Below are 72,089 nucleotides of genomic sequence, written 5' to 3'. Positions count from 1 at the left end.
CATAGGTCTTTGATTCCGACAGGGGTCAGAGTAAACTTATTGTGTGATGTACATGCATAAACAGCGGAATATGCAATGATAAAGCCTTGTTTGGGAAGTCGGATATTTAAAATCTTGATAAAAGTTATACTGTTCGGCTGTTGGTATGAATCGATAGTTTAACATATTATGTGCCTCCGTTGGTCTAGTATTCTGTTTGAAATCATAATTACTTTGCACACAGAAAAATAAAGCGTGGACGAAACACTAATAACATAATTCGGTTATCATGCTTTTTATTTTTACGCATGCATGGAAGACTTTGCTTGGTAGAATCGAAAACTACGATGCTCACTCAAAAGTTTGGTGAAAGTAGAAACAGGTGTTTGCTATTCGGTTTTAGTTCCCCATGACATCCCCACGCACCTTTCTCTCGGTTTGGCAAATGAGAGAGCAGATAACATAGGCTACTTTAGTACATATATGGTTTTCAAGAAATGGTTATAAAAGCATTATGTATCATTCCATTGACCCTGATATATTGTCATTGGACTTTTTTTTTCCACGGGGAGACATTTTTGAAAACAGGGGAACAGTAGCCTACAAAGTGTTGTTTCGCAAACAACATATATTTTAGTGACACCTTGAGGTGATGGTGGCTGTGTGGTTTTTACATTTCTTCAGAAAGAAAAACGCGTGTGTTTTCCTCATAGTATTTCGCAACAATACTCTGAGATCTGGTTGTATTGTGTAATCTTCACTCGTTTGTTCTCATGGCATGACGCCTGAGGCCCTTTGTACTGAGTAATGTTAAAGTAACTGGTTCGGTCACAAAAAGCTGCATATTTAGGGTGGGGCAATGCTACATCCTTGAGCAGGGAAACACATGAATTTCTTCTGCATATATGCTTATATATATAGTTATATAATTTGGTACAATGCTGTATTTATGTTACACAAAATAAGGGCATAATCTCAGGATTTTGATCATTGACATAATGCATTCATTAATATCGCATAGAGAAGTCAGAATCTCGACGCAAACAATACATCTTGGTGTCACAGAACCACACGACGATTTAAAGTAGCAAAAGCATCTACATAATTAAAAAAAAAATCATAGATGTTAGAGTTGTAAAAGGTTTCCATATTATTAATAATTTTTTTCAATTTTCACTTGTGATTCTTTCAAACCAGTGGTTTCAAAAAAGATTAAATTTGTATGAGCCATGTGCTTTTTCGTACTGCACTTTTACCCTCCAGCCGCAAGGTGATGACCAAGTGAACTTTTCCGTCGACCTTTTCTTAAGTTGTTCCCCATTTTCCCCACTCCCTTTCAGTCAATATTTTCAGTTTGTTCACTTATAATCTGTTGTTTGCATTTTGTCCTCTGATAATAAGTAAGCAAGCTTAGTTACAGATATACATCTTTACGGTTGCATTTATTGTGCTTTTTTTCAGTTTCTACAAGTGTTTTAATGCATTTAATGCAATGTTAGTGATTTTTAAACTGCCAATTTGTTACACTGTGATACTTTTACTTTTTTGTGTCTCATGGCTTCTTGTAACATTGAGTAATTTAGTGCCAGTTGATAAATATCTTGCACAACAAACAATACAGAAAATGTGTGTGATCTAATGGGATCCAATGATCATTGGTAAGTTCTATCACTCCAGTTAACTTGCATCACAAAAATTGACAAAATTGTTGAGTTACAGTATTTTTGTTAGCACCACTAAGCAGAATGACATGCCTGCTGATATGCCCTCTGGAATGTCATTAGAATTCATGTTGAATAGAGCACGGCAACACCCTGCTTTTTGTAACATTGATATTTAGCCCATCCCAAGTCAAGACCCAAAGATAACTTTGTGTCACAAAGAAAGTAAAAACACTATGGATTGATACATAAAGATTTAATCTTTATTACCACATTGATTGATCTGCATAAAAATTCAGAGGAATGGCAAAATTCAAGAAATTTTAGCCTATTCCATTCCTTCATGTGAATGTTCCTGTTGCCTTTCAGGTTTTTGGTGGACTTGTGTGGACCCTTGTTGCATCAACACTCGTCATCCCCAGCAACCCTCTGGGATGGGTGATGTTTGTGTCCATCTTCTGCTTTGTCATGACATTCCTGTGGATGATGATCTTTGCGTGTGGAGGACACCGGAACAGCAGTGGCTGGGCTGCAGCTGTAAGCTTTCAGCTATTTCAGAGTCTTAGTGGAGGCAGACACATCTGCTATATTTAGGCCTCTATTCAGACTAACCATACTGTAGCTTGTCCAACTTGGAGCAATGAATTTGAGCACAAGTTTATTTATCAGTCTGTCTCTCTGCCATTAATGAAATATCGTGTAAACATGTAAAAACAGGGTCAAACATGAATGTGACATTTCCTTGAAACACTACTCAGAGGACAGAGCACGTTACATTAAGAATGGATTAAGACCGTGGAAAAGACTACAAGAAATAATCTTGTTCCATTCACTTTTCATTTGAGTAACCTGTGTGTGAGGGATGTATTTGTGTTAGTCCTATCACAAATAATAAACTGTTTTCCAATAACACAAGCTGACTCATCACATATTTTCTATTTTGGTTAGATACAAATTTAAATGTATATGTTTTAAAAGCCAGGTAGCTTGTATAGCTAAGTAAATTCTGTTCTTTATTACACTTAACAATTTAGGTTCCCATTCAAGTAAAGAATGATGAGGCTCAGAATTGCTTATCATGGCCTTCAGGTTACTGAGATTATAATGGCACAGTGGAGCACATTTGAATAAGCAAATGCTTCAGCCTGGAAAGCATCAATAACAGTTTTGAAACTTTTTTTCTTTTCTAGGATTTTGCGTATCATGGACTGGCAGCATTTTTTTACCTCAGCTCTTCGGTCGCTCTGGCATCTGTGACCCTTGACAAAAGAGGCGGTGACCTGAGGATTTACCGGATCGACATTTCTGCTGTTGTACGTATTTCAGTGTGCCAATTTCAGTGCCCCCAAATAAATAATTTGACTGCCTACTACTGGTTCAGTGACCTTATGGATTGGATATACGCATCTGTACTGAAAAGTTATAGGTTTCTCTTTCAGCTGAGTCATGCCAAAGGTAGTACAAAAAGGGATTGTGGCTGGGGATACCTGTAACATGTGCTACCATGTCATTCTCTCTAGGGCACAGTAAATGTTTAGCCCACAGAAACTAGCATTAGCTCTTACCCTCTGAGCTGAACTATACATTCTAAACATTCCCCAGGTTGTTTCTGCCACACACAAGTATAATTTAGGTGATGCAGCTCTTTTGGGTCTTTTGTTGTCCACTACAATGACTGATAAACTAGCATAGCCCACAAATCTATATATTTTAATATGTGAGTGTATGTATTTGTAATGCAAATCATCATTTACCAAATGACGCATTGCGCAGAACAAGTTTGCACACTATGCATGTGACTGATTGCCTGATTTGATTTGATCCCTTTCAGGTTTTCTCATATGTGGCCACCCTGCTCTACTTTATCCACACCATTTTGTCTGCCATCAGATGGAAGTCCTTCTAAACATCTTTCCACAGGAGCAGATTAATCGAATGGTAGAGATCTGAGAGTCTGATTGGAAAATGAGAAACCCGTTACTCCTGTTCTGAGAAATCTTTGTTCAAATGGCAAAACCAACTAAATAGATTTTTTTTTTTACCAGAATGAAAACTGGAAATAATTTTATTAATCATAATATTAATATGAAAGATGCAGTACAGTTATGGCTATTTCAAGGCCTGTGTTTTTTAATGAACTAACTTTGCAGAGTTGAAAGAATAGGATGTCATTTCATTTTTTCTTTTTGTAAAATTCTGTTATGAATAATTTAAACAACATTGGACAAAACAAATCTGGAGATTATCCCATGTTATTGTTAAAATTTGTGGTTTTGTACAAGCTTGTTCTTTGATATTGATGGGATATATTTTGTATATTTTTGAACTATTGCACATATTGTTCATGATTTGTTTATTGTAATGTTTTAATAAAGGGTATACAATTTAAAAGTTACCTTCAGGAGTGTTTTTAATCAGCCAATCAGCCAGTATTTTTAGCCTTCATGTTTGATGAATGCATTTAGCATGCCTTGGCACATCTTGCAATAATATTAGTGGTTTATCTTCATTTAAGGAATAAAGCATATGTTCAGCCAGTAGGATTGTTATTTCTGTGTGTGTGTGTGTGTGTGTGTGTGTGTGTGTGTTGGGGGAGGGGGGGGGGGGTCATGCAAGGTGTCTCTACGGGTGATTAGTGAGGGAAAAGGGAAACAAAAATTGTTCACCCATTATAGATGAGGTTATGAAGCTATATTTGCAGACTTGTGTACAGTACAAAGGAAGTAGGAGAGAAACAACACTATCTATTTCCGTATTCTATGTCACCTGTGACATTTCACCAAGGCAGGTGAGACTGCATGTTACATACCAGCTGGATTTGATTTCAAACTACTACGGTGCTGTACTGTTTTACCGTTTAATTTTTCATGGTCCAGGGTTGTTCAGTACCTTGACAAAGGCAGAATAAATCCTATTTGTGTATTACAATATTTTGTCTAGACCACTCTTCAATGACCTGTGGACTGTCATTTGGTACAGTAACAGGTGGTGGTCTGGACAAGAACACATTGACAGTCACACAGTGGTCACCCATTAATATTTTTCATACGGTAGATCCTTCTTCATGAAAATGAAATTACTTGGGTTTTGGAGTCCTGTCAAGAATGAATGCTCCTTTGTGCCAGCTGACTGTGGGTTAACTACCACATTCTCAGTAAAAGCAACATTGTGCTCTGGGTAAAATGTCACCTGCTCAGCCAAGGACCGGAATGTCTGCTTTTGGGCAGCTGGCATAAATACAGGCAGGTGTACATACTAGACATGTCTGTTGCTTTTGTGAATGCTGCTTTGTGAAGTGCAGGTGGTAAACAAAAGCCCTTTGCACCGACTCCTGAGGCCAATGAACTGTAGCCTTGCTCAATTATTCATACGGGCAGGCTGCTGGTGACAGCGCGGAACAGCCGCGTCTCGCTGGAGCGGTAATAACACTCAGTTCGTTAAGCGCACAAGAAGCGGTGCCTCCCGCGCTCATACACTTATTCTTGCTTACCCATTTAATGATGAAGGCGACATTGTAACAACACGCAGGATTCAAAGGAACACTTAAAACGTCGAGAATTCTAAGAATATTCTGCCGTGTCTGCTCTCTTTGTCGATGACAGATGTGGCCGATGGCGGTGTGTTACGCCTGTTAGATATGTTTGCACGTAATACAGCAAAAAAAGCGAAGATTCCAAAAAACGCTTAGTGCCTGATTTATGATGATTAGTATGAGCTAGATTTAAGGTGCACTATGAGCATCAGTGTGTGTGTGTGCGTGTGTATGTGTATATATATATATATATATATATATATTAAACAATCCAATGACTAACCAGTGTTGGTTGTGTTGTAGTTTATTTAGGGTTTCATTGATGGCTGTCTTCTCTGGCAACCCACCCCATTGTAAAATGATATGGGCGTGACTGTTATGAATAATGTAGATGCATTTACAACACAGATGTACTGGTAAAATATGCCACTGCATGTAATTCAAAATTAAATATCACAGTGGAAGTATACATGTAATAATATAAATATAATGAACATTTAACTTTTAGGTTGTTGACCCCCCCAAAAAAGCAGATGGATGTTAGGCCTAAAAGAAAATCATCTGTCTTTATGCTACAAATCTGCCAAAACCATTTTTGGTAATGGGGGTGACTCAGTTGTCCCATACACATTTTTACCATTTTGCACATGCATACCTTTACTTTTAGTTTCAACAGCGTGCTGAATGACAGCTTTGACATACATATTGTAACACACCTTGGAAAAGAGACTGAGTTGGGTGGGAGATTTGATGTAAGACGTTAGATATTGTAGAGCCAGCATGCATTAGGGCTTAAAGAAATGGCATGCCAAACAAGGACTCAAGTATGAGAGATGGGGAGAAGAGTGAGTGCTTTCACATTTATTCATTTATTAGGTGCTCTTCTCCACATCGACATACAAACACAGCCTTCGACACACAGACTGATACACAGGGAAAAAAGAGGGATAGAGGACCATGCACAAATATTCCCCCAGGGAAAAAAAACAAAAAAAAAACAAAAAACAGCTAAAAAACAAAAAAAACAAAAAAAAACACTAGAAGTGGAAAGGCTCATGGGAGCCACACCACAAGTCTCTGAATGGGGAAAGCAGGTACACATGCTAAAAGAGGTTGCAATATTTTAGCCACTCTGTGTTAGCCTTGTGAGTCTTGCTTGGATTGCTTCCAAACTTCTTTGAAAGCACTGTTCGAGAACTGCCGTTGATGCCCACATCTCTTCCTTCTGTTCTTTGCTTTGAATTTCTGTCACCGTCTAGTAAATAAAGGATATCACTGGGGCAGATTGTGATGTGACAACTGATCTAAATATAAAAGTGACAATCTAACCTACACTGCTAACTGGTTTTACTCATTGAAACCAAAACATGACTGTTATCTACCTCTGTTGAAAAGAGCAGTTTAAACAAACCCCAATGCTTTAAAGAGTCATTATAAGGCATTCATTCAAGTTTTCAAAGGATATTTTAGTTTCACCATAGGTGGAACTGGGTCCACCCATGCTCCAGTGTAAAAAATCAGCAATTATTGATTCAAATCTAATCACTGTCTGACAATTGTGAACAAACATGCAAACATTGAGGTGTACAATCACACAACTGTTGCATGATTCAGCAACTTTCAATTTCTGAACTCATTTTAAAGTTAGACCTAATTCAAAGTAGTCTGGATCCAATCTCCATTTGTCTTTACAACATCTATGCACTAAATGTTGCATTTTTTTCAGTACAAACATTGTAACTTTTGTTTATTTTATTTACGTTCACTTTGTATTGATTTTTTAGTTGTGATCCATAAAAAAGGACAAATGTTGATTGAATACAGGTACTCTTAAGCTAATTTTTTTTTCTTATGACTTCACAAAGTCCGCAACTAAGTGCAAATTTTAGTTCAGAATTTTGCCATTGATGAGTCCATTCTTAAGTATACATTCAGAATAATAATTACGGACTAAGTATTGTTTTTGTATTTTGTAGCTCAAGGTTTCAGGCTCTTTCCGCTTCCAGATAAAACAAAATGCACAGTAATGAATAACTAGAAGGACATTTTTAAAATGTTATTCTTTCAATGCATTATCCACTTTACATAGCATTTCAACAGTGACATACTGTATGGATATAGACAGACACATCTTTTTCCATTGATTTGATTTTGACTTTTTTTCTCTCTCTTGTCTCCACCTCACAGACATTACATTTACATCACATTTCATTTGTTACTTCACAGGCGCTCTTAACCAGAGCAACATACAAGAGCATGTACCAGTAAGGATGAGAATCTTAGTGACTTTTGCTCCCAATAACATGCATTCATTACATTTGTTTAAGACAAGTGCAAATCTTGAATTACTAACCACTTACAAATCAGTGTCATTGATTTGACTGGGCAGTGATTTGCGAGACAACATGAAAAAAGCTTGCTGTAAGGCTGAGACAGCAGTCAGAGTGTCTTTAAAGTTGGTAGTGTTTTAGCAGGTCTCAGTATTTTGCGTTTTGTATATAGAATATCTTGCTGACATCCAAGATAAGATTCACATGGGCAGTGGACTCGACTAGGAAAATGAAAGCATGTGAGATCTCTTGACTCTGAGGTGTCAGCCTTAGGGTATGATGTTTTCAAATAAGAAGCAGTTCTCGAAAATGAAGTTTGTCAATGCCAGTGTTAAACAACCTGTTTCATAGAATTCAAGATAATGTTGTTGCACAATTCCAGCTTTTACAAATCAGCTCAAATGTTTCTGTGAAAATGTATCAATCATTGTATGTAGTTCACCCTGCTATTGGAATTTTATTTTTGTGTAGAAAAAGGTAGTTTCCTTAACAATCCTTGTGAAAATGTAGATGTCCTTATATGCCACTATTGGTGGTAGGGTTAAAGGGTCTCCATTTTGAGATAACCATTAATTCATATTCATTTCAGTTTGATAATGAGTTGCTGTGTGCTACTCTGTCAAACAGTGTTTTGAAAATACAGATATATTAATCTCAGTTTGAATTATTTTACTTGTTTAAATTTTACTTGTTTCCTTCCTATACAAAAACATACTATATTGAGAATGTTTTTAGAAGATATATTTTTGGCTCAATCAATATATTTTAAGATGTATTCTTACAAATGAGAATCAGAGAAGATAAGGTACTGATTAGTTATTCATTAATTAGGTAACAGCCTGGGAGGTGCTATTTTTATTAAATGTTGCAAAATATCCTGAACCTTAGAACAACGTTGCAACAACCTTTAAGGTACGATTTTCAAGTACATTCATATGACAGCAACAGCAGAAGCAATTTTAAACACTTCAGAGTATTAGCAGGTATAGGTCAAGATGAATAAGAACAAGAAAAATATTCATTTGAATGAGAATAAATTTACACAGTTATGACTTGACCATGGTTAATAAATTGTTACTTATTTGAGAATATTTTTCATTGTTTAAAACTTGGGGTGATTAGAAAATGTTGATTTTTTTTGGTTTCCCTATCTCTGACCTTAATAAGCACAATAATTCCATTTTTTAAAAAAAATTAATCAATTAACAGAAAGAGCAGGGTGATTTAGCAGATGTGTACAGACACAGTCTAGGTTTTCACCTTGCTCCTCAGTATTCGATTACACATCCCACCTCCCGAAACCTCCAGGCCGTAGAGTTCCGGCAAGCAAAGCTCCTTTAGTTCTGTGCCACCAGCTGCTGAGTTTATACTGTCCCATTAACTGCACAGGGACACACTGAGCTACGAATATCTGTATGGCACAGACAACAGAGGGCAAAATGTTTCCCGAACAGCGCCTTGTACAGTGAGGTGTAGCAGACTTGGGCTTATTTGGGCCACCACTAAGGGCAGCAGCAACTGCAATGATAGTACCATGAGATCCCAATCTCACATAAAAAGGTGTGACACACTTGGCTGGGGCTTATGGTAGGCTGTGTCAATTATTATCTTAAAAAAAGAAATAAACATATGCACTGCACCAGCCTGCTACACACAGTCATATAAAACCCAAAGTGCACTGGATAACTATTTCCTTTTTTAAATGGAGATGAATATCTTCTTCTCTCAAGATCTTTGATATCAACCATTCACAAAACTAGACATTGTATTCCAACAGTACGGACTGCCTGGCTGGATAATCTGTCATAGAGGACTGTTCTCTGAAAGGACATGGAAAAAAGCAGTGTAATAGTGTTACAAGGTTTCATTGATCTGACAGAATCAAAAAGGTGTTGAAAGCAATGCAAATGATCATCATCAATTCATCCACCTGCCATTTCTATTAATTATAAACTGTGTCAAGATACGTATCTGTTTTATGTGGATTCTCTGGTTGACATTTTCTGAAACAATTGGAGTGCTGTTTGTAAGTTTAGGATTTGAGTTGTGTAATAGAAACCCTTCAGTCTTTACACTGCAAACCTCTCAGCGTGTAGTGATGTGCATTTGCTCTGTCATGCTCAGGGTTCAAATTATGGGGGGATTAGGGGGGTCTGACCCCCCCTTATAAAGACTTGGACTCCCCCAAAAGAGGTAAAAACAAAATTACTATATATTTCCCATATTCATGCCTGGAAGCATCTTGTAAAGTAAAATCTTACAAGATTTTTCCAGGCATTAATATGGGAAATATATTGTAATATTTACAATTACAGGTAAGAAGGATATACAAATGTTTCGACACCCCCCTAACCCCCCACCCCCCGGGCTGTTGTTTTTACCTCTTTTGGGGGGGTCCAAGTCTTGATAAGGGGGTCAGACCCCCCCAGTCCCCCCCGTAATTCAAACCCTGGTCATGCTAGTGCTCTCTTTTCATCTCTGTTTCTGTTGGCATTGATTCATGCACTGAAAAGAAACATAAACCTCATCTGGTATGTCCGGCATGTTTAATGCACCACCTGGTGGTAGAGAGGCTGCACTACAACACTTGTCAGGGAAAAAATGCCAGGGAGAGTTGTACGATAAGGGGCATGTAATATCTGCTAATAGTTGACTGTAGGACCATTGTAATCATTTATTTTCAATGTACGGCGTAATCTAAAGGTAATATGCTTTCTTATTCTGATGTCTGGTTTATGATTAATTCTGTTCCATTTTTGACATCTTACTGAGATTTCTTTCATTAAAAATAATGTTTCAAAAAAGATGTGACTGTCAATTCAAAGAGAAATTTGCAGTTGTAGTGATATATGTGTGGATGTCACTTTCCTCAGAGCAAACATTTAATTAAACAAGGCTGGTGGTGAACCATATCAGTGTTATGTTTCCTAATATTCTAACCTGTACCTCTGTATCACATTTAAAAGAAAAAAATCACTGGCCATAGGTCAATAAAATATATAAAATAATGCCAGTTGTTCCTGAAGCACACTTTGCACAGTTCTCAATAACTCTTTGTTCTGAATCAAGTTATGGACATCTGGGCCTAAGTGAAATTTATTTGTCATAGAGATGGATATGACCAGTGAGAAAGGGGATACTTGAATTCAAGCAGTGGCAAGTGAAAGTGTACTGCTTCACTGATAAAATAATAATAAAAAAATGACCCCTGCAATCATACTTTGCCACACTTTGAAGTACTCAGTATTACTGGAAAAAACTAATCATTCTGAACATTTCAGGGAATGTGTAACAAAAACATTTCATTTTTAAAAATCAGGGTATAGATGGAAGTGGCATTGTATGATTGAATCATTTATAATTCATAAATAACTCATTTCATACTGCATGTTTTACATTTAAAAGTAATCAACAGTTACATTTGTGCACTCTACATTACAGTAATTAGAAATTACACCATTACTTTAATGTCACTCTGTTTCAGTTATAGGGGGAAAAAAAAGGATGGAGAAGAAGAATGCGTGTTGCAATCAAAGTCTTTAATTCAGTAGAAAAACAGTATTGAAGCATGTTAAAAACACAGACTACGAGTTCAGTGGTGTCGGAGTGAACCCCAAACGTTCAGACTAATTCTCATATACAGTTTAGGTTGTTCTTAATGTAAATGAACCAGACCTGTCGCCTGTATGATAATGAAATCAGAATGACGTGTTTTTTTTAGGTTACGCTCTTGATGTGAGTGAACTGAACCTGTCACCTGTATGATAATGAAGTCACAGTCTAAGATTTGAGTAAGCCAGGATACCATTGTTTGAATAAGCCCGGATACCCCTTTGTCTGAGATCGTTCTTGAATGCCCACTCCCGGCCACATTCTATAATTGTTTGCCACCTCGCTTGACCAAATTGTTAAGGTGTCAGCAGAGGTGTGGACCACCCTGTTGGGGTCTCTATGATCTCAAGCACTTTGGGATGCCGCAGCTATTCAAATTAGATCATGCCTGGTGGAATACACATTCTGGAGCAGAATGCTGTAATTTCTTACAAGTACATAATTCATTAGTCTCACTCCCATCTTAATTAATTACACAGCATTTGGTAATGGCTAAATATCCTTTGTCCTAAATATTTCTGTAACCTGAATGCTCTCTGTTGCAAAACACAGAAGAAATGAAAAATATTCACAGATAGAAAAACCTGCTTTTCACTAGCTGTTATGTTGTGTGGAACACATTTAACATTTAAACAATGATGACGAGGGAGAGGGAGCTTTATTGGTTGCACAGCTTATCAGAAAATGGCTTTGAAGAATGTACTTCTCCTCCTCTGGAAATTTCTCTTCCCCTCAAAACTGTGATTGGTGATTGTTACCCTTTTGGAAAAATTAACACAGTAAAACTTGGCCCAGATTAATATAGAAATCATGATAAAATTGCTTGTTCTCCAGGAATCATGTCTATCAAGTTTACACGGTACCATATAATGTCTTCATTGGCTATTTTTTAAACCAAAATAAAGAGTATTTAGCTAAGTCATACATGCTATAGCCACTGGATGTGTCTTCTGCTGAGAATGAGGAAAGGAATGAGGAACATCATCAGGTTTGTTGGACTATATCCTTTATTTTAAGAGCTGGCAACTTTTCCAAAACCAGGCTGACTCCAAGCCCATCTTCTTCCTGCATGCTGTGTTTAACTGAAGGCATGACGCCTGCATGGTAAACAGGACAGAAAATCCACAACCCGGATGACAGAATTGCACTTGGAGTCAACCCAACTATGATGACCTGGCTTTCAACTTCCTGGTTCACTGTAGGACTATAAATATGTGCAGTTTTACAGTCTTTGCTCTAGGAAAACCATGGGAATTCAAGTCTGGTATTCACTAAATGAAATTAGATCCAGTCTTATACATGATATAGAACTGGTGAGACATGTACATTACATTAAACTGGCATTTAGCAGATGCTCCTGTCCAGAGCAAATAACATCAGCTACAGTTATTTTTTTTTAAAACAATGTTATCCATTTATACAGCTGGATATTTAGTGAGGCAATTTTGGGTTAAGTACCTTGCCCAAGGGTACAGCAGCAGTTCCCCAGTGGGGAATCAAACCAGCATCCTTTCAGTCACAAGTCCTGTTCCTTAACCACTTTACTACACTGCTGCCTCATTAATTACAAATTGCTGTACAACACTTGAGGTTATATGGCTCCAAAATGGCTCTCATTCATAAAAAAACATTACCAGTAGGAAACTAATACAGGAACTAAATGAACAGCTTAGTCAATCTTGCCATATCTGCTGCAAATCAAAATACGTGTTATTGCGCTTCCTTGGAGAGGTGAGTCAGGGTTCTTGAGAAATGCTGTAATCAGAACAAACTGACATTGTTTGCAGTCTTAATATCATTGTCCTTCTGCAGATGCTCTTATCCAGAGCAACTTGCATACATGTAGGTTACAATTTTTATCCATTTATACAGCTGCATATTTACTAAGGCAATTGTGAGTTAAGTACCTTGCGCAAGGGTATAATAGCACTACCAAAGTGGGTAACCAAACCAGCTACTGCTGTTTACTACTACCACACTACTGCAGCAAAGGACAGACTCCATATTCAGCTGATTGAGTTGAGATCAGTGTTAAATAGGAGACGATCAAAGGAGTCTTGCTCATTTCCTGCACTACTTTTCCCTTTTTATACCAATAAATCACAGTTCAGGTGAAGAAGTAGCTTCATGGCTTGTGGCATGCTCAGTGAGTGTGCGCTCTGAAGGTTTTAGTGTTTCCCCTGTAATAGAATAACCACAGCGTGCAATGTCACCTATATTTGTAAGTGTGATTACACGGACTATACCAATAACTCCCTGAAAAGTTCGTAAACCTCCTTGGAAATCTTGCCACACCTCCACAAGCAGGTATGCAATCATTTCCAGAAACTCAGATATCACAAAGGGGGCACAAATCACTTCCATTTTACCGTGAATAATTTTAAATGAGCCTACGATTTAATGCACTAATATGTGAGCTGGGAGGACCATTACAGAAGTAAATCAATACAAAAGTCTTCTTAGACTGGGATACGTTTAGGCTCATCTGATCCAGTGGAATAAAACACATTAGGGTAGCTATAGACTATTTTAGTCAAGGTAATTTAGAGGTTCAGAACCCTGTATGTAATTGCTTGCAAGCACTGGTTATGCTGCTTTTATTGGTTTGCTTCAAATCTTCTGGTGCTTAATGGAGCTGTTGAAATTTGCTAGGGTCGTTTTGACACAGAAGTCAACAGTTAAAAAGACTCTTTTATTAGACCCCAGAGGAACTGCCAAGCACAGCTCAAAATGAATAACAGACGGTGCCCAGAATGTCTGGCTCTGCGCAAAAGTGAGCTGGCCTCTGCCATCATTTTAATCAACTGCCCATTTCTGTCACACCAAGAGCCCATTGCTTTGAGTCTAAAGGGCCACAGTGAAAAAAGCAACACCAAAACATCCCACCACACCTTCTGCTACTTTTGAACACCCTTGGGTACAGTAACCTCTGTCAGCATTTAGTCTCATTGCCCTGCTCATATCTTCCGATCAAGTTTCTATGCAGAGTCCGTCCCCCTACGAACCATGATAAACAACATTCAATACAGGTTTTGGGACTGGAATTTTTGGCAATGCTTGAATATGTTTGTGGTTTGGTTTTATGCCCTTTGCTCTTTTTCTACTGTGGTGGAATTCTTTTCAAGGAATACTTGTATGCAAAGAAGTACAAAATGTTGGCTATCTAGGGCTCGTCTGGAGATTCATCATATGATAGCTGCTCCTCTCTCATACCACTTTCTATTGAAAGACGTCATCAGTGTTTCTACTAAAGGAACTGGTTTTGTCACTGTGTCTCTTTTTGACCCCATTTTTGGAACATTTAATTTTAATGCAGCAAATATATAGCTACATCACTGTCTGTCTCTTTCTTCATTTGACATATTGCTGTGAAAGAACACTCCCCAGACATAAAGACAAAAACAAAACTCCTGTTTATTTTCCATGTTTACACTTTAATTCAACATTTCCCATTGTCAATAACTATGCCCACACAATAAGCACATGATGACACTCGAGGCAGCCAGTTACCTTCCCACTGTCATAATTTGACAAGTACAATATTTACAGTCTGCAAATCCCTTGTTTTGATGTCCGTTTTGGGTAAAACTTCACTGCCCGATTTACATAAAACACAAAGCTAATAACAAGCACTCAACCCATGAATGTAAGTAGTCACTGATGACTCTTTAGTGCTTGCTATTAGACCACTGAAGACTAGTGCCATCAAGTTGGTGCCATTTTTTTTAATGGCTACCTGATTTTTTCCATTTCATTTTTACTGATTTACATGGGGAGAAATGAGCTGATGTTGCTGGCACTGCGCACAATGCCAGCCAGGGGAAAGGGAAAATGGGCAGAGGTCCCCCAATCTTGTCTGAGCTGTCCGCAGCCGGGTCACGCAGAGCCCCTTTGGAGCACCGCTGTGGGAGCCCCTCACCAGATGGTTCTCTTGACGCTGGCCCAGACGGAGCGCTTCATGCCCTGGGCGGCCCGCACGTCGTCCCAGTCCAGCTTGGTGTTGGGGATCTCGTCCACGGGCTCCGGCTCCTGCCGCGTCCCTCCGGCGGGGGACGCCACCACGCAGGGCAGGGGCCCGCGCTCAGCCTGGAACTCCACCACATGGAGCTGCTTCTTGTCCGCAAGGTGCTGGTGGGTCTCCTGCAGAGAGAACGTGAACACAAGGGTCAGTTTCACTGGCCACGACTCATCCCAGGTTTGGATCACTTCATTATTAACATCAGACATCTTATCTTGATCTGTGCATATCCTAGCAGCAGCTGATATATTGATAGCAATTTTCTAACCTATGTTTTCATTCATCAAATCTTTGTCAAATAAGAGGTTATGGGGTTAATTTTGTTTTCTGTTTTTTAAAACGTGTATCTTTAAAGGCATTTCTCTTTAAAAAAGGGGAACATAGTAAGGTCACAAAACATAAAAAAAACAGTCACAAGCCAATTTAAAAGCCTATTTCCAATGAAAACTTTTTTCAATGATACAGCAATTCTCTCTGCATTCTCAGTAGGGGCACTGAAATGGATGTACTGCAACACTGTGCGTGCCAGGTAAGGTGCAAGTTGCTGCTTGATAAGAAAAAGACATTTCCATGAAATATTCACCTGATTGGCTAGTCCCTGGAACAGGGCCCTGGTAATATTAAGCAGGTTGGTGGAGCCAGACACTTTGGCATACATATCCTCAATGCCAATCAATCTGCAGATGGTGATGACAGCTCTGTGGCAATGCAGTCCATACCCTAGAAACACATAAAATGTATCACAAACAAAATACGATTCAATAGAATACTTGCTGCTGAGCAAGAATCTGGGGGTTGCTATTTCACTTTGGCTTGCATGCTGAATTAGTGAGGCTTCTGTTGTTGGCTGGAGATCTTTCAGAAGCGCAGGACTTAAGGGCTGGCCAGGACAGTAATGTTAGCAAGTCTTGTCAGGATGTATAAAAACAGTGTCCACTTCTCAACTAGAAGGGTTTAGAGATACCATTCACACGTGGAACAAGTGACTCAACTTTCAATCCAATTAATGTCTCCAACTAATTACATAAATAAATAAAGTAACTACGACCTGAGTTGGAAGACAGACCAGAAATCCATGGATCTCTGGTGGACACAACTGATGAATGTGACTGACAAGAAATCATAGCAACAACAGTACTGAATACTGAATAAGTCATTAGAGTCTTTATAACAAGCTGAAAGCACAACTAAAAAAGAGCTGCAAGCCATGATGACAATGACACCACCTGAGTGCTGTTTCATAATGACCTTGAATAACTCTCTAACCCCTTTCTCTACCTCCCTACTTCATTTCTCTTAATAGCATTTTCTGAGTATTTCTTTTGAGAGCTTTGTCTGGCCAGCAATATTAAGACCTCTGGGCAGATGTGGTCAGCTTAATTTGCAATAATTAATAATAAAATCTGCTACAAAACTCCAAATCCTTTTGAATTCTCTGTCCATTGCCTGTGAATGTTTTCGAAAGAGTATTACATGAAACCAGGCCTGTACTAAGATCCAGACCTCCTAACGTGAACAGTGACTAAAGTGAGAGTTACAGAGAGCTGATGGATATTAGCAGCAATGGTGCAGGTATAGGTCACCTAATCAGCCCACTGAACAGGCCCTGGTCTGATCTGACAGTTGTTTTTATCATTAGAGTTATTAGCCAGATTGCCATGCTGTCAGAGTGTCCCTCTGGCACAGAGACACAGATGAACCTCTCTCAGTTCCAGGAAAGCTACATCACTGTTCTGAAACCAGTGAAATACAGTTAGCTGCAGCATTCTCTGCCAGAATTCACTGATCTCCCAAATCTTTTTGGCTGTGCAGCTGAGCTTAGCCCTCTAGAAGGATCTCTCTCTCCCACCCTGACTGCAGGAACTGTGCTGACACTGACAAAATACTGCACTGCAGGTGCAGTTCAACTCCACACTGGTTCATCTTTGTTTATTTATAACCGAGTTTTGTTAATGTATATCTTCCCATGCATATGCTAACTCTGGATGCCACTTAAGTGGATATGTTTTAGCATTAGCAGTATTTTGAATGACCAGTTCCGGCATATGGGTTTTGACCTAACTACGTAGCCACCAAGTAATGGTATGGCTAAAAAGGTACATACATGCTGAGGGTGGGAAAAAGCTTTATTTACATTCATAAAGAAGCAATTATTTTAAATAAATGACAGCCTGGATTGAACTACACAGCCTTTTAAATTACGGGAAAAAAAATACTTCCACTTAGAAGAGTGTGCAACGGATTTAGTATTCCAAAATCATGACGTCTGAAGCCAACAGCTTTGCTACAAACCAAACAATCTACAGTTAATAAAGAAGGCTATACCTGGTGCTCATATAATGTTTTATATAAGAAATGCCCATCAAAAGTACCCTTCTTACAACCATGTTTTGGTACAGTCTTCAAGAACCCACTCAGTTGGAAATGCTTTGGTCTGCTTTACCTTTGTTCTGTTTCTTCATTCGCAGGGTCGTCCTCTTAAAGGTTGAACTGATGTCATGGTAAACTAAAAACAAGCAAAGAAACATTTACTATGGCAGTCTGTTCACACCACTTCACCAAAAAAAAGAAAGAGAGCTGATGCTCCAGACAGCACCAATGAGATGCTATATGTGGCTATTAAAACTGTGGGAAAACCCAGAGGGCATTTATGGCAGGCCAAGACATGTATAGGGAAATAATCACAGAGAACAAAACAAGTCTTAAAGGGCAACCATATGCATACAGACTGAGAACTGAATAGTTCCGGGAAGGCCATTTGAACATCATAACATTTCTCAAGAGTCTTTGCTGTCATTATTTCAGAGGAAGCAGACACTCTGATTCTCTTCTCAACACGGAAGTTGAGCCCTTGACAGTTTGGTCTAAGCTTTAGGGATATATCTGACATAATAGAATAGCTATGAGACCAACCATTTTCAAGGCAAAGGGAAAATATCACATTTGGCAGTTCCTTTTGAAGTCGCCATCAGCTTTTTGTAGTCATAGTACACCACAGTTTTGCCCAGTAAGAAGTAGTAGTTTGGGAAATGGAATCCCTCTGAGGGCACTAAAAGACTATGGTTCCTTACTAAGGGTGTAAAGCTACATTTGCTGCAACAGCAGGATTCACAGGCAGTTAAGTCTACATGATGGTCATTAGTAGCCCTTTGTGACTAATTTAGACAAAGTAATGTGGCTCCAGAGAAGCATTAGCAGCCTCAGAGAGCACGTCGACTTTGGAGACAACCGCTCTGGAGGACACTGGGCGATGAAGTTCATTACCGAGCAGCACCATTACAACACAGTCCCAGAGGCAACGCAGACTCCCAGAGGAGTTAGATTAGGCAGAGCACACGAAAGCAAGCATGCTTAGCGTGATGCTATGAATAACCTGAACTGGGTAGACTACATACTCCTTCCTGGTACTTTTCCCTGAAAAAAAAAAAAAATTTACTGGCTATTTACATAATAGATATATACTGACATTTTCCGAATTACATTACATGTATTGGCCATGCCTTCCTTTAACACTGAGGAAAATAAAGAGGAACAACATAAAGTGACAGAGATGAAATTGCCCTCTACATTTCCATAATGGTCTTTAAGAGGCACATAGGCTGTTTTGATGAAAAAAATAAAACCCAGGTAATGTGTTTAGATGGATTTACTGAGCATATAGAATTTATAGTTTTGAATGCCACTGGCTTTAAGTGCCATTAAGACTTTGCCAGGTATTCATTTTCAAATACACTTTTGTTTTTATAGCTGATGTATGAACATCAGCTATGACATTAAATATGTCCACCACACAAAGCTTAAAAAAATTCACTATATTCTTAAAGCTGTAACTTTTTTGTTTTCCAAATACCAACAATATTAGCATAATAAAATTAACATTTATGAGGATAACACTTTTTGTGCTAGGAAAACTAATTTGTCAACTTCTGCTGGTTTCAATGTTCTTATGGGGATATGGAATTAGTTTGTCTTTCTTCATGTGATTCATTTTTACCTGTACCTGTTGATCATTTGGTATCATCTGATTTACTTAAGAAGCGGTAACAACCACCAGTAATAATTTTTCAACTGAAAAGTATTCATTCCCTTAGCAATAACTCCCCTTCATAAGCTCTGGCTCAACCAGCTACCTTCAGAATTCACACAATTTGTTCGATGGTATTCACCTGTGTGTAACCAAAGTGGTTAAGAGATTTAGATTGAACACACTTGACTTTAAACACACCTTTCAACACACTTTAAATTTAAACACACCTGGCTGTATGAAGTCCCACCATTGGGCATTCCATACAAGGAAATATTAAAGTCAAAGGAGCTTATCCAGCAACTCAAAGAAAGAGTTGTGGACAGACTCAAGTCAGGGGAGGAATACAAAAAGATTTCCAAAGCTTTGAGTGTCCCATGAAACACTGTGAAATCAACTGTCAAGAAGTGAAAGGAGCACAAAACTACTCAGAATCTTGATCAAACAGGTTGTCCTTCAAACTGAGCAGCCAAGAAAGAAGGGCATTGGTCAGAGCAGCAATCAAGAGGCCAAGGATAACACGGAAAGACCTACAACGTTTCCTGACTGAGATGGGAGAAAGTGTGAAGCAGGTACTGCACAAATATGGGCTGTACAGTAGGGTGGCAAGGAGGGAGCCATACTTTAAAATAATATCATATGTCCCATTTGGAGTATGTTGGCTGATTAAATAAAAATTGAGTTGTTTGGCCTTAATGCTAAATGCTATTTTCAGCAAAAGAAGGACACTGCTTATCACTCTGACAATACCATCCCCACTGTGAAGTATGGCGGTGGTAGCATTATTTTGTGGGGTTGCTTTTCATCAGCAGGGACTGGCAGGCTTGTCAGAATTGAAGGAGGAATGGATGGAGAAAAATGTAGGCAGATCCTTCAGCAAAACCTAGAACAGTTTGCAAAAGACCTGAGACTTAGATGGATATTCATATCTTAACAGGACAATGACCCCAAAGAGGGAGCCAAAGCAACCCTACAGTGGCTTAAAAACAATAAAGTGAATGTCCTTGAGTGGCCAAAACAAACTCGAACAGAGTTGAACCCAACAGGAAATCTGTGGCAGGACCTGAAGACTGCTGTACACTACTGGTCCCCACGTGATGTGCAACAACTAGAGCAGTTTTGGAAGAGTGGGCAAAAAATAAACTCGAAAATGTGAAAAGCTTGTGAAAAAATGATAGAATTGAGGCTGTAATTGTTGCAAAAGGGGAAACTAAGGGGCAATTAAATACTAAATGCAAAATAACTCAGGGAGAGTGAATACTTAATCAAGTTGGATTTTTGTTATCTATTTTTCATTCAATTTTCTTTTTCAATAAAAATGATTTTCCACTATTAACGTGTTGATTATGTTTTGATTATTAAAGGAAAAAAATCCATTCAAATGCATTAGACTTTCAGTTTGTAACACAACAAAATGTGGTAAAACTCCAAGGGGGTGAATACTTTCTCTGGCCACCATATCAGTGTGCCAGCATGATTACAGGGTAATCTACTACTCATTTCTGAGAGGATAAGGTGCCTTAAAGTGAGATCTGTGATGACAGACAGGGCTGTAAACTACAGCCGGACAGCCAGCATTTCGACTTACTGGTATGGTTGTTGTATCTTTCGATGTAGTACAAGTAGTGCACTGCTCTGTTCTTTGCCTAAAAACAAAAATGCATCGAAGGCGTGAATTTCAATCCACAACAAACAGAGTTAACAGCTGACATTAATGTGGATGTACAAAAAGCTCATTACTTTTCTCAGGGCTGTAGTCCTGTCTGCTGCTTTTCCAATGGCAAAACCTGTGGAAGAGATGTTTGAAACCAGTCACTTATTTGTCAGAAATTTTTAAGCCTGTTATCTGAAGACTGTGCAATGTCATCTGGGGCGGTCTGTAACAATTACCTCCCTTCATCCAATCAAACTATTTGTGTCAAAAATGTCAAATGCTTCTCGCATCAAATTCTGTCATGCTTTTGCACTTGACAAGGCAACTAAAAACTAAAACAATCAACTCTCATTCATTTGTTTCAGAACTCCTGAATCTGAAGAACTGCTCGTGTGTTGGAAGCCAGTGGTGTCATTTTCAAAGGTAAGACAAAATGTCCCTTCTGCAGTAAAAACAACTGCAGCCGCAGCTGATGGATGACTTTTAGGAGCTTTGTCTTTTTCTTGTACTTCCTTTCCTTCATTTCTGTGAAAATACAGCAGCACGGACACCTGCTTTGTGGACTGACGATCGGGGACATAGAGACTGTTCCAAAGTGGGAGGAGACACTGCATTTCATCCTATCATTTGTGATGCTGTGGTCCATATCACCTACCTGCAGCTCCATTTCCATTGCCAACGGCTACCAGACAACTAATTGACCTCTTTCTGCCTTCCTTTGCTGTCATGTTGAAGACGCTTTTCACCTGAAAAGAAGACCACAGTGGAACATTTTTTAAATTAGCGCTTTTGTAAATTATGCTATGCACACACATTACAGCTTATGAATGACAGGGAAGACTGCATACCAGAGGTCATCATCTTCCATGGCTTAGGCTCAGAGTATGTGGGGAAAAATGAGGTTTGTAAATAACTGTATTTACGTTTTCAGAAGGCAGCCATTCTGCCATTATGACAGTGTGAAACAGTATGTATCCACAGTCCTGCTCTCTGCTATCCTGCTGCATCTGCTTGTATCTGCAGTCCTGCTGTCTCCTAAAAAGAGCACAGCTTTTTTTAGCTTGAAAAATCTACCCTAACTGAGAACAACTTGCCCCTGAACAAAAACCAAAGTCCTAAAGAGCCTTAAAACCCACATGTTGTCACATTGAGGCAATACGTGTAAGCTGAGGGATGAATACTGGTACATTAAAATCACCAAACGCTTCTTCCTGTTATTCTTAAAAGAAAGCCTTCACATGCATCGCAGCCAAGAGGTTCCATTTTTGGCCTGCAGGTGTCAGGCATGAGTCAGCATTGGACTGTGCCGAGCGAGGCATTAATGACCACAATCAAGATGCGCAGGAGGAAAACAGACCAAATCAACCACCACAACCACACTCCTCTCTTTTATGCCAAACAACGGACCCCCTTTTGGGGTGGGCTGTCAAGCTGATGGACTTAAATGGTGCCTGCCAGTCACCTTCCAGAGACAAATGACTGTCAGACACATGAAACATTGCTGTTACATTGTTGTCACTTAGCAGACGCTCTTGTCCAGAGCAACTTACATCGGTTAAAGCTTTTTTTTTTTTTTTTTTTTTTTTACAATGTTATCCATTTAAACAGCTGGGTATTTACAGGGGCAACTGTGAGTTAAGTACCCTGCCCAAGAGTATAGCAGCAGTGCCCCAGTGGGGAATCGAATCAGTAGCCTTTCGGTTACGAGTCCTGCTCCTTAACGACTATGCTAGACTTCCACCCCAAGACAGTGACGGTTCAAGACAGTATTTGTATATCATCACAGGGATATGCTATATGAGGGATTGCTGTCTGTCAATCTGCTGAAGTGGTACCTCCACAAGCTGACCTTCGAATTTTTGCAGGATTCAGTGCTACTCTGTCAGGAAATAAAACAAAAAAAACTGTTGACAATAATCTGGAATTATTTCAGAGTTTTGGTAACATCACCTTGAGGCAGCCTTCCATGCCAAGGCAGATTTGCTTCTACATGCAAACAGGACACACACTGCACTGTACTCCAAAAAAGAACAACAAACATTAAGCCGCTGGCTGTTTTGACTCGTTTTCTGCATTGTGGACCCACATGTCAAGACACATAGCTGTTACCTTTTGTTTGCTGGGAGAGCCTAAGCATAATTGAGCATTTGAAGCTCTTGAGAGGGCTTTTAGCACTGAGGACACATCAAAGGTAGGGAAAGTGCGGCAAGCAGGAGGCAGGAGTTACATAAATCACTACAGCCAGCAAAGAATGCCGGCTTCCAGGTTCCTGACAGAGTCTGGGCAGAATCAAAGCCCTGATAACACGGACTCTTAAAGGGGCCTATTCTCGCCCACCAAACACTTCTGAACTTCATTGATGGTTCTGAAAGGTCTAAAACTGGCTCCTCTGCTCTGCAAGCCGGCCTTTGCTGCTGGAGGTGCATTGCCTTGTACGTGGAAGCGGTATTGATTGAGCGGTGCATAGGGCGGCTGTGCGGACGGAGGCCACTGCCGTTAGCCCCTCTCGCTAAGAGTCCATGAGTCAGAGAGAGGGAAACTGCGCCAGAAAGAGTGCAAAACGAGAGAGACTGTAAGAACAGGGGAGAGAGAGAGAGAGAGAGAGAGAGAGAAAGAATGTGTAAGAGCAAGAGAAAGCCACCCTTGCACAAACAATTCGGCCTAACCAAATTATAAAAACACAAAAAGAAAACTATCTGACATATTGGATTGAAACAACAAAAAGTCAAAGTAAACTTCAATGCTATTTGGCCCTAAACAGAGAATACACTGTAGCAGACTACCTGTCCACAGTGTCTAATACAAAACAAAGGAAAACCTTGACCAGGTACAGACTAAGCAACCATAACCTGGCTATTGAAAGAGGCAGACACAGGCAAACCTGGCTGCCCACAGAAGAGAGACTGTGTACCCATTGCAGCCAGGGCATGATAGAAACAGAGCTCCACTTCTTGAGTGAATGCTGCAAATTCAGAGATATCCGGAAGGAATTCTTTCCTGAATTCAAAACAATCTACCCAGACTTTGAAAAGTTTGAGGACAGTAAGGTTCTAAGAATATTACTAGGCGAGGAACAAGATAGTGCCAGAGTCGCAGCTAGGTATGTGGATGCCTGCCACAGAGAAAGAGAGTCACTCCATCGGTAAAACACTTCACATACACACACACACACACACACACACACACACACACACACACACACACAAACACACGCATTCACACCACACACACACTCACACCACACACTCACACACACAAACACACGCATTCACACACCACACACACACACACTTCTGTATTTGTTGTTTGTTTGTTAATGTATGTAGAAATGCTTTGGCAATACAAATGGAGTTTTTGTCGTGCCAATAAAGCTCATTTGAATTTGAATTTTAATTTGAGAAAGACAAATAGAGTGAGAAAGAGAGAGAGAGAGAGAGAGAGAGAGAGAGAGAGAAAGAATGTGTGAGAGCAAGAGAAAGACAAATAGAGTTAGAGAGAGAGTTAGAGAGAGAGAGAGAGAGAGAGAGAGAGAGAGAGAGAGAGAGACAGAGAGAGAGGAAGAGAGAGAAAGAAAGAGAGAGAGAGAGAGAGAGAGAGAGAGAGAGAGAGAGAGAGGAGGACTCATTTCCAGGCTGCTCCTGCTCTCCTCCCTGGGAGCCATCTGTTGCACAGCAGCAGTAAATCACAACGACCGACAGACAGGGGTGGAAACAAGCTTTCCATAAAACAACAGCAACTTCGCTCTGAAACATAAACCTCTGTGGATCAAGGTCTTTGCTTCAAGATGTGACCGAGGAAAAACTGCATTCATCACAATGAGAGACCATTATGGCAGCTACCACTCAAACTAACACCATTCGATATTCAAAGCACCCCTGAACGAGGAATTACACAGGTGGCCTCGCAAAGAAGCCACTAAATCAACCTGTCTGTGTTTGACAGTGGCGGCCCAGGACATGTATCAGGCACTCCAAATGTCCGGGGGCACTCTAATTGTGGAAAGAAGTGATGGAAAACATTAAGAAAAACATGAGGGGTGAAAAATTAAAAAATCCACCGCAACATGGAAGACCTACCCGCTGCTAACACAGCCTAATGCATAACTCTCACTCTCACCTGTATCCAGCTCGACTTGTCTTGCAGGCTCGGACAGCCAATCATCATCTGCTTAAACTCGACAGGAACCCTTGTCCTCACATCATTAATATGCCATTTCCATGCAGCCACTACATTAGGTAAGGATATCTACTCCATGTAGAGGGGTTACAGCAGTTCAAAGTGTTTTCTTTTCCTTAAACAGACTTTTTTAATTATGTATGTTGTGTGGTACAGAGTAATTGGATTTTATAGGGTTGGTTCAGTTCAGAATTTCTCATAAGGCTGAGATCTTGCATTTTAAGACCAATATCCTAAAGCAGAGTCAAAAGGTTAGGGTTGTGAATTCAATCTCTTCAACATCTCACTCGTTCTGTGAGGAATTACACATAGTAATTATTGCCACGCACGTCAATAGGAGCTCTTCCAGGCTTTGGGGTTCAATCAGAGGGAGAGACGTGTTTTTATTCTCATTATTTCAATACTGTAACAGCCTGGAGAAAGCTGAGAAGTTCTATATTGGGACTTCGTTGGGGTCCATTACAGTGAATATTTCACAAAACGTCAAAAGCAATAGAGACATAGATCTCACTGCAACGCCTTCTTGACTACAAGCAGTTTTTTATTTAAAACCTGACACTGAGTCCAGTAATTGTAGAAATTAAGGAAAATGTAGGAAATGTTGTGTAAAGCATAAACATAACACATGCTCATACTTATTACTAAAGGTTATGGACAAAAACTAGGGTTAGACTGAATTTTTTTGTTCTTGTTATCTTACTCTGCAACCTAACGAACTGAAACTCTACGAGGACCTACTGAATGAACAGCACTGCCAGGGGCCAATATGCCAGTGCTCTGTATGCTCTGTATGCGGAAAACCTGTGACATCCTGGAATCTGGATCTTTCTGAACATTTTTGAGTTTACCACATAGTCAACTTTAAAAAGACATCACATTATACAGAAAATACCCAATTTAGTACAACTGGCAGTATAAGAGCCTTAAAAACAAAAATGTAGTGTATTTTTATCCTCTGCTTTCAAAGCAACCTTTACTGACATGAGTAAAGACAATGCCAAAAAAAAAACATGTTTAAATGACATGATGTCAGCTAGGGCTGGGAAGTTTATAAATGACTACCAGGTAGTGGAAGGTTTGCAGTTCTGTAAATTGCGCCATTTGTTGACTGGATATGGAGGAATACATGCGTAACAAGAAACAGCTATAAAGGGTTCCTTCACATAAACTGCCAGAAAACATCAGAAGCCAGATGGGCATTTTTGTTGCTGTCTGCACTAAAGCTAAAAACAACAACAATAACCCTTGATTGCTGTTAAATTGTGTTGTCTTTTCTTGTTAATTTTAAAAGCATGCACCATTCTATTCATTAAAAATGCTAATGTTAATCAGATATTTCCTGGATTATCTGGTTTGCTATTCTGAACAATTTATTTAAACATGTATTTATTTGTAACATAAGAGAGAAAAAAAAATTAAATAAGGAATCCAAAAAACTGTACAAAACTAATCTGATAAGAGAAAACGAAAGGCATTTTGACAGCTGTATAACAGGGTTTGCGTGTTGAGTGTGGTGCTGGATGCTCCAGCCATGACTTTGACAGCCTCTTCAGCCCCTCCCACCGTACCGCAGACCTGCACTGACCGGAGGAAGATGGACGCGGTCCCTATCTCTTCAAGGGCCACTTACAGGATTCACACTATTTTATTTCCTCATTTCATTTCACTTGCGGACGTATCCACTCAGGCCTTTCTTTTCAGGTTCATACTTCCTCTCATTAAATTCCAGGCTGTGAGCACTAACAACGAAAGTGAAGCTCTTCTGATCGGTCTGGGTAAGGAGGGTTACTTCTTCACATAAATACAGAGCCTTGCAGACACGCAGAACCATTCTTGAGCATGGATACTCTAGTTCTTCAACGGCTGTAATCCATCTGATTTTCCAGCCCTCTTGAAAGAACTGTCACTCGGAACTAGGAAAGGGGGATAGGTATTGATTTAAATAAGACTATGATTAGCGGAACTGGCTGATTTAGAGCCGGACTGGGCTGAAAGGCTCACAGCAGCCCTCCAGGACAACGGCTCAGAACCCTTGTTCTTGGAACACCGAGTCTTGAGTAAGTACAGAAAGTACAAAAAAAAAATCTTCCAGACCGTGGAAACCATTCTCTGAAATGCGAAAAATCCATATCTGAAGCAGTAAAGCAAACTGGGACTAGTGTGCTATTTACCTGTCATTTCAGTAACGGCACATTTACTGACTAAGGGCTGAATTTATTAATATGATAGGCATAGTGAAAAAATATGCAGCTACTGCATAGTCACATTGTGATCCTAATGACCACGTGACAAAAAAACTAGATATGGAAAGCAGGAAACTACACAGTCACTCTAAAGAAATACCACACTGTTGCAGTTACTGACACACACATCCCAGAGCACAATACACATTCCAAGAGAGAGAACAGGTGAAAACAACTGTTTTCTGCAGGTGTTACAATGGCAAAATACGAAAAACGATGGAAGAATAACTGGGAATCAGATAAAGTATAAAATAAAGTGGCCATGCAACATCAAAGGAGCAACTGAAGAAACGAAGATGGTACAATGGTCAGTGGTGCAGCAGGCGAAACTACAGAGGGTAGACAACCTGAAGGAATACAATTTTCACACCTTCAATAGGCTAACAGGTGCATACTGAACACGTGTGATATGATCATCTCGCTGGATAGGTAACGTGACACCCAGAGAGGCTTGCATAAGATTTAGTGAATTCATATGAATACTTAATAGGCTCAATCTGCAAACACCCTTCCCAGTTAAGAACATTCATCCCTGCTACATATGCATCTGCAAGAACTTTAATAGGTGAATCGTGTCATTTAGACTTAATAATTGCTTATTAAATCTATTATGACTGGTCAGTAAATCCAACGTACCTGTTTCCAGGCCTTTGCCAGACAGGATGCATATGCAGTCCTTCAGTGAATCTGGCCCTACGTGATTGCATTGGAGTACATTAAATAAAAAGGCAGCTTATTTCCAATAACAAAAAAATAACACTGTATGACAGATATGTGGACAAGTAAGCACAAAGCTTTCATTCGGAACCACGAAATTAAAGTCTATCGATGCAGTGCAGCTGAGACACCACCCATTCATCCAAATGTGGCAGAATGACATGCAAGGTCTTCTTTGTGGCTTCCTACAGACACTGATAAAATGAGTTTCTACTCATTTCTAATTCTTATATTTCAAGCTGGCCACATCTGCAAATGCTTGTGCTGAGATGTTAGTCGAAGGCAAATTTGTCTTTACCACAGAATCCATGGTAACAAACCAAATGTACTTAGTACAACTGGGCCTGAATGCATTAATGCACAGAATCAGACTGTGCCCAAGTAACAAACTGCCAAAGCAACACAAAATATGTTCAAAACTGCAATTTTTTTTTTTGCTTTGCAGTGCATATGCAGTCCAATTTGGTCCTGATGGTGATTAATGTATAGGAATCAGTTGCGCTCAAATTCTCTGTACATTGCAGACTCAAAAACTGCAAAAATCTGGGTAAAACAGTGTTGCAGTGGCTTACAGAATGCAGACAGCATAAGCATATTGTTTTCAACCTAAAAATTTGGTCACAACATAAAGTTGAACCTTCAATACGGTAAATTCAACCAACAGCAGAGAGTAATTTACTATGTCCAATAAGCCATGGTATTGCCATGAATACCACATGCGCGTAGTGGAAACCTAACAACATCTTTACCACTACAGCAACCATACACATCTCCCATTGGATTGATTCATGGTTACCATTCAGAGCTGAAGAGTGGTCCACAGTTACATCAATACTCCTTGAAACTAAAAAAAAAAAAAACCTCAAACCAAGGGAAGTCTAATTATTTAAAATGAAAGGACCTCCATTGATTTAAATAATAAAAAATGTGCTTCAATACATTCACTCCACTGGCACCCAGCTTGGATGGGGTTATCACACACATGTCAGTGTGAATCTGAACTACATCTATCTGACAGGGAAAGAGTTGCTCCTGTGAACCGTGGTCCACTTATTTGCCTTCAATAATTCCCAGGAGATAAGAAACACTGATAGATGTAATAATAATGCACATAAAGGATATCTGTCCCCATGACAACCGCCTGGCTACAAGGATGGAGACAGCTTGCCTTAAGAGGATACGAGCCTTACAACATTTGCTGTCCATACAGCTTCAATTCTGCTCAGTTCTGCAGGCGCCCACTTCCCATTCTGTTCGTGCAGCAAAAAATCTACAATTTGTATGCTAATGTGGAGAATGTGGCTCCATTTGGACTCACTGATACCGGGTAGATCTCTGTAATAGCTGACAGCTCCATCCCCCACTTCCCTCTCCCGGCGGATGCTGCAGACACTATCATTCTTTCCCTGCCACTTATTGGAATCTGAGGGACTACACATTGGTGGCCTGTGTGATCTCCAGTGAACAAGCTCTGACCTTGACTCGACGTGTGAAAGTCACAGGAATGCACTTCACGCCAAGACGCACGGGAGAAGACATCTCTGGCTAACGGGAATTAATATGAATGGACGAAACCTGGGATTAAATGTTGACCCTAAATCAGATTCACCCTCCTCCCCAAGATAGGTCAGGATTTGAGTATTGTAAAATTATTTTCAATTAGGAGGGAGGTAGCTGCAACATCACAGACTACACACACTTGGTTTTATGGTAGAGGAAATGTAAAATCAACTGGATGTAAAATTTATAGATGGAGGTCATGATATCTTGACATAAACACTGACCTAGCACACTTAAATTCGATGTTTCACTCAGTTACAACAGGTTGCCTAATCCTTGTATTATATACAATAAATCAGTATGTTGTCCAAGCATCCAACGATTTTTTACTTCTTTATATGAACATCCTCAACAGTGCAACAGAATGTGTTTCTCATATAGTATATTGAATTACCAAATGCAAAACGCACATTTTATAGTTGAAGTATAATTTAGTTGAGCTGCAAGAAGAGAAGACCACTAGGTTTGAGTGGCCAGGTATTCCTGATGAACTGAAGACTGATTTCCAAGCAACAGCCTTAGTTATGTACTGTGGCCTGACGCCTCATTTCACTAAAATATCACAAATTCTGGAGCCATTAATGGTTTGAGGCAAGTCATTTCTAATCATGTCACAACAGTCTCTTTTCCCTAATTAGTACCATGACACCGTAAAGCAACATATCGTAGTGTTTTTGTGCGAAGACCAAGTTGTCTTAAAGAAGTTGATTTAATTAACCTGCTAGATTTATGGGGAGATAGGAAATGAAATGCAAACTTCACTGTCACTGGACTCTTGTTTGTTTATACAGAACACACACCCACACACATTGCAGGCATTGTGAGAATGCCACCCAATCAGCTGAGTGCTCATCCTTTATGTCAATGCAAACAATGTGACAATAAATCACAGATTTACATAGTGCAGACAACAAAAACGGCCTCAAGGACTTCCTTTACCACAACTTTGATTGAAAGGCCTTTAAACTACCACCTAGAGGATCAAAACAAATTATCCAGATTTGATTTAATCAAATCACATATACTTATGATGTAACTTTTCTTGAACAGAAATGCAACGGACAATATCTAAGGTGTTGTAATACATTACGTAAGACACGTTACCCTTAAGCTGAGGCCAATGTGTCTCAAACGGGGCACCAGCAGCTGCTGGTGTGACTTCAAATGAGGGCAACGCCTCTGATAAATGAGCCAGCGAACTGATGTTCCGACCAGACCCGCAGTCCTGACGAAACCTTCTCGTAAGGCTTGGAACACTGCCCGCTTATGCCACTTGACTCTAAATGAAGGAGCAACAAAGATGTGCACTGACAAGAAGAAAAAAAAAAAGAAAAGGAGAACCAAAACGAATACACTGATATTCGTGGCTGTGAGACAAGGCAATGGTTAACGCTCAATTTCGCATTTAGCAAAGAGCAAACACAGGGCATGGGAGGCTTGTTTTTTTTTTTTTTTCGTTTATGTTTATTTTTTTTTTTATTAATTTTGCAGAAGCAGCTTAAATATGTTTTCTGCAATTACACTAATTTGTCTACAAGACCTCAAAATAAATTATTTGGTCTCATTTTAACAAACCCTCTGGTTCTTTCTTGAACTCCTTCCATTTCCTCCTTAAATCTGCATAATCTTTAAAGGTCAGCGTTTCATAATATGGCTTTCAATCCAGCCGACATGAGTATGGCAGCTTTAAAAGGTGAAAGGAAATTTCAAAACAACACAATGATTTCTTAATGCACTGAAGCAAACTTAAGGTTGTCCATTTCAAGAAGGACAGAGATCCAATTTGGTGTTTTTCCCCCAAGCCCTGCCACCCACTAACCACCGGTCCACTGACTTACATAACCACAAGACTCTCTGGTCACTATACGCTTGATACAGTAGAGACTGAAAAGAAAATGTACTGAAATGGAAAAAAAAGCACATGCTGATATTTAATAACTTGAAATATTACAGACATATGATTTTTTCCACTGTTTGCGCGATTAGCTTTCAGCAAAAATAGTCCGCAAAGCTCCCAATTCTGAGGAATCTGACTAACCACAGTTATGAAACTAGGAAGCCCGTATTTAAGCCCTAAGACGAACAGCAAAGATTAATCCAATCAAATCCAACTTGGCACTACTGGGCAAGATCTGAGCTGTGTTGCATTCCACTCTTTCTGTCAGCATGTGCCAGAGCCAACTTCACCATTCACCAGCCATTTACCTGGCGTTCTGTCAGGCCAATAAGACGTCCTGCTGAGACACAGCCTACACCGTATCAAAGACAGGTGTGTGTCGCTTTTCATCTGAACAGCCTCCTTTATGATAGCCAAAACAATCTGTCACAAGGCTCATCCCTGTTGGGGTGATGCAGAAATGCAGGCTGCACAGCTCTGCCTCCTCTTGAATAATCTGGGATGAGTCACAAGGGCCTTTTCTTTACAATTTTTTTTTTCCAAGCTAAAATGTGAAAGCGTGAAGAAAATATCTCACACAATTTTACCAAAAACTCTTCAGGGTGACATTCAATAACAAAAATACAACTTATCTTAAAGATAAACGGAAAAAGGTAGGACTCGACCTTCTCGTGAGCCGGCTAATGTGCCACTCATCTGCTGATTTAAGTATGGAGTAACGCCACTTCATTTTCATTATGTATATTCAGGATACTGTCATACACAAAAAAGACATTGTCGATATCTGAAAGGAGGTACAAAATACAGTTAATACCATAAAATATATACAATCAATGTATAAATAAATAAACCTGATGAAGAAAGAAACTATAAGTGATATAATTCTATATATATTCACTAAATGCAGATACAGTGATGGTAGTTGAGCACAATCTTCTTCCTTTCTACAGAGATAAACCTTTTTAAGAGCATGTAAAAAACGTTTCAAGATGATTTGGATGTCTCATTTTTGAATGACTGAAAATGCACTTCTGTTTAACTACAAAACCTCAGCCTCTGCTACATCAGCACCCCCAATTGTACCGCTATGGTCCAGCTCTTTACTGCCTGGCCTACAAAAAGAAAGCCAGAAATACAGACTCCTATGCTATGGAGGGCTTTGTGCAGGAAGTACACTGTCAGATGAACATGGAAAGGTTTTTCAGCCAATAGCAATTTCCTTTTTCTCCCCTCATAAATGTGGAAATTAGGAAGTAATCACGCTGTATGTGTAATCACACAGTACATTTTTTTTTCCGGGAAAATTATGCAGAATTGGGACTGTGGGCCAGTAACAGACCACCATGGTTCGGTTGTTAATCTGTGTTCAATGGATTATATGCCATCTTCACCAAATGGCTCCGCAATTACACACTTGCATGTGCCGTTCAAAGACGCGCCGGCCTTGCAGCGACTGGTCTCTGCACCGAGCTTGAAAGGCAGCACAAGAAACGTTTCTGGTTTGTAAACCTAAAATGGATATGCATCTAACATGCGTCTTGTACCTGAAGCCTCCTCAAAGTCAAAGCCTTTTACATTTACATTTATTCATTTAGCAGACGCTTTTATCCAAAGCGACTTACATAGGTTACAGTTCTTTACAATGTTATCCATTTACACAGCTGGATATTTACTGAGGCAACTGTGGGTTAAGTACCTTGCCCAAGGGTACAGCCGCAGTGTCCCAGCGGGGATCGAACCGGCAACCTTTCGGTTACGAGTCCTGCTCCTTAACCACTATGCTACACTGCCGCCCGCCCGCTTTTAAGAGAGATCCCCGCCTCAGTTTGTTCTTCCCGCATGATTACACCCCTGCATTTGCTTCTGCTGGTGCTCCAGCTCTGGCTGTCTTCTGCTCCCGTAGATAAAAGGGCTCCAATTTATCACTGACTCCTTGCTCAGGCGCTAGTTGACGGGGACTGTTGTGCACTGCTGAAAGCCTCTGGCTCTGAGCATAGATACATGGGACAAATGGGGACTCGACCCCTGGCAAGGCAGGTCAAGAGGCCAAGCTGGGACTGAGGCAGAGCTACCCCTCCCCGCACTTGTGCTCGGCCCTCATTTGCTCCTCTCCATCAGAGATGCTACCACATGATAATTGGCATCTTTGCATGACCTTGAAATCTGTCTGACAAGACTGCCTCTTCTGGGATGTGTGAGATGTGGGTATGGGCGTGGGCATGGGGCGTGTGTGTGCATGTGTGTGCGTGCGCGTGTATGTGTGTGTGTGTGTGTGTGTGTGTGCGTGCGCATGTATGTGTGCGTATGTGTGTGCATGTGTGCGTGCATGCGCGTGTCTGTGTGTGTGCGTGTGTGTGTGCGTGCGTGTGCGTGTGCGTGCGCGTGTGTGTGTGCGTGTGTTTGTTGGGGGTGCTCTTCCACTGCCAGAAAGTGGGTGGCATGGTAAAAGCAGCAAACATACAGGGACGTGCTCTACGCCTGACCTAAACGAATGCACCCAAGTTCAGGAGAATCAAAGACCATAAAAAACATCCCTGAACCCGAATGTGCTCAATGTCATGCAAATCTGTGCAATGCTGGCTGTATGTGTGCAAGCGTGGACCCTGTGCCGCCATTCGGAGCTGCACGGTGATAGGGGTTTACCAGCAACGCCAGACCTTGCCGCATCTCCAAATATGTAAGCATCACTAGCAGCTTCACTGCACTTAGGCTGTCCCATGGCTTTCTCTGAAACGCCTCATTCAGTTCTCCCACTTTTCAGGCAGTCCTTTACTATGAATGACACATTTAGGTAAGTCTTCCTTTTTTGGAATTTACATGAGTTCGGTTGTCCCTGAAATGAATAAAATATGTTGCATAAGGCATGAAAAAGTAGGCCTAACTTTTCTGTGCTATTCAAAGTTGAGAGAGAGAGAGAAAAAAAAGACAGACACTATTTTTATGCCTACAGCAAAGTTTCAATGTAGACGCAGATCACTCTTCTATGTACTAAAACTGTCAGCTGTTTGATTCCCAGCTCCCACATGGAGACACTGTGACAAAAACGAACGCAAAGGTAACCGAATAAAACATAAAGGCTTCATGTATTTGAGATAAGAAGCCTAATATTCCACGTGTAGATTTAATTTACCACGCTTAATGCTTTTGTCGGAATTGGAGATTTGCATTTGTCAGGGCATGTGGAATATAGATCACCATCTCCAAAAATAATGGTTGTTGGGAATAACCTAATTCTAACCTCAATTCTCTTAAACCATGTAAACTGAATTATACAAAAGGAAAACGGTAAACATTAGCTAGCCAAACAGCTGCTGGGGACTATCATAAAGCTGTAATTCAGCAGTGTGGTATGCACAACTGTACCCTTCAACCGCAAACACAGCGTCAAATGACAACTACCTGCTAACTATTTTGGCAGATATTGGTCTTAGAGTAGTGCTGTTCTGCACTCCCACTTTGAATTTTAAGAGCCTGATTATTCAGTGGCGACACCCAAGGAGAACACAGAACACGAGCTGTTTCAGATTTGTTATCAGGTTTCATTATTGAGTAAATACAAGGTGACATGCATTCAGAACCAAAGGACATAACATGAGAAGCAATGAGGCTTGTGTGCAAGATTTCCCAGTTCCAATTTCAAACGTTTACCACTTTGTAAAAATAAACAATTATCAACTGACACCAAATCAAAGAGTGCCAAGGAAAAAAAAAAAATCATAATAAGTACAAATGGCCCCTGCTCATGAAATTCTGGGGTTCACTGTGTCTACGCCTAAAGCCAAAATGAGTTCTAGAGGACCACACTCTGAGGACCAGCCTCTGCAGTGCGCCCATGCTGACCTCAGCCAGCCCCTGAAAAGATTAGCTTATTGGCAGCTCTGTATCTTTTGATCGTATTGCTTCTAAACAGAGCCGCCACCACTAAGGTTTGGGGGGGGGGGGTTGGGGGGAGGGGCAGACAGCCCTGGGCTGATGAAAACATGGCCTCGCGTGACAACATGTACCAAGGGAAACCTGCAGCCTTGAGAAAATGTTCAGCTGATGTTTAAAGCGCCACAGTCCAAAACCTGGAGAGGGGTGGCGTGGTCTCATCTGAACTCTACCTGAAGCGTTCAGTGAAATGGGAAGGAATCTGGAAAGGTGTATGGATCCTACCTCAATCACACGAGAATCAAAATCTTCATAGGTTTCTGAAAAAGGGAAAAAAAGGCATGGTAAGGATCGATCATGAACAGATATTTAATAGGCTTCTATGTATTTTTTGTACATCGTTCACACACAATATATATAAATTTTGTGACATTTTTATGGACTCTTCTTTCTTGTAGAATTAAACCTGCCTTTACAGAGATATCTCTAAGTCACAGCATAGCTAAGGCATGAGTTACCACAAAGCTCTGGGTGTAAACCACTTCTTGTTTGAATTTTTTAAAAAGTTTTTATTTGCAAATTTGAAAACGCAAACCGAAGCAAGCTGGAAATAGATTAGCTTAACCTTTTAATGCTAACAGCCTGAACAAAACATTCCAAGACTGTTTCAAGTGGCAGGCTATAAAGGAAAAATATACTTTTGGAGGAAGCAATGCATCTTCCTAATGCAGAAGATGGATCTGTTAGATCAATATTTCAAACACTGAGCACAAAAGACAGAGTGACACACCTTGGTTTTCAAGCAATCTAAACTCTGGGGCATGAATGAGATGAAATTACTTTCAGCCCATGTGAAATAAGCTGCCTGATGAAGATTAAATGAGTTTAATTAGATTGGGAACATTAGTGCCACATGTCTACAGCTCTAAGCAAGCCAAATGGATTACGAAGGCATATCATACCTAGCTAAGGATACTGATGATTTACTGGGATTCGACGGGAAGGCTTCCTTTATCCTTGTACGTAAGAAAAAAAAAGAACCAGGAATCCTCTATCCAGGTCACCACATTTGTTTAACAAGACAAAATAATTATGCTGACACAGAAAACACAAGTGAAAAATGTTTAAACCCAAAGCCATCAGCTGAATAAACACTTACATAGTGCATGCTGGTCAAATACGGCCTTCTGTAGAATACGCTCCACACAACTTTTGCTGTCCACCAAATTCTAGAGCTAGAAAATCAAGAAACTGTCTTGGCCAGTCCACCCTGTAACTCCGATCTGCCACTAGAGGCAAGCGGCCCTCAAGGTTACCACAAAAGCAAACTCACAGCAGCCACCTCAATATTTACGTTTACAGCGCCGTATCTCATTTAACGAGATTGAAAAAGACAGGACGCTTCCTCAATTTATAGACACTGCGGCAATACCGTGACCTAGAGGCGGAGAACGGCTATGGAAAGTCAGGAGGCATTCTTTGATTTGTGCTGTGATTTACAGTGGGTTCCTGTCTCCGAGGCTCGGAAACAACCGCTGGGAGTGGAGAACTGTTCTTTAATTTGTGCTGTGATTTAGGTTCCCGTCCACAGCTGTCCCGCTATCCATCACAGCAGGCACCTCGGCAGGACGTTTAGGGGCTGGACTGACTAACTGCAAGAATCTAATATCCCAAAAGGCGCCACATTCGGTGGAGTGCCCACTAAAAATAAAAATAAATGGGTTTGGTTTGGTGGGTGTAAATTAAAATTAAACTGCGCTGTCCTGGGAGCATTTCTAAGATCGAAGATACGCTCGGTCTTTAACGGGACCTCATCATGCGCGCTGGGTTAGAGAGAAGTTTCCAGAAAGTTGCTGAATTAACCTCTCTTTCAATATTTCGCTTGAAGAGCTAGAAAACAGAAGTACCACCTCATACAGGTATAGGCAGACAGAGGAAACAAGCCCAAAGTGTCATTACATTCAACATTTTTTTCAATGTCCTCCCGACCTTGCAGTGATTCTGAAATGGATACAGAATTGTATCACTAGGGTCTGACTCACCGGCTAACTGGTGAAACATGATCAGCAGGTTTCACTTTGTGGTTAGTAGTGCCTCCTGACGCTAATGCACAAAGCTCAAGGGGACATAAACACAAGGGACAACGCATGGTCCTGGGGAGATGTGTGAGGTGAGTGTGTGTCTGTTTGCTGGAGTGTGTGTTTGTGTGTGTGTGAGAGTGGCAGAAAGAAGGGAGTCAATGAAAGATGGAGAGTGTGGCAGAGTGAGAGAGAGAGAGAGCTTTTATTCATGCTGCAATGGGCCAATATTTATTTTGGGATTATTCAATGTTAGATATAAATCCATTCATAACTAACAAATAAATGAACTGTTTATTGTTTTGGGTATTATATGATTTTCTGCTGCAAAGAAATGGATATCTCATTTAAAGTTCTTCAGAAACTAATTACACAAGGGATCGGAGCGCTAATTATGAGAATCACCCTAATCAAACGCAGTGTCCTTCAAGTTTTTTTTTTTCTTCTTATTAGTGTCTGCTAACATCAAGCACTGTCGTATCAAATCTGCTCTCCCTAAGATGGCCTTTAATTAAAGTGGCACCGTGGTCAAACTGGCTTGTTTAGATTTCCGTTCAGACAGTAATATACAGCCGAGGGGGCTGACACTGGTCTCTCAGCTTAGACCGAACTGTTTTTGAAGCGAAAAAGAAACGTGTTTGATTAGGGGAGCCACGCTGTCCTGACTTCCAATTCCATAACAAAACCCCCCTGTCAACAGGAATGAAACACAGAGTGTGCTGGCGTTTGTCCAGAGGGAGCAGGCTGTCAAGCAAACAGTGGGACATGTGTGTTTAGGTTTATCAGCTCACTGTGTCTCTGGCAGCCTCTGCTACCTCCAGGTCACATTTACTCTTTGAAATGCAGAGGTATCGAACTATAAGAACTTGGCTTTTAGGAGGCTCCGAGGGACACAGAACTAAAAGCCAATGAGACCTCTGGAACATCGAGCAGAAAAGGAAACGTTTTTTGAAAAGGTATGTTTTTTTTTTTTTAAACAAAGTGCGCACATATAGGCTATTTATGAAATGTTGCTGGTGACATTGTGGTCAAATGACATAGGGACTAAATAAGAATAAATAACAGAGATCACCAGGTCTTCAGCGTAAATACTGAATGTCAAGCCTGGTGAAGATTACAAATAAAAATCACAGAAAGTAACCAAATGTGCTGCTTCTCAAAAGGACAACATCAATGTGCCATCAGCATGTAGGAAGCATGTCCTTCCTGTGGACTCAACTTTATCCATTTTGACAACATTTTGGCTCCACAACAAACATCTTCATGATACCTGCACGGTAACAGCCTTCTTCCTAAATGAGACTGCCAAAGTTACTGCTGTGGCTGTCCTGCTCACCTGACATGAGCCCCCTTTAACATGTGTCGAATGAACTGGGGCAACATGTGACACCTTGGGCTGAGGGACTAGTGAATGGGCAAATGCACAGGTTCAGTGGAGTGAGACAGAAAACTAAAACACAGAATCTGAAACCCGGTGCAAAGCTTTAAAACACAAGAGCACAACTTATATGATCACAACTTACATGATCACAACAATATTATCAATGGCCTTTCTGTTGATTAACTCTCTCCATGAGTAATGACGACCTGCATAATGGAGTTACCCATTTACACTCAATGTATCAGTACATGTGCAACAAAATAAATCTTGCAATATTCTTGAGTAATTCTATGAATTTCTTAAAATTTGTTCCGGGTGTAACTGATGTTATGTTTTCTTGATGCTCACTTTATACTGCCTACGTCAAATAGGCTCAGATGAAGTGAAAATTTCCATCTCAGGTGACGATTACCATTTTGAGTATACGAGATTGCTGACTGTTTTATAGCTCCAACCACAAAAAATTCACAACGCTACACTTTTTGGCACAGGTAAAGCTTTGAATCATTTTAAACAGCACTTCAGAGAGCAACTTTAAAAGCATGTCAATCACATCTACTCCAGAACTGAATGAAAACCCAAGCTCTGGCTTATATTTACACCGGGCCTCATTTAGAAACAGGTATAACGTTTACTGGAATAAGCATGAAAAATCTGCCGGTGTCCTCTATGTGCTCAGAAACTTCATTTCGCCTCCGTCAAAGCTTGTTTGATGAATGCAAAATGAAAAGGGAGACGCTGACTCAGACCTGCAGGCATCGGGGGGGGGGGGGGGGGGGGGGGGGGGGAATCAACTGGCAATTCTACAAATAACATTTGTTTCAAGGCTTTGATCATAATCCTTTATTGCACGGAAACGTTTGTATATGAAATCTTAGCGGGCGGAAACGCCTCGAGTGACGAATCGCTACACGGAAAACAGGGCGCTGAAGGAAGAAGTGCTCCGCTGAGAACAAAACAGGGTGACGTGGGGCGGAGCAAAAGCTAAACGAGACGGGCGAGAAGCAAATCAGGGATACAAAATGATACAAACCTAAGGGGGAAACACATTTGCCCCTCACACCCGGGCCCTAGTTCGCCCTAGACTTTGTTCTTACATTTACATTTATTTATTTAGCAGATGCTTTTATCCAAAGCGACGTACAAAAGTGCATACAGCAAGTATAGCGACAGTACGGGGACAGGACGTGTACAGTTCCACAATGAGACAGTTCTCAGCTGAGAGCAAGGTCTGTTTGAGGACACAGTACTATCAGATTCGTACGATTACAGCCTATAGGGCAACTAATACGATACACCTTCAAATGGCAAACTTCAACAACTTCAAACGGCGCAATGAGTGTCAGGGTAAAGGCGGCAACAAGAAACAATTTAAAAAGCACAGCAATTTACGACAGCACTGATTGGGGGGGCGGGGGGGGGTGGGCAGCAGCAATTTTTAACAAGAACAGAACGCCCACAAGGCATTACAACGCCTGGACCAGGCTGTCATGTGACCGAAGGATATCATGGCTTTTACTGCACCATACGAGCTGAGCCAGTTTGAGGAGAAAAGTAACATACAAGTAGAAGCTGTGTCCCTTCCTTATCACTGGACCAAGAAACGAATGAAAATGCCACAAGCTATTTTTTTCACACTTATCCAGAAAAACTTTTCTTATGTCCTTGGGAGATTTTATCACTGGAGGTTGAAGTTAAAGAGATTCCTTTGAAATCTCTAGAAGTACAGGGGAGCTTGTAATAATGGTGATAAAAACACGTTATCCATCCTCCTGTGTATATGGCTGTGTACTGAAATTCATAAATATGAAATAATTGGATTAACACTTCATTTTATTGGTGCAGAGGGAGCACAATGGTAAGGAACAGGGCTTGTAACCACAAGGTTGCCGGTTTGATTCCCCTGATGGGGCACTGCTGCTGTACCCTTGGTACTTAACCCAGACTTGCCTCAGTAAATATCCAGCTGCATAACATATACAACTGTAACCTATGTAAGTCGCTCTGGATAAGAGTGTCTACTAAATGCCAACAAAGAAATGTAATGTAATGTAATGATTACTGATAATGTAAACCACTCAAAGTGATACTCTTAATAGATAAAAAATATGTTGTATATTACATTATACTGTTTGCTCTGTCTCCTGATCTTTCTTACTTGTTCTGTTTATTGAGTGGATAATTCTCCCATGGTTTTGTGCATTTGTACTTGCTCTGACATCACCTTCGTCTTACTACATCATGTCTTAATGGAAAAAAAAAAACACACAAGCAATTTTTCTGTGACACACAGTGGCTCTTTTTTTCTTACAAGTATATCTTCTGCATCTGAATAAAGCGCTCACAAAAACATATTGTCAGCAATATGTTTAAGAGTACAGACAAATAAATTAATTCAAGGTGTTTAATCTTCATATAATCATAATTTGACATATATATGTGATAGCTACTGTTTGGGCATGTAAATACAGAGCAAGTGTGAAAGCAGCCTTGCTCTTTGCAAAAATTAATCTGTCAGCCGCAGATAAATCAGTGGCTGTTTGTACTGACAGTGACATTTATCTTCTTTTTCAGATCTGCCATGGATGGCTGCACACAAGATGTAAATAAAAAATAATGTAAAAAAGAAGCCTCCACCACAGCCTGAAGCAATGGGGGGGGGGGAGTCATAATGTAAAGCTAAATGGGGGATCATTTAGCTTTACATTATGACTCAACATTATGTGTGTGAGTGAGTGAGTGAGTGTGTGCGCGCGTATGTAATATACATGCACATATATAACGTATATCAATCCCTCAACCCCCCTCCGGCCACCAGACTCTGGTCTCACCTCCATTGGGACCCGGGTCAGGGGGGCCCAGGCTGATGCCCCCCCAGGAGTTGCCCGTCCAGCCTCGCTCCTTCTTCAGCCTCATCTTCTTCCTGCGGTCCCACTCGTCCCGCTGCCGGATCCTCTCCGCCTGCAGCTCCTCCTGCTGTGCCTGGTCCCGCTTTCCGATGCGCTGCACCGCGCCGCTCCGGACCACCGGGGCGTTCAGACCGGGCCACAGGAAGCCGCCCCGCCCTGCGAAAAGGGGGGGCGGGGTCAGCCACTCGCTTTCTCACCACGGTCCCCATGGAAGGACCTCAAATTGAGGTTTAGGTTGTTTGCTTGTTTAGAATGTGTCAGAGGCATAACTGTGTTGTTTCTAATCTTTAACGGTTCATTATGTTTTACCGACCGAGCTGAAGACACTCATGAGCATAAGGTACATAACAGGATTTCTATCATTTTTATTTGTTTAGCAAAAGCCCTTATCCAGGGCTGCTTAGATTGCCTACATTTTACAAAACATCCGTTTATAGAGCTGGCAGTTTATTGAAATGATTAGTTGCTCAGTGGTACAACTGGGTTTCGCAGCTGGGTCAGATTGCAAGTCTAGTTCCAAAACCATTTGACTATCACTGCTGTCTGCTATTTTTTTTAAACACCATACTACTGCTTTTCCATAGGACTGAAACACATATTTTTCAGTATTTTTAACTTTGTGTTGTTTTTGTGTAAGATAATTTATGCTATTCAGTAACTCCTCAAATAATCTTACCATATAATGGTACTCCTAAACCAGGGGTCTCCAACCTTTTTTCATCTGAGAGCATCTGAGAAATGAAAGTGGCCGAGAGCTACTCATGTCTTATGTTACTCACACTTATTCACATAACATATCAAAACACTCACATTAACCAGCTAAATTAAGCTACTTTTTGTACATGTATCAAATGTCAATATCCAAAGCTCACATTTTGGATCAAAAACATCTTAAATTCACATCAATAGCATGTCAAATATAGGCTATGTTCTGTATCCATATGTTTCAAATTTCAATGTGTCAATCTTAAATTTACATCAAAGTCATAGAAAACATTACTACGTGTTTATGACGTGAGATGTCAGACAAATTTGGTGATCACTGGACGCTATTTTGGAACATTAAGCCACGTTAAGCCTTTTCCTTATAATGGATGTCAATAGGGAAGAAAATGCTTAATGTAAGATAACGTCCATACTCATAGGATTTTGGTTTTGGTTTTTTGACAGGTGGAAGTCTTTATGACAAGACATGTCCGAGAGAAATTTGGTGATCATTGGACGCTAATCTGGAACATTGAGCCACGTTAAGCCTTTACTCTACTCAAAAACAGGTAGCTCACGACCAACATGTTGGAGACCCCTGTCCTAAGCAAAATATTGAGGTCACCATCAGCAGTGCGACAGGTTTTGAGACCAGATCTGCAGCTTAGAGGGGCACAGAGAGCTTGAGCACGACGGAGAGATGAGGCACCTCTGTGCCAAGCAGTGGCCTCAACGGGGTGGCACTGATACCAGTGGGGTTACCGCGGCTCCTGTTCACTATCAGAGCTAAAGAGGAGAGCAGGAAACCCAGCATCTTCCCAGCGTAAACAAAGATAAACACTCACATAAACACCACTAATGAGCTCTGTCTTCATTCGGCAGCAGACACCGCATTTCAAAAGCCACATCCTCCTGCTCCTTCCACAGAGAGCTGGCATCGATTAGCAAGCGCAGTTTTGGCACTTCTTTAAGGTTCAATGGATTTTCAATACTTCCAGCAAATGTGTCAGTTGGACATCTCTTCCACTAAACACCTTATTTCACATTGCTGTAATACAGATGAGCGGTTAATAATTAAAAGTGATCTCTGCATTATGAATGAATGTAATAATCTCTCAAATGCCGGGAAGCGATCCCCATTGTTCTCAAGGCCTTGTGCCAATTCTAATGCATTGCTCTGTTTTAATATTAAATGCTTCCCAAAAAGGGCTAATTTTTCCAAAGTGAGCAGTAAGTCACTCATTCATTAAAAATACATGCAGGAAATGAGCGATTGTAATGTATGAGCTTATGTAACAAAGCGAGACCTCAAGTAACCTCTTGAAATAATACTTTGGAAACGTGCAACTTTCTGTAACTCAATGCAGACATATTTCTGTTAAACATGAGGACCAGTGGGCTGGTGATGGCACTTTGCATCTTGAGAGAATCCATGCTCATTATACAGAGATCTATTTTGTATCAAATAGGTAGTTTGTTTGTATAATTGCTTTTAGGCTAGTGTGCAATTTTCAATTACTAATATGACTGACACCTTTGCAAAAAGTAAACTGACAGAAATAAAAGTGTGCAGTTTATGTAACTATATGGCTTACAGAATCTGCATGACCCCAACTGAAATACTACTTCTCACCCACAGCCCTGCTGTAACCTTGAATGTAACTACTACATTTATGTAACAATATGTAACTGCACTGCATTTAAACAATACTTGCTGCAACTACCTCCTGACTTTCTTTTTAAAATACAGAGTACAGATAAATTTCTGAATAAATATAACAGCTGACCAATAAAAGTGTACAAGTGGGCGGTGCTCCTAAATATAAAGTGAAATAAAAAAAAAAATCAAATAAGTGGAATAAAGCAAATTATGTGCTATGGCGATGTGGATAGATATGCTGAGGTCAACAAGCTACAAGCTCCTACAGGCCACTTATGTGCTCGGCCCCTGTCCTTGCAGGGATATGAATGCTCATGCTCATTCTGGGAAAAATGGAGGTTAGAGAGGAAGGGAGGGACGTACCTTCTCCGATGTTCTGCCCTCTGTTAAGGTCTTTTTTCAGTTTCCTTTTGGTTCTTTTCCCCCTGCCCCTCCGTGCCCCGGCTCCGGTTTCGGCCAAAACTCCCCTCCACAGCTCATCAGCGGTCACTGCATTGATAAAAACGCGGAATCAGGCGTGGCCCCCTCTCATTCCCGCATTCGCATCTTGCCCGAATGAGGCGGTCACCTTAATGATGCGGCCATCCAGCGCTCACCCATGCAAGTGTGCAGTTAACAACGAACAACGATTGGACAGAAAACTGAGGCTCCTTCTGTGGGCACAAATCTAAACTGTGGCAAGAGCTCACTGCTGTCTGAATTTGACAATGCCATCTTTTCTGACAGACTACATTTGAATATTTAAGCTATGATACATGTGCAGTTCTCGGAAGGTTATGGTATTGGCATCCTCATTATCACACAAAGTTCACGTGTTTTTGCAGGAAAGGAACTAAAATCTCTGAACTAACTACAGTGGTGCTGTAGTATGCACACCTCCGCCACTTTGAACTGTGGTCACCACTCAATATCAAGTCATTTCAATTTCAAAGTTATACACTGGCTACGCACTGCACTGGTAGTCGAGGTGTATTAGCCATACTCAATTAGGTGACGTGTGTTTATGAATGCATGGTGGTGATTGTATTTAAAAGATGGATGGAAACAACTGGCTATCAATATTGATCTCTGAACACCATCTTACACAGACTACTATGCTGTAATTCACTCTGTAACACAGGCCAGTTATCCAGTGCTTTGATCACCATTTAGTGCCAGGATAACTGGATCAAATTTATGGATGGATCTGGATGACATCAAGGATCAAAGAAATTATTAGATTTTAGTGTTACCACCTATGTGTAGTATGAGGAATCTATGAACACAACCATACAGAAGGGTCCTTTGATTCAAGATGGGTGTTTTAACTAGGTCAGCTACTAAGGGATGATGTGCATTATCAAGACAATTGTTACAGGTAGAGGAGGTAAGCATGCTAACAAGGGCCACTTTAGTTAACTCCATAAATTCATATGCTTTGCCAGAGTGCTGCTGTTTTGAGGGACAGGCAGGGTAAAAGCCAAATCATTTTGCACACAGAAAAGCAGGAATCACATCACATAACATAACATGGTAATTTATGTAGTTAATTGAGGCCCTGGACAATAAGATAGCAAGATATGGTTGAAATTGGAATGTGGTAATTTGGTCAATCAACTGTCCTAAGGGATAACATCACACAGAGGCCACTGTAATCAGAACTCCATGGTTTGGTGACAGGAAGACAGCACACTGAATTTGCACAGCTTAAGCAGCTCTGTATGCTACTAGATAAAAAAACAAACACATTAAAAATGACATCAATAAAAAAATGATGGTTCTCATAACATTTTTCTCCTTTTTTGGCAAAGCAAATTGTGTTACATCACATTCTCATACCTGAATTAACAAAAGGGATGTTAACACCTGTGAACCAAGTCACCTGTTCTCTTGAAATATGAAGCAATCTATTCAAATGTGGATGTGAACATCAGAAAATGACAGCAGTAGGAAGCACAAATGCAGAAATCAAACATGATGCTGATTGCTTCTTCATGGACAAGTAATTAGCAGCTCAACACAGTGCTAATTAATAGTAAGTAGCAACTGAACTATTTGGTGTTATGGCCCAGTTATTCATAAATCAAGGTTGTTGATTTGAGGTCTACTCGCCTCTAGCTATATCCACTTTCCCCAGGGCTCCTTTTCAAACTCACAAGTGATTGCAGATAACCTATAATTTCCAGATAATTAATTTCATTTTCCTGTTACATAATAATGACAACTGTTTGGAAAATGAATGCGTGTTTGACCCAGAAAATAGCTATATGTGTCTTTTCAGTCATGAAATGCTGCTTTCTTGTTGAGAGGAAAACAGACTGTTTTAAGTGGTCAGGAGGGAATCAGCTCTGTAAGACATGATATCAAGGAAGTTGTTAGTCTAAGCAATGCTTCCTGCTGTAGCTTTAGTCCCAGCACTAAGCAAAAGTGACCTTATCCCTCATGTTCTGTTCTTGTCTGTTTTATTTAGTGGCTGTATTATGCCCTGTGTAACCACTTGGGGATCATATTATTAGCAGACTCATTATTTCTGTTTCCTGTTCATTGTTCTTGAACAGGCAGGAATTGCATTGAAGTATGTATTAAATATATATTAATGACACAAAATGTCAGTTACCACGCGTATAAAAGCCTCATCACCACCACCAATGATAACATAAGCAATTTTTTTAAAGCAAATATGAATACACCCTTAAAATGTGGCTATCCATAAAAATAACACACACGCACACACGTAAAGATGTGCGATTCTTCTTTTTCCACACACATCAGAATTGCAAGGTAGCATTTCTACGTGCACATTTAAAACCAAACAAGCACATTATGACATAATACACCATGATAGAATGTTATAGTTAAAAGAGGACGGTAGGTTTCAAAGTACCTAATGCGCACTGAGTAAAATTAGCCAACCGAAATCACATTATGGAATTTCACACATTTGTGTCCAGGGAAAAAACAAGGTAAAAAGCAGTGAAACATATCTGTCACTCTGAAAAGCTGTGAACTGATGGAGAAAAACTGCTGCAGGAAAGCCATCGTGGGCCCCGAGGCCTAGGTTATGTGGCTCTGCTTTTAGCTTCTTCCACCTTTCACCAAATGCTTAGTAACAAAAACAGCTTGTGAACCCTGGCCTTATTGTTTTATTCACTGAGGGAACGCAGTGGGTTACACATCGGTAATTTCATTATGCGGTTTCTGTCAGTGCAGAATTAATGTTGCAGAAAATCGAAAGCAGACCCACACCTACTGCTGTGTGTTCATGCCAGAAAACTACATCTGCAGATTGGTTCAAGACGGAGCTTGTATATTCTCCATACATCACAGTCCCAGCAGAAGGGCTTAAGATTCAAGGCCTATTTAAAAGGCCGGATATGAAAAATGGTATTTATTCGTTTCCTTTTTCCCTCGTTTTCAATGCATAAACTACAAAACACTTGAATATTTTTATGTAAAGTGTATGGTAAATATGATGCAAGAATGCACAGACCTATAAATGTATATATTTATTTCTAAAATTTGAACTATTAACACAAATCAATACATATTTGCTGTTATTTCAGAAACGTATTTATCAAATATATGCAAGCGATAACTGATGTTACATCTCAAAATGAAGTGGCACAAAATACAGCACCGTCCATTACATTACATTATTGGCATTCAGCAGAAGTTCTTATCCAGAGCGACTTACATAGGTGACATTTTTTTACATTTTACCCATTTATACAGGTGGATATTTACTGAGACAGTTCTGGGTTTAACACCTTGCCCAAGGGTACAACAGCAGTGCCCCAGCGGGGAATCAAACTGGCAACCTTTCGGTTACGAGTCCTGCTGCTAACCACTATGTTATGCTGCTGCCCAGCCTTTGTGTCAACCAGCGCAAAATGTGTAATCAATGCAAGGAAAGCGAAACATTTTGGTTATATGTTTTAATAATTTATATGTGAATGTACAACAGCAATGTAAGGGGGCACAGCTACTGACGGAACCAAATACATAACATGTTATCGTAATCCTTAACTACTGTAGACTCAGTCACAGCTACAGCTACAGCTTACGCATAAAACAGAACAGTTCTGTTGCTTGGACATAAAGGATACAGCATTCTTTTTCTGCTCATGACTGAAAAGAGACCGTGGCCTAGCTAGCCAATATTCACATCTTATAATGTCAAGGTGTTGAATCTAAAATCAACTCAACTGATCAAGTCATTAATTAGTAATTTCAATGTTCAATTAGTCAATTTCAAATGTCTAATTTTTTGAAAAACATGAAAAAAACATGACTTTACATAGGTAGTTAATATTTTAACATCTGACAGCCAGCTAATTACCTCATTACTAAGTACTACCATATGTTTCCATTACTGCTTTTATATGATAAACAAATGAGCAATATAAGCTGTCTAGAACTGTCCCTTAAGCTGATCTGCACCAGCATTTTGCAACCCACGAGTACAACACAAGTGCTCATATCTTTGTCACTATCAGTATAGGGTATAGTATCGTATCACTTGTCAGTATAATCTGAGGGTCTGTATGAAGGTACTTGCTCTTGAGCTGGTGGTACTCACGCTTGTTGAAGAAGCTGCTGTGCCGTGACTGTTGAATGGAAAGGGCGGTCGCGGCTGGGGCAAGTGCCCGGCAGGCCACCACAGGCCTGGTGAGGTGAGACAACTGGTGCCCGCTCCCCAGAGCCAGGGCTGAGGCTGCGCCTGAAACACGGACAACAGGTGGGAGATCGCTATAGCACAAAATCTATGCACAAAATGCGAGGCTGGAGCAACCTAAGGGCCAGACGCAAGCTGCACTTTAAAAGGCCCTAGATATTTTGGGGATATTTTTTTTCCCCTTTGGAAATTAGGCCTTTACACAAGACATACACAGAAAAAAAAAACAATTATAAAATTAAAAAATATATATTTTAAAAAATATATTATTACACTGTTAAATAAGTCTGAGGCTTAAGTTGATTTTTAAGCACTCTGTATTTTCTGAGGTTCTGCTCCTGTCACAAACAGCGCCAGTGTGATGTAGGTGTAAACAGCACAGAGGAAACAGTGCTTAATTATTTATTTACAGTGTGGTTTACTGCCGCTGCTGCTACTGCTGTCAGCCTTAGTGCCATACTGGGATGTTACATAACTCGTCTGAAGCGCTTTATTCTTAGTTAGGTTCAGCCTGGCAGTTTTGTAACACAGCATTTGGAGGGGGACCAAACTTTAAATGTTGACTGACTCATTCATTAATGATGAAATGTGCTCAATTAGACACATTGAGCAACCAGGAAAAAGAAATCAGGAGGCACCTTATGCTACAATTCAGTGGAGATACTGAGCTTTAAAATGCACCAAACCTTACGTTTCACTGTTTCCTTTTTGAATGATACTGCTTATGAGCCGGCAAGCTGAATGCAGCATGACCATTACAAAAGAAAAAGAAGTCTTTTTTTTAAAAAAAAAGGTTTTAACAAGCATTTAAAGTGACAGAATATAATAAAATAAATATAAAATACAAGCATTACATTTTAAAATGATTATATTGCAGTGCAGCTATCTACAGAAAAGAAGGTAAGGCTTTACTCTTTTTTTCTTTCTTCATAATACGAAGAGCCCAGAGCAAAACTACTTGATGGTTTCTTGGCAGTCTCTGAGAACTGCCAGGTCCAATCCAACCGTCATATATGGTGGGAACACATTATGAGTGTTCATAATAAGAAATCTGGAAGCTTGCCTTAAGCCAGAATGGAAATCAAAATCACAAAAGGCTCTTTTTTTGCAGTCAACACTACAGATTAGCATTCAGATGAAATATTAATGAGGCTGTGCTGCCTTTGAGAAGCTGAATGAAAACAGGTGGCAGTAATAAAAATCTACCTGTTTATAAATTCTATCTACTCTGTACACCCATTGTTTTACATATAAATTAAACATTATCAGTCACATCCTACTCACATTATCAGTAAGATTATCATTACTATGAATTGTATCAGCACTAAATTCTATCAGCATATTTATATTGACATTTTCCCACCCATCTCAGTTTGAAGGAATACCTAATCTTGAGTTATTAATCTGTGCTTGTTTTTAGTCAAAGCACAGAGATGACATGAAATAGAAGATACTTTCTTGCCTGAATTTGTTTGTGTATTATCATTTTGTCTATGAAGAAAAATGACAGACACTCATAAACCCTGTGCAATTGGCTAATACACTTTATATACTGCCAGACATTGGAAACACAACAAATAACTGACATCTTCCTGCACCCACGAGGGCTGGATAAGGCCGGAGCTCAGCTGTGGCAAAATGGGTGCTAAACGATGAAGGCATGGACGTGCACTGAAGGCAACAACTAGCAACAGGCAAAACATTGTGCCTGGCCACCTATCTCCCAAAATGATAATGGGATCCTACTGTGTGTTGGCTTTTTGATCCAGCTGAGCTCGATTGATTTGACTTACTCGAGTTGTTCATTTATTACTGCCCTTTACTTGACTCCTGTGCTTAATCTGCAGCAAATTCTTTGTAAAAGGAACGCCATTAGAGGTGTGTTTGCTACACTAATACAAACAGAAAGGTGTTTGTTCAATAAACTATTGTTAAATTATTTACAGTTATTGTTTTCTGATTGCGCTATTTTCTCTTAGGAGTTTGCATGTTCTCCTCGTTTTTGCGTGGGTTTCCGCCGGGCGCTCCGGTTTCCTCCCACCATCAAAAAGACATGCACGTTTAGGGTTAATACTCCTGTCAGTGCCCTTCACCAAGGCACTGGCAAAAGAACTGGAGTTGGTCCCCAGGCGCTGCACTGCGACTGCCCATTGCTCCTAGCTCCTGGTGTGTGTGTGTGTGTGTGTGTGTGTGTGTGTGTTTGTGTGCCCCTGGTGGGCTCCTGGTGTGTGTGTGTGTGTGTGTGTGTGTGTGCGCTCACTGCTGGCTTGTGTGTGCCCCTGGTGGGCTCCTGGTGTGTGTGTGCTCACTGCTCACTGTGTGTGTAGGATAGGTCAAATGCAGAGGACAAATTTCCCACTGGGGATCAATAAAATAAATGATTATTATTATTATTATTATTATTAAATATCAAATGTTTGATTAAGTGGCATATAAAAAGAGACATCTTACTGAAATCTCTCTCCTTGTACCTTTCTGTAAGAACAGTCATTCCGAACAACCCATTTCCTTCACAAAGGACTCGCAGCAGGAGCAAGTGATGTGAGGTCAGGTGAGTATTTAATTATTATTCAAGCTGAATGGATTGCTCCGATGAAATGAAAACCAGAGTGCACAGCAGTTCCTCAGAACCTGTTTTGAGGAACACTGCCTGTATTTTAGGGAATCAACATAGATTCACAGATTTTATAGTATATGGGCCATCCAAATCAGTGAGCATGAAGAGCCATCCAGATGATTTGCTGTGCAGATTTTGCACAGTGTGACCACTTAAAATACTGGCAACTACCAACATGTGCCAAAACATTTTGACAAGATGTTTATGGGTTGTTGAACATGACAATTAGGTTGTGTTTTATGATAACCACAACAACAGGTCAAGACAACCATGTGGTTAAGACCCACCAAAACCCAAAATACATTACCAAAACTAAAACAGCCCCTGTGTTGCTTTCAAACACGGACCTAGACTTCACTTCTCATTGGCACCTCTAGTTCGGAATGAGTTGCAGGGCATCATACTCCTCAAATTCACTTATTTTTATAGCAGCCATCTATGTAAATAGGCTCATATAATGGACAGACCAGATAAAAGTGTGAATTGGCACAGTATCAAATCCTAAAACAAAACAAGGTCACAACCACTGCTTTGAACACACCGTGACCTTCAGAAGTAAGTGCCTCTCACGCTATTTCTGGCTGTATTGTGCAGTATAGAATTGGCCGTGATGTGCTGCCACCTGTGCAGCTACCTATGTCCGATGCTGATTTTCTTCTACTCATTCTTCTTAAGCCTGCAATTTGTCTTACTACAAATTTCGCTGTCAGTAACACGGAGACGACGTACCACTGTCTTGCCTCCTTCAGCATTAATAATCGATTAACTAGTTAGCCATTTCATTTTAAATTGCATGTGGAACCACGTTGTTCAACCCTAGAATCACGTTACACAGAAAATCACACATCCATGTCTAGTACGTGCATGTCATACAACTAGCACAAAAGCTGGCAACTGAAACAGAAGACAGATACGTAGCTACTCAGCCAACTAAGGTTTAAATTGGTTAGCTAAACAAGCCAAGCGACAAAGAAATGACATGTCGTGAGCTAGCTAGATTAGCCAGCAAGTTAACTTGATCGCTACACCATGCAGGGGTTTAATCACCGTTTTAGCTAAGATTTAGCTACGTGTTTTAACTACGTGTGTTTTTTTTTCCTTTATTACCAACATTTGACTCACTAAGCTCTATTATTAACTGGACCTCAACTTTATGTTTAAGTTCAATAAATTCACCTCTTGTGGTTATCCGGAGGACAGAAGACATCCATAAGGACGCCGCCATCTTGAACACGCACCGAAGGTCCCCAGTGTTAAATTAAGTGCACCAAGATATGCCTGAACTAAAATAAATGTAAACGTCGACATTCATGAAGAAACTCAGTATTTCCAAAATGCATTTATTGGTACATTATACCTGCGATATTTGATAGATTGAATATAAATTACTCTAAAAATTTCTAATACTATTACATTACGTAGCTTATGTAGCTATGTACAGTATGTACCTAAAGGCTCCATTTGAGGTACGTTAGGGTTCAGGACACTGATGAAGATTCTCAGGAATCGACCCTTGAGCACTTCGGTATTTTTCATCGCATCACAACTTAATTTAGATTTGCGTATGCACAGAGTTACCGACCCTGGTCTGGGTGTTCTAGTGATTTTATACATCACTGTATAAAGTAATATTCGTCTGCTTGGACATCCTGCTGAGCATGTTGCGCAGTGTCTGCACAGATATGCGAATTAGACTACGCATCCCCGTACAGTCTTTCGCATTTGAGGACGTGTCCTTATTTCTGCTGTAGATCATACAGTTAACAAACAAACAGAAACAACAAAAACTCGATCTTGCCTTGTGAGAAAATTCTTATTCTGAATTCTGAATTTTAAACAGTTATTTTAAATTCGATGATCAGTTTAAATAATTCATAAAGGATTAACTTTACCTCGACCAAATTTGAAAAGGAAATAATATGCAGTAAATGAAGGGTTTGTATTGAAAAGTCTGTATAATTAAGCTTCTCACGTAACTGAACTAAAACATTGCTTGCTTCTTATAATTATATTAGCTCCCTTAGTACCACGTAAAAAAAAAAACAAAAAACAATTGAGTCAAAACAAGATTTTTTTTTATTCTTTAATATTCTTTATTCTTTAATATGGCGCATTTTAAGTCATTCAGTGACACAGTGTCACACATAAACCTAATGCAGCACACTGGTGATTATGAGGGAAACTATACCAACACTGAATGAATGAATGAATGAAATGCATTCTGTTATACACTCAAATTACAGTGAAATGATGATCCGTCTCCTCCCCACTCTTCTACACATCATATTGTTTGAGTGCTTGAACATTATCTGTTGTTAATAGGCACAACACACCCACACATAGCCCTGCTTACCTTGGACATCACTGTTCATACAATACTTATACTCTGTCTCCCTGTTTGTCTCCTGCTATAACTACAGAGTGTGTGGGTCAACAATACTTTATGAATCTTCAGAAATCAGTTGTAGAAGTACAGAAGTGCTATATACAACTGTTACATAAATAACTAACTAAATCATAAATAACACTGTGAAAGGGCTGCATTTAAAGAGATGGTGCAGATTCTGAAGAAAATTTTTGAAATGCAACTAGTTCTAGAAGCTAAACTGGTCTATGCATGTACCGTAACCTATGCGTGTAAATGGAAGATCTCTGCTGTGTAATCCATTATGTCCAGCCCCACGGCCCAACCTTCAGTGGAATATCTATTCCTGGAGTAAACTACTCCTGGTGGACTTTAGGGCAATACAAAGGACACATGAAGGAGACATGTTTTGCAGGGAGAGCACAATATAAAATCTGAAGGTCTCCTGAGTTTTAAATGGGAATGGATGATTAAAACTCCCACAGTGTGATTTTACTAAAACATAATATATATGTATTTAGTAATGTTAGGATATATTCAGTTATGTCAAGATATATTTTTTTATCTTGAAATGTATTCTTTATTTAAATATGAATTTGCATATATATATTATTTATGTTTAGCCTGGATCCCGATTTACTGTATTTTGTGGGAGAGTAGAGCTCAAGCACTACTACTACATTTAGGAAATTTTATGTTCAAACATCAGGCTGAATTTTATTAAACATAATATCTGTGGGTGTTTATCAGCAGCAACAATGAAGGAAGGGATGTTGTTATAAGGGAAATTTCCTTGGCTTTATAACTGAACTCTCTCCATTTGATATAAAGCACTGACATTTGTTTGTATTTGTACTACATACAGATGACTAGGCTTTGTTGTTTTAGTAAATATAAAAGGGCCATTTTGCACCACAACACTCACCACACAGTATCTGAGATGAGGATGGAGGGAATTATTTAACCAGTGAAATGAGGGATTATTAAATGGCCAGACCAAATAGCCTAATTGGAAATTTGGCCTGGACAGCAAGAAGCCCCCTTCCTCTGGAGGAAGTACTGCGGGATCTTTAATGAACAACAGTTAGTCAAGACTTCAACCAAACATTTCTGGCTCAATTCCCTAGTGAGGTACCTTTGAGCATGGAACTTAAATTGAATTACCCAAACAAATATCCAGATGTATGAATGGACAACATGTATGAATGTAAGCTCCATGAGTTGCTGTGGATAAGAGTGTGTGCTAAATAACTGTAGTGCAGTATAATGCGTTGCCCAGAAGATGTTGTTTCCTACAGTACAGTCTCCCCATCACTGGACTGGGCCATTGGTCGCCTACTTAGTCCAGAAGGGAGACTGCCTCCCATTAGCCCTTTAGCCATCAGCCTGTCTTCCCAGGTCTCCCATCCATGCACTCACCAAAACTACTCTCATTTTGTCTTGGCCGACGGTGGGAAGAACGTTACTGATGTCCCAAACTGAGGAGCACTAGGTTATATCAGATCCAATGTGATCCCTTTGGGAAGTCAAAAATTACATTGTAGTAGTTTCATGTCAGCTGGAAGTGCTTACAAATACTCTTCCAAGCCCTGTGCTCTACATTTTAACAACCAAGAAAGAGTACATCTGTGATAGGATTATCCATCCTCCAGGTGCCATTACTCCCAAGATCTTGAAGAAGTAATAAAGGTCCAGCCTGCTGTGAAGCCACTAATGATTAATTCTGGATCCTTTCCAGGAAGTAAGAGTAGATGAGCCGATAATTAGAGTGATGTGACTTTAATTATAAAAATGTAAGGTCTCGGAGGAGGTCAGCAGCTCAGAGGGTCCCCTGAGCTTGTCAGCTGGAACTGCAGATAAACTCCTACTCAGTGTCAGTGGGTGAAGCAGATCTCTGATTCAGACAGCTCCCATCGAGGCCCACAAGGGTTTGAATCGTGTGAAATGTACCAGTGAATTCTATACTTGGCATAAAATGATGAATGTCATTTTAAAGGCTTGCTTTCACCATTGCAATGCCACATGGATAATTATGTATGACACAGAAGGGCTCAAGGGACAACATTGCCTAAACTGAGGCTTGCTATTAATTTTGATTTTTACTCTCTGTGAATACAGAAACATAATGTGCCTGCCAATATCTGTGTACACACACACACACACACACATACTGCACAGATACTATGCACATTAGTATGTCACAATGCAAGTAATATATAATTATTATATAATGAAAAAAAACTGGATACGTATTTAATAACCTCATCTAAGCTAACCAGAATGTCTAAATTAAATCTATAAACATATTTGTGCCTTTTTTTGATGAGATAATAATAATTATTAATTATAATTATTGAGGTTCTGGCTATTAACTCAATCAGATGTCCTCCATGCACTGACATTGCGTTGCTCTGTCCATGCCACGAGTAAAGGCATTGTGCTTTCCTTAAGCCTCTGATGCCTGAAGGAGATCAGATCCTGTTCCCAGAGATGTCACTCGTCCATTGGGTCCAAGCGCCTTGCAAGTGTCACCGCTTGGGGGATCATCTTCTCATGATGAAGAGTGATTTCCCATTTGTCTTGGTGCACACGTACTGTTGTCTGTGCATGGATGCCTCAAAACCTGTGAGATATATGAGGCTGGTGACACATGGTTCACACATGTTTCAGACGTATTTTACAGACCTCGGTCAAGAGCTGGTTAAGGATAAATTCAATGCATTCTGCCAATCAGTTTGTCCAAATGTGTGTGACTGAGTCCTATAATCACAATCAAACACGTCTGCGGAATACCAGTATAGAGTATTTTTAATCTCGTGTGATTTTATAATTAGCATATTATATAAACATAGGTGTTTTAAACATGCAGCATTAAAATATTGTTCCAAGATTGTTTGGTCACGAATATTCATTCTTGATATTGCCCTTTAGAATGTATCATCAGCAATGTGATTTGCCAGCTCAAATGACACAGATTACCTGAGTATAATTTAGGCATTGCTTCAACATGTTTAGAATGAACAGTGGGACATGAACAGGGTACCACAAGAAAACTTGGACTCAAATTATGAAAACTTTGGTACTGCAAATCCTAAAGTTTAGACACTGCTAAGATTACACCACATCATCAGATACTTATCGATTTAATCAGGCGGTATTCAGTCACTATAGTGCAATTACTCCTCAGCAGCTTAATGCCAAGGGACAACCTGCAGGAAGCTGCTTTATGTGGCAGGGGTCAGCAATCAGCCATCACGGCTGTATTTACAATAATTACCATTCACCGAGCAACAAAATATCCACAGTATGTGTTGCAATTACATGCTATTCACTGCAATTTCCCAACTTTACATTTCTTGTGTGTTCAAATGGTTTAGCTAATGACTAAAAGAGATGTGGAAAAGGGAACAATCAATCCGTCAAAATCACACTCCCTTCAGGCATCTCAGTGTCCCTCATCCCAGTTTTTTTTTAAAGTCATGCCCCTGGTCTTGAGAGTCGGCCTGTATATTGTATATTGCCATCACAAGATCACGGTCATCACCAACTTCATCACCAACTGAGTTATTTTGTTTGTGTTGGGTTATACTTTCCAAAAGGCAACCATGCTTGCAGTCTGGGGAAGTATGGAAGCAGGAGGATGCCGCATCCTCTACCAGAGATTCAGTGACACAACTTCCAGACAAACCTTATATGAAAGGGCATCACATAAGACATTGATCACACAAGCTCATTTAGTGTGGATACAGATATGGCCAGGAATCTCTACAGCCACCTTGCTGAAAATGAGTTAGTGGAACATCTGCAGACGTAGCCTTGAGAGCATCAACATTTCTGTTGGAGCCGTTGCTTGGATTAGTTACAACAGGAAATTGGTACATGTACTCTGTGGGTACAGACTTGGTTTTACCTATCATGGCATTTATGATGTCACCTGCTGCACTATCTGAATTCACTTTTGATATAGCCAAAACAGCTGTTGAGTCACGTTACTTATATACAATATAAACTGACTTGATTATAACACCATTATGCTCAGTCATTGTTGATTGAGCAGTCTGTGTGCAAGTTACAAAAGACTGGCAGCTAAGGGGCTTGAAGCCTGCTTGATATCTATCGTTCTCACTTTCTAGTTGACTTGTGAGGGTTGGCAGTGTTATTGCTTTCTCAAGGCATGTGAGGCATACTATTTTCATATGTTCATAATACTGTGAAAAGGGCTACTGAGCAGATTTCATCAGCATGTCACCTGATAAGGTCACCTGATAACTGTTTAATTGCTTTTCTAGATGCAGCTCTGTAAGACGGTCCCTTACCCTTTCAAATGTGGACCCCTGTGTCGGTCAGTTTTATTACACCACAGCTGATGCAAAGGACATCCTTGAAAAAGAGACAAACAATAAAGAGTGCCGGGCAATCTGACCTGATGTTTGCAATTAAACCGCTGCCACATGTCTGCACAATACAAGTAGGGGTCTATAAGTAACTGTGGGGAAATTGGCTTTACAGCGGTAATTTACAGAGAGAATAATTCATCCTTAATAGTTCCTGCTAGAGAGATTTACCATTTACTATTACCATTTACTTTTTTTACCATGTTGACACTAGTATCTCTTTTAGCACAATGACAAAATAATCAGTTATCAGTCAAAATGAATGAAACTGCTTTCACCAAAAGTTTGTAAGTAGAGTAAAATGGAAACTTGGCTTTTTAATGAAAAAAGGAATCCATTTCAAATTAAAAATGAATTATTAATTTTTTGTTACACAGATACATATGCAGAGTTATATGTTGTATCAGTGCAGTTATAGAGGTACTGAATTACTGCTCCATCAACAGAGGCACTCAGAATGTCTTCTTAGAAGAATGGAAGGGAAATGACTTCTGGGAGATGTATATCAGTGAAGGAGGCTTATGGATCTCTGAAAAATTGAACATCCCTATTTTTCTCTGCTAGTGCTTCAAGATGAATTTTCAATAATGCTTACCAAAATTATTTCATGGACGATCGCTGAAACACAGGACCCATTTCAAGCAAGGGAATGCTGTACAAGTACAGTGGCAAAACAGAATTGTGTCATGCAGACATATATTAGCACATGGTCCCAGTCGTGGTGTGCTTGTTTTATTCGATGCTCATCTGAAGCCAGCAGTTAACAAGCATGGTTTCCATTAACTACGTGAAGCACCCAGAGCCTGGAAGCTGTCTCTAGTTGGTTGGAGTGTGGAGGAGTCAGACTAAGGCAGATAGGGAGTGAGCAGAGGAGGTAAGGTGACCCCTGCAGTTGGGAGAGGGGCAGGATCAGAGTGGTAACTTGATTACAGCTGATAGCAAACAAATGGGAGATGAATGGAGCTGGAGCAAGGGGGGGGGGGGGGGCGGGGGTGATGGGGAGGAACATCAGACTAACTCCAGAAATACAATGCTGTGATCCTTTGAGAGTTAATGGAGTAGATTGGGTAAGGGTTTAGGGGAATGGAGACTATGATAAAAGGTGAGCCAAAAAGTGATAAAGTGATGATTGACAATGACTATTTACAATAAATCATATTTTCTAATACATTCAGATGTCAACATATATGAATGTGGCAGTAATGCCTGTATTTTTATTATTGCTATTTTTATTATTAGTACTATTGGTAATATTAATTACATACTACAGAAAAATAATTGATATAGGTATCAAAAATATTGTGACAAAATCATTTATAATTCTGTTTAAGAATACTGCTTGTAAGAATCAGAACCAATGGGGGATCACAGCATGACAGAAAACAGGTGAACCACCATGGTGCTAATTATTATGAAGACAGTCTGTTCTATTTATTATCCTTCATTTAACCAGGAAATTTCATTTCTATGAGAGTTTAGTGATGATTGAAATGAGTCAAATTATTGTTTCCTGTTTCAGTTTAGTTCAGGACATTGACTGCACTGTGGTATTGTCAATCTAGGACCTCGTATGGTGATATTTAAATTAACGCGAGACATGTTATTTTTATATTATTTCACAAAGGCTTATATAAAATCATTGATCACAACAAATTATCCTGGATGACTGCAATTCTTAAAAGTGGAGCGCACTGTACATATCTTTTTTTTTTATCATTTTTAAAGACTTATTTAAAGACTTATTTTTAAAGACTTTCAAAATGTTTTCTATAAAGAGCAACTTGGACAGTGAGACATAGGACCATGTGAGTCAATTATCACAGATGACACACAGGCACACACACACATATACAGTTCTGCTGCCAGGATGCAGCAGTTTACATCCTGCATGAGCTCACATATAACTCTGATGTATAACCAACTACCTAACCTGCAGGCGTGAATGTCAGAGTGACTCAGAATTCCAACACATTCATAACACGCACACAAGCTGTATTAAAATAAGACCCGGCTTGTCAGAGAACATGTTTAGCATGTCGCTAAATAGATATGGAATTGAAGATGACACATCACGCTGTCTTCAGGGTTTTTTGCTTCTCTCCTGGCAAGTCTTCCAAACACATTCCACACTATCAGGAGCCAGAAGGAGTCACTGACTATATATGACCCTGTGGCCCTCTACTCTGATAGTGTTGCCAAGTGGTGACGCTGTGGAGTTTAAGGACGGCCAGCAGACTGTCGTCCAGGCTGATAGCAACTGGAACAGGAATCCAGCCACCGATTTAGTACAGCCCGTGGACAATGAGAAGGACCCATGCTAAAATGTTAAGATTGAGAGGTTCATTGACAGAGTCATTGAGTCAAGTGGTTCTTTACCTTTTTTAAATAATAATTTTAGGTTTACCATTAAACCCCCTGAAGATCCTCTCTGCCCATTTCTTGTTTTGTAAGTGAATTTAGTGACCTTAAAGCCAAATCCCCTGTGACGGCTTAATTCATTCATACTCACTCAAAATTGTATTTGAGCAGCATGATCAAAGGCCAGCCACTTTTGAACAGGTGAATTCATTGTGGTTCCAAGTGCTTATTGCCCAATAAGTCCTATTGCATAGGCGATGTGACCCTTAATTTAAATGAATTCAATCACCAGATAGGACATAACAAAGAAGGAGTGCCTTCGCATCATCCACTGAAAGCATTTCAGCTTCTAATACGTGGAACAGAATCCAGCTGACAACCATGGCAACACAGCTCATGCACCTGCTGCATTATTGATTTTGTTTTAATTCTGGGAATGAGGCTTTGACTCATTGCTTTTAAAACCATCGCGCTTTACTTGAAATTTCGCATAATCACTGGGTGAAAACAGACACTAGGAACATATCTATTCAGGAGCCTTAATTCACTTAAGGTTAACGATTGCAGATAGTTTGGGAAGGCTTGAGATACATACCATCAAGAGGCTGAAAAACAATAAAAAAATATTTCTTACTAGGGAGTGTCTAATTTTGTCTAATATCTCACTGAACATCCACTAGAAGGTTACTGCTCTTTGTCTTTGGAGGTCATATCCATTTGGGCCAATACGTGAAGGATCATTCTGTAGAATATTTGCTTTTAAATCATCCTTACCCTGTTGTTCATTAATAGACAAGGATATCTTATTAGGATTGCTGAATAATTGAAGTAGGACAGCAATTTAAAATGGAACATAGGAAAATTGGGCCCAGTTAATTTGGCTCACAATTAGCAAGATCAAGCAGGGGAGAGACAAGAGAAAATGCATAATTGTTTTAACATTAACAAATGAGACCAAGAAAAGAACTCATGCTGGAATAAACCAGTTTGATGCCATGACCTCATCTGACAATGTTTAGGAGAGCATGACTAATAATGGAACAAAACTTGCCTACTTATCAAGGAATTATCTTTGCCTTCTTGTGGTGTAAGCACTTAAGATTTATACCCATTCCCTGGTTTCTTGCTTAAGCAGTTCATGCTTAAGTGTTAGGGCTGTAACTGGAAAAACTCACATTGGGTCAGTTTTGTGATTGTGTGGCTTGCAAGAGTTATGCTCTGCTTTTTGAAGGTGTTAGAAATCCATTTAATTGTTTTATGTTGTATAACTTGATTCAGGTGAGGTTTCATTGCAATACATTGTGGTTAATACCAAATATGTAATCTGACTACATTGAAGATATTACTGCGTGGCTTGTGGTCAGAATGTTACATGATTTTATAAATTTAACCATAAACATTTTGCGCAATGTCTTTTAAGATAGCAAAGTAAATTTGATTCATATGATTCCTTCACATAGCATAGTAAATAACTACTAGTATGACTATGTGTGGGATAAAAAGAGAAACAATCTTTGACAATATATGAGCAGTAAATTTACAGTCCTGGTGACAAGTGAATCTAATTTTAAAACAGAAGAATAGTGACAAACTCATATACAGATACTGTAGTGTACTATCCGTCCATCCTTTTATCTGACTCAGCTTGGCAGTGCCCCCCCGGCTATTGATCTGAGCCCAGACACTTTTGACTTACCTCCCAAACTCCATGGTGGGCTGTTCCTGATTGGCTGATGTTAAAGGAACTTTGATAATTATTTATGTTTATAGATTAATCTTTTATTCCTAAAATGAATTCCTTTAATGGTGGTAATGTTTGGGGTTTGCATATGTATGCATATATTGGACATACACGTCAGTACTCTGGCCCCCTAGCTGTTGTTTTGGCGTTCTCCCTGTCTGTCAATGTGGTCCATGTGCTTTTGTTTACTGTTTTTCCTTGTGTTCCAGCTCTGCCCGCTATCCACCCTGTCCCCACCCACCTGGTTTCCTGATCGCCTCTACCTGCCTGCCTGCCCACCTACATCCTATCTCCTTGTCACCCCAGCCCTATATCTACCCTGCTTGTCTCTGTTTTGTTGCCAGTTCGTTGCAGTGTTTTTTTTTTTTTGGCCTGTCTCGTTCCCACCTGTTATTCTGTTTTGAGTTTCCTGTGCTGACCTGGCCTGTTCCTCGACTTTGTCTCTGCCTGCCTTTTTGCCCTGATTGCCCGATCTGCCTGTCTGCCCGGTTTGACCCTGCTTGTATGCGCATGTACCTGTTTTTGATCCCTGCTTTGCCTTCAGACTGCCTGCCTGGTTTTGACCCTGCCTGTTCTGCCATTATGCTCTTGTCCTACGATTCCAATAAAACCGCCTGGACCCTGAGCACTCGTGGTCTGCCTTTGAGTCCGTGCCTGTGCCCTGACAATATATTTTGATAAGAAGCTTCATTTCATTGAGGGTGTTCATTTGATGTAAAGATTTTGGGGACAGCATTATGGCATACTTCAGTGTTGGCCTGATAGTGTGGAACAGTGGTTTGGTAGCTAGATTTGCAGGTTGCAGATACAAAATCCTGGATGAGCCTCTACCGTTGAGCCCTTGAGGACAAGGTATTTAGTGTGATTTGCTCAGTAGGTATCCAGCTGTGAATGAATGAGAAATAAAGATTAGATTAGATAGAAGTGTGCCAATCAAATAGATAAGTATACTGTTGTGTCTTACAGAACCTACTATATGTGTAATGACAAAATAAAGATCCCTTATATAATTTCCATTATCACAGATTTTCCTCCTCATCTTACATTCCTGCCTTTTCAAAGCAGTGCTTCTGGCTTCCTCAGTAAAAACATGAAAAGTTGAGGGGGCAGAGCTGGCCAAGATTAATGCCCACAGAAGCACTATGCTGTTCCTAATGACTCAGACACCTAAGTGCCTCTTCAGGGACCATATTATAGATGTCATTATCATGGTGAATAACTTTTCATCAGTCAAGCTGAAATGTAATCACAGTAATGGCTCTCTATGCGGGAGTGCCCGCACCACTGCCTGGCAGACAGCAGTGGCATAGCTCCTACACTGAACGCACAGCCATCCCAGACAGCACCCCCTGTGGCCACAAGTGGCGCTCATCATGCTTCAACCAGCCCCCGCGGCGGAGCGCGAGCGTGGAGCTCCGGAGACCAAAACACAGCAAGCTCATTACCTCCGATGACACAGGCACAGCGCGGTCTGAACATCAGGGGGTGGGGGTTACTTATGTCCAAAGCCGCGCACATGGAATGCTTGCGCGGTGCTGCCCACTGACCGCTGGGATCCGCCCAGCGCGGCGCTGCTCTCGCCCTGGCCGAAGCGTGAGTGTCAGTGCACATGTGCGCCAGTGCCCTGCTTTTCACAGCTTCTCATTGTCATGGCAGGAGCACACTTGACATTTCAGATGGGCGAGTAAAAATAGCCAGTTTACAGGCACGCTAGTAACAAGAACATCCTCATCTCGTCCACTCCTGTAAAGCGACAAGGGTACCCCTGACAAACAATGTTCTGTATATGACTTACTATAGTACCTTTTATCTGCATCGCTAGCAAATGGAGAGTTTGGACAAACTGAGCCAGAGCCATAGTTATTTAGGTTTTTGTTTTGTGATCATTCATGGTGTTTGCACATCAGAAAATACCACGAATGTTATGTGTGACAATCACCATCACCTTTGTGCCCTTCAGTCTAGTTGTTCTTGTAACAATTTTACTCCGTGTGTACCCATCCATAAATAGACACTGGATTAGATTATTCAGAGTAATCAGCATTTTGTTATTACACACTGTTCTTGGCACAGAGCCACTATCCCCTGGCTTAGCTACTGCCTCAGAGCTCCACGATGGCCCCTGTAATAACCCCAAAATGTGCGGAAGGATGGCACAGCAGGGTTGTCAAGGACATGCCACCTCTCCGAAACAGGGTGCCAGAGTGAGTCACCTCTGAGTCCACGTCTTCTCAAGCCTGTTTTCACTTCCACTGACATACAGCCAGAATAGCACAGAGGCAGACAGGACTTCATCTTTGGTTGGACCCAAAGCCTTTGATGCTAATTTTCAGAGACAAGACTCCGCCCTCACCATTCCCCATCACTGGGGTGTGAAAACTAATCTAACTATCGACATCTGCACATTAGGTTCATGTTAAATATCCTTGACAAAATGAGAATATATTGCATGATATATTTGCAAATATGACTTGACATTAATTAAAAAAAACAACAAATGTCAACATAACACAAGTTGATCACACAATTACTTCTCAGTTATTTCACATTTTAAATCAGAATTTTATTTCCTGTTTACTGCCTACACCCTATCTGTTTGCAAATATATTTACCTCTAATTAAAAATCAGTGCATTTATACATATGTTAACTGTCCAGATAGGCACTTCAGGTGACATGTGACCAATCACCTTAACAAGACTTTTGTTAATAGAGTGAAGTGAAGGCTGTTCTTCAAATCATGTATTTCTTTTGTATCACATGACTGCCATACAACATCAATGTTGGCAACAATCTGAAGTATTGGCTGTACTTGGATTGTTATAGCACACACACACACACACACACACACACACACACACACACACACACACACACACACACACACACACACAGAAAGCAGTCAGAAACAGATTTGCAAAAAGTTGTATCTGCAATCATTTCCACACAGAACATATTTACTATTGTTATTTTTTACCATTTGCATAAATCAAACTGATATTGCTCTTTTGCTAATAAAATGAGACACATACAAATAAAGAATCTTTCACAATCAGCCTGTGTTTCATAATCAGCAGTGTTTCTTTTTGTACCCTTCATTAAGTTATGCAACAAACAAGCTGTCAACAAAATGTAACTGCCATCAAGCATTTCAGAATACAGACAATCATCTATACACCATTCAAGAATTCAGTGTTGTTTATGGTGAAAATCTAATGTTCCCTCTACATTATTGTAGCTCCTCAACAGCTTAAATGGCTACTAGAACTCCTTACTAGAAAGAAAGGCAGAATGTCTGTTCAGCCTTTAACAGTCTCTGGTATGTTCGTACACAACAAAGAACAGACTAGTCTGAGTCTGAACAGAGCAGATATGAATGTACATTATGATATTGTCAAGAGTGCATTGCTTCATAAAATTGTAATGCATTGCATGTACATATTGTATTGTATTGTTGTAAGGGTGACAATCTTGAGGTCCTTTGTAAGAGTTTTTTGCAGCATAAAAAAGATGCCAGCCTCAAACAAGAGCCAAATGAAGCATTATTTTTTCATCACCTTCCAGAGACCAGCTTCCTGTTGCAGTTTTCAGTATTGAGACAAAACATTTAGTGCAATTCCATAAATAGCAGAAATGAAGATGGATATGAATTCTCCTCAGCGGGAGGGATGGCGTCTGAGGCAACACAGGCCACTGTTGCTGCATTTGGGAAGCAAGGGGTGCTCTGTATTATCACAGAAGTAATCATTATTAAAAGCCAATGGGGTGTTGACTAAACACCCATTCCTCCTCACCTCCATTATAGATCAGGCATGGTGGAGGGGAAGGTCAAGTTGCGGTATAATTCGTTTCAGTTTCCAGCAGTTAAGAGCTAGGACCCATTGTCTCTTATTCCCTGATGCTTGACCACATGAATCTTGCCAGGGGTTATGGCAGCGGCACTGTAAATTCTTCCTTTTGACAGGGCTGAAGATTAGATAGATAAAGGAGTGCAGAAAGTCACAACTGTCCAATAATCACAGAGACAGAGGGCAGATGAATATCCTAAACAGGTGACTTATGCTCCTTTGGATCCTGTTATGACAATAGGTATTGATAGAAGTGCAACATCTCTGGCTGTGTCTCACCAATTCACATTTAATTCTCCCAAATGTTCTGAGCAATATCTTTTAATAGAAGATATATAACCCACTTTCTGCATGCCACTTGAATGCAGTAAAATGAGTTTGGAGAATTATAATTGCAAGGGGCTCTCACTGACAAGAAAGGTATTTGGCGCTTTACAAAGTTTTACAAGGAAGAAAAAGCCCAGCATGTACACAATAATATGGACAGTATTTACATGATGCCCTGTGAATGTAAAATGCACCTTATGAAGTTGCAAAAGTCGCAACTGTTTTATTTTGTTTGGTTATTAGCAGAACCCATTGCCTGTTTCTGTGCAAGTCTTGTTTTATTCATTAATTGCTTTCCCTGACCACTGTTTTTTGTTCATTATACCAGAGTGGGGAAAAAGATTGCTGGCTGCCCCTGCAACTCTGCCACACCCCCTGAAACATATTGTGAGTCTGTGAACAGGTAATCCCATAATCCTTCAGGTATTAAATGAGGCATAAAATTTTGTCTTCACTGAAGAGATGTTGCAATAGGCCAAATATGGGGAAATCTAGGTTGCCTTGACAGGACAGACCAATGGTAATAAGTATTGTTATGGGTATTGTAAGATTTGCAGCATAAAGATGGAGAGAAAAATTTTAAAACAGAAGGAAGAAAGTGCAAAATGTTTAAACATTTCATTTATGGCTTTATGAAGCTGAATTCAAATTCTGTATGTCTTAATCAGGACAAAAGTAAACCATTCAATGCACTCTGCACTACATGACAGGGCAGTATCTCTGAAAGTCGAACAAAATTTAAGACAGAACAATATGAGAGATGGCTCAAACATTCGTTTGCCATATATGTAACATATTTTGGGTTTATTTGCAGAGACAAATATTTGATTTAATACACATGCTCACACAACCCATTTTTCAAGACTAAGTGCTTGAGTGTACCTTGTGCTGTCACACTAGATGGCTTTTAGTCTGTTTCCCTTCAACCTTACCTCTGTATGTTTCATTTAATTCCACTTTTTAACAGTATTGCTGGATGTCTGTTTTATATCTCTGATCAAGCCAATGGCAACAATACAACATTTACAACATAAAAATCTATTTGTTTTAAACTTGGTCATCAGGCACAAATCAAATGCAAGGCCTTGATTTTTACATATGACTTTAAAATACCCTTTTCACATTTGAAACTCTTTTGCATTTTTCTAAACTCACCAGAGCCTACCCAAGCCTTTATTGATTTATACTGCTCGGGAGTCTTTGATTTTTTTTTTTTTAAATCAAAGGTGCAAGGGTAAATGGGTTTGTTTGCTTCACATCTATTTTTAAGCCATCATTTTGCATACATGAGACCCAAAGAGAGAAAATGCAGATTACCCTCTCTGCAGAGTATCTAGATTCTATGAAAAATAGTCAGTAGTTTACCATAACAGTTTTATTTAAAATGTGCGTATCATTGTGACTCGAATTTAATACTAGGTTTACTGATCAAAATGAATAAGCACATGGACATGAAAGTGCTTCCTTGGATGTTGCAAACACGCAGTGTACCCCAACAGCACTCACAACACTGATTAATAAATGGAACTGGAACAAAGCAAATACTTTGTATATGTTTCACCCATTCATAAAAATGTTCTTGGGTGTCTGAGCTATCTGGCTGACCGCAAAGAAATTGTATGTTACTCACTCATCAAGCCCTTTGGGTTTACTTGTAGCATAGTATACCCTTCCCGTGTCAGAAACCCGCTTAAATGAAACCAGGTGCCTCCACTGGGTCAGAATGTGATTGTGTGCATGCTCAGCACCATGCACCGTGTCAGCCCTAAGCATGTCAAATAGATCCACCTTCCCTGTTGCCATACAGAGAGGTCAGATTGTCTCTCTGTGGTGGATTTGATGTGATGGGAAAGGAAGGCACCCGTCCTCAGAGAAAACGCATGTACCCTGGGGAACTTTGAGAGGGCAAATTGCGTCAACCTCCGCTGGGCTGAGGCAAAAACCCTAGGTTGACATTTTTCCAAAGTCCAGCTATTGGATCTTTAACCCACCAGACAAGCATGGCCTCCAGAGCAGTGCAGTGCCTGTTCATCCGCCGCACTCCACAATCTCCTGTTGCGATTCGTAATTGCCTTCTTATTCCATGTCTATATATGTGTGTGTGTGTGTGTGTGTGTGTGTGTGTGTGTGTGTGTGTGTGTGTGTGTGTGTATAGCAGGTATTTCTCAGATCAGAGTATGAGATTACACTTCTATGATTGCACATATACTTCTGTGCATTTATTAGTCACTGTCTTTTGCAAAGGGCTCATGCGGCGTGATCCGAGGGTGGCTTAGCTGAACGGTTGTGTATAAATAGCCTTGCTAGATTTAATAGAGTGAGAATGGCCACAGGGGTTTAGGCCTTGCCAGCTCCTTCATAGATGTTGCTAGGAGAGAGGGTTCTCTCCATGTCGGAACAGCCCCAGAATCTGCTCTCGGTTATGATGATCCGATAAGGACACGCTGTCAGTTCCGATGAGACGGAGCCCGTTATTCTAGAAAGGGAAGACCCCTCAGCCACAACAGCACTGGCTCTTATCTCCACGCACTGTAAATCCTAATAAAAACCCTTGTTTCATTCAAGCCATCGCTGGAAAAGGAGACGGATTGCATAATTAATGCGTGTAATTATGACGGGATGCATTTTGACAACAGAGCAAGGTTTGCACCATATTGTGTGGTACACGTTAAAAAAAAACATTAAGGGTGAATTTTTTTCTGCTCTCCCCAGGCACGTGAGTCAGCTTGAAGGCACTCAGTCCACTGTGAAATGTCACAGTCACAGGCACCTGGGCCAGATGACTAAAACCCCCTTCCCATTTTGCTGCTGTCACTGTGTCTTCACCAGAGCTTGACAGGGGTCTTGTTCCACTGTTTAGATCTGGATGGAATGGGCCTGATTCTCAGGGAGACCAATGCTCCTGTGCACCACTAAGCCCAAGGAACAACCGGCATTTGCAGTCATGCAGACTACATGCCCACAGATCAGGATTCTGGTGCCCTGTCACCTGATGAGATAGTTTACACTCGCCTGAGGAAGCAGCCACACCCATCGTCACCCTATTTTTTCACCTTTGTTTATGTCTATCCATCTCTTACATTCTCAGTGCAGGTAGTTTTTTCTGTTGTAAGGGTCTTAGACTTCTTAAAGAGTGCACCAGTTATATAGGGGACATGCCTATCCTCAGACAGGGCTCCAGTTACATACGCATAATCGCTATCCCCATAGAGGTACTGGTGATTTGGCGAGGATAGCTAACATTCCTCCACAAATATAAAATATTAATATTAATACAAATTAATAAAATGAGGGCTTTTAAGCCTATTAGAGTCCAACACAAAATATAGTGGTGACGATGTGATTAATAAACAGGTTCATTAACACAACACAAACAAACACTGACAAAATGAAATGAACTAAAACTATACCAGGTAAACAAAGAGAATGATGAACAAGAAAGGAATTAATGAATAAATGATGGAAATGTCAGGAGTTTCTCCTGACAGCGGTAATTGGTCGCGCTGTACTCCCTGAGGGGGAGTAGGCATGCGTTAGGGCTAATTCAATGATTGAATTATGGGTTGTTTGATGGGGTTCGCTGCCTGGTGCATGCTCCGCACCTGCTGCCTATCTGGTTAAGGGGACACCAGGGCTATTTAGCCAGGTGAGTGGGAACACCACAGAAGAGACGCTGACAGAGGCCGAGGACACGGGGTTTTAGAGTGGGAATTTTTAGTAGAGTTATTTTTCGTTAAACCTGCCGGGATTTGAGTTAATTTTTGTTTTTTTTTTCCAGGAGTCACGACACGGGGCGGATTTTGGAGTTATTTATTTTAGTTAATTTCTTTTTCTTCTGGTGTGCGTGGATGCAAGGTTGTCTTTGTGGGTGTATTTTAGGCGGCTCCAGGAAGAGTGGCAACCAGAAGAGCTCACGTAGTAAGTCCTTGGGCGGCAGTGTAGCATAGTGGTTATGGAGCAGGACTTGTAACCGAAAGGTTGCCAGTTCAATCCCTGCTGGGACACTGCTGCTGTACCCTTGGGCAAGGTACTTAACCCACAGTTGCCTCAGTAAATATCCAGCTGTATAAATGGATAACATTGTAAAGAACTGTAACCTATGTAAGTCGCTTTGGATAAAAGCGTCTGCCAACTGAATAAAAATGTAAAAAATGTAAAATGTAAGTCCCTGAGGGAGAAGGGAAACCACTACCAGTTCCAGGACGCAGCCAGGACAGAGGAGAGCCCCCCACTCTGCAAAAGTGCGTGCCGGGGAGGTGGATTCCCTGGTTGTGAGGGCGGTGACGCCGTGAACTGGCAACCGTGTGCATGAGTCCCCAGCACGAGGTGGAGAGGAAGGAGGGCGGATCGGCTGCCGAATGCAATCAAGGTTGGGTGTGTGTGTGTGTGTGGTGGTTTTTTTTTAAATGTTCCTAATTAACTAATTTGTTGTTCTCTGGATTTTTGTTTGTTACAGATGGAAAAAGTCTGACCTTTACATTGTTAGTTCTCTTTACATTTTACACTTTACATTACTTTCAAAAACCTGCAATTTGATAAGGGTGTGTAGACTTTTTATATCCAGTGTATGTGTACATGTGTATATACAGAGGCTAGGTCCTTTTGTCAATTTGAGGTGTGTACACATACATCAAGGCCTAGTTCAAATTATTTCTTATGTTCTGGCAAAATCTGTATACAATTAAGTTTTGTATTTTAGCTGGTGACTTTGTGATCAATTTTCATATTTTATTTAATTATTGGCAAATACAATAAGTCATAAAAGAGGAAAATATGGCACCACATTGTGACGATCTTGTTGCACTACTTTTGCCATTGAGGGGGACAGTTCATTATGTTAATGTAGTTCAAGGACCCCAAGTAGATGAGAATTTAACCCAATGTAGTTCTCTCAATCTTTTCTTTTGTACAAGCACATTCAGCTGCGTTTACATAGGCTAAAAAGTACTTTATTAGCCTAAGCTGATTCTGGACAAAGTAAACAACCTTAATAGTCGGCTTGATGATTTTGCTCATCTCAGATGCAAGCCACAGTGTCCCTCATTACAGTGTTTGGCAGCAGTTTTTTTTTTCATCTTTGTTAGGCTGTGATTGATCATCCCAAACAGCCGGCACATTTGTTTTTATCCCACTCATATACTTATTAAAACTTTGTTTTTGATGGACAAGGAGTGCACACGAAAGGCTAATGTTATAAAGTCCTTATACTTGCTAAATGCATGCTAAGTTGATGTCAGGTTGTTCCGCCACTGTAGTCACTGTTGGCTGATGACACAGCTGGACAGAATCCTGGACTGTAGGGCTCAGCCTGAGCTCAGAACAAAGGCTTTAACTGGCTGAGCCAACTGGGAGCCAAAAGCCTGTTCTCGGACCCTAATTTCATGCCGGTGCAAACTAGTACAATTGTAAAGTGCAAGCAGGTGCTAAAACAGCACAGTGGGAGAAGCGCCTGCTTGCACCAGGTTAGTAATTTCCTTCTCCAAAAATCATGGTGTTTGCACTGTGTGGGAGGAGAGGGGACATCTAACACAAATCAGGGTGTGGTCTGGTATTTTCTTGCCAGATATGTAGGCTACTTGGGGCATAACACCCTCAACAACTACCTCTTTATGCAACAATAGCATTTCAATGCAAAAAAGACAAGTACTTTAGTGAGATTAATACATTGTAATGCAGGATGGAGAACATATGTATTTCCTGTTCTACTTTCCAATGGAGTAAGACAATGGATAACATGTGCTGTTGTAAATTAAGGCTTATTACAGAGGTATGTAAGCACA

The 72,089-nt window shown here is 40.2% G+C and overlaps 2 protein-coding genes across 3 annotated transcripts in view; one reads left to right on the top strand and one right to left on the bottom strand.

The window, feature by feature from the left end:
* The window catches only part of malb (mal, T cell differentiation protein b), a 9,621-nt gene extending 5,866 nt beyond the window's left edge, over positions 1 to 3,755 (top strand). The window contains exons 2-4 of one of the 2 annotated variants that reach the window (XM_036550186.1): positions 2,010 to 2,177; positions 2,831 to 2,953; positions 3,472 to 3,703. In XM_036550186.1, the coding sequence (XP_036406079.1) occupies positions 2,010 to 2,177; positions 2,831 to 2,953; positions 3,472 to 3,546 (366 nt within the window). In that variant the 3' untranslated portion in view covers positions 3,547 to 3,703. Of the gene's footprint in view, positions 1 to 2,009; positions 2,178 to 2,830; positions 2,954 to 3,471 lie in introns of both variants that reach the window. The other variant, XM_036550194.1, reaches the window with a different exon arrangement.
* A 10,772-nt stretch (positions 3,756 to 14,527) lies between these two features.
* Positions 14,528 to 52,515, bottom strand: mrps5 (mitochondrial ribosomal protein S5). The gene is made up of 11 exons (XM_036548657.1): positions 52,454 to 52,515; positions 48,565 to 48,705; positions 44,370 to 44,495; positions 41,564 to 41,797; positions 35,559 to 35,593; positions 21,466 to 21,556; positions 20,897 to 20,943; positions 20,745 to 20,802; positions 17,576 to 17,638; positions 15,716 to 15,852; positions 14,528 to 15,254 (listed from the first exon to the last, which is right to left on the bottom strand). Exons 1-11 carry the CDS (start codon positions 52,500 to 52,502, stop codon positions 15,030 to 15,032), a joined length of 1,206 nt encoding a protein of 401 aa, XP_036404550.1. The 5' UTR covers positions 52,503 to 52,515; the 3' UTR covers positions 14,528 to 15,029.
* Between the last annotated feature and the right edge of the window lie 19,574 nt (positions 52,516 to 72,089).

This window comes from Megalops cyprinoides, chromosome 1 (assembly GCF_013368585.1).
Source record: "Megalops cyprinoides isolate fMegCyp1 chromosome 1, fMegCyp1.pri, whole genome shotgun sequence".
NCBI classification, from domain to species: domain Eukaryota; kingdom Metazoa; phylum Chordata; class Actinopteri; order Elopiformes; family Megalopidae; genus Megalops; species Megalops cyprinoides.
The sequence above is the reverse complement of the archived record's forward strand: the minus strand, read 5'-3'. Positions and strand labels throughout refer to the sequence as shown.

Excerpts from the sequence above, each read along its gene's own strand:
- mrps5 (XM_036548657.1), bottom strand. The coding sequence starts at position 52,502 with ATGGCGGCGTCCTTATGGATGTCTTCTGTCCTCCGGATAACCACAAGA. Across the intron at positions 20,944-21,465 it reads CAATGGAAATGGAGCTGCAG|GTTTTGCCATTGGAAAAGCA; the intron begins GTAGGTGATATG and ends TCTCTTCCACAG. Across the intron at positions 15,255-15,715 it reads TCCAGGGACTAGCCAATCAG|GAGACCCACCAGCACCTTGC; the intron begins GTGAATATTTCA and ends TTCTCTCTGCAG.